We start from the raw sequence: 72,089 nt of genomic DNA on the forward strand, positions 1-72,089 counted from the left end.
ACATGCGGCATGTCAACTTGTGTGCCGTGTTGTAACAATGTATTTGTGCGAACATTCATGTCTCTAAAGACAATGACTTCACCCTGGTCCTTGTAATGAGAAATGTCTTCCTCTAGTTCAACAAAGACCTGATCTCTATCCATATCCAAGCGAGCATAAAAGTTGGAATCATAGTGAGGAATGTTGCAACCAACCACAAACATAACTTGACCATTTGGTGGGATGATTTTCAGCCATAAGTAGCGTTTATACTTATCGTCTTTGACAATGGAAACATCTTTCAAACCCTTTTTGGTCATACATGCTATGCCTCCTTGGCCTCTACGTTGCTAAACCACCCAAACTCGACAATGAATTGATGATTATACAATGGGGGCTTGGGTGCACGTATATACTATCCCATAGGAATTTCACTGCTTAGCGAATAAGCAAGGGGAGAGAGAGAGAGAGAGAGAGAGAGAGAGAGAGAGAGAGAGTTTGCTAAACCAACCAAACTCCAAAATGAATTGGGTGCACTTATATCCTATCCCATAGGAATTTCCCTGCTTAGCAAATAAGTAAAATAAATATCCAAAAGACAAAATAATAACTAGGATCACATTGGGCAGTCACAAGCCAAAAACTATAGCTATTTAGGTGTCCCCATTGTGGACGAACAGCCCAAGCCTCATCCCTTGACTCATCTTCATTAACCAATATAGATACTATTTTGAATTCTTTGGGTCGTTGCATTTACACCTCTTCCTTGGAAGTCGACATTGTGATTGAGCTTTGTCAGGCAAGCATAAGTTTAATCTGGCATCAAATTGTTTTTGTTAAAAAGGTATGTCTAATGGGAAGTGTTGTTCATTATGCTTGTTGTTGCACTCCTAGATTGTACTTTGTGTGTGAGCTTTGTTTTGTAATGGTGAGAATGAGAAATCGTGCACGAGGCGCACAAGCACTCGTCTCCACCTCAAGCAAAGGCTGAGGGAGATCAATGTTCTCAGAGAAAAAGAGGATTGCTCGAACAAAATCTAGTAAGCCAAAGAGAATGTTGGAATTGAGTCTCATAATATCCACAGCTCGGTCCAACATAGACACGTCCTTGTTTCTGAGGTTGAAAGCTTTCCTTTATGAGGAGACAGCTGCTAGCATGTGCTCAATTGAGTTTGGCGGTACGGTATTGTTTTCTACCAATACTTTTTAATGGTTGTATTGATCATGACTACATCTATTGTAGTCGTCAATAAAAAATTTAAATAGTATCTTGGTTAATGTAAACATTTTGTGCCGTGCACTAAAACAGAAGAACATGCATATCTTCCATGGAATGCTTGGATACTACATTAAAGATATGGACTAGCGGTTAATACTTTTAATCAACAGAACTCATACAAGATGGAAGCAATGAGGAAGAATCGACCTATGTGTTTCTTGCCATCGTCTTAAGAACTACTCCAATTGGAGTTGCGCATTTGTATATACCTCATTGAGTGCAAATATGTAGACGATATCTTGGTATGTGGTTGTGGATGGGAAAATCATACACTACCAAAGTCCTCTAATCTTATTCAGAGGCATACCGTGATCTTGGAAAGGTGTTATCCAAGATGACGATGGGTAATACTTACCAGACCTATTCATAAGGTGCAGTGTTGAAAGATAATTATTGCTAACTGGGTGTTGTAAATTGAACTTGCAATACATAAGTGTACGATAAAAAATGTTTGTGTGTGCCACACACTCTACTTTTGAGTTTATCAACCCCGTATTGTATGTACAACTCAATGCATTTCCAAACATTGCATGGAAGGTATGCATGTTCTTCTGTTTTTCAGAGCACAACATAAAATATTTACACCAATAGGGGTAACGATATCTCAACCACGGTATTGTTTTATTTTTTTATTGACAACTACAATGGATGTAGCCATGATCCGTACAATCATTAAAAAGTGTTGGTAAAAAACAGTACCATCAAGCTTAATCGAACACATGCGAGCAACTGCCTCCTCCTCAAGGAAAGCTTTCAACCTTAGAAAGAAGGACATGTATGTCTAAGCGACATGTGGACATTGTCACACTCAATTCTAGCATTTCCTTCAGCTTGCTGGATTGTGTTCGAGCAATGCTCTTTTCCTCCGAGAGCCTTTGTCTCCTTCTACCTCTCCTTGAGGGAGAGAGAGCGGCTCATGCAAGATTTCTCACTATTGTCATCACACAACAAACCTAGCACACAAAGTGTATTCAAACGATGCAACAACATGCATAATCGCACACACGCCGTGTCTAAATCGAAGCAACACTACCATGTCCAAAAACTGATTGGGTTGCAGCAACGCACCAACAACTTACTTTACCCCCCTCTGGCCTCTTCCAATAGCGCCGCCCTCAAACCTCCCCCTCTGTTACTGCAAGATTCATTATCCTGTTGGTGTTGCAATCTCCTCTCCCTATCTTGCTGCTCACATGAGGGCAGGTGGAATCCGTCCCGCTGATGTCACAAACTTCTCTACCTCTTCTACTGATGCAACAGACAGTGTTGCTTCCCTACTATGCTACAATTGTTGGAGGAGACAGCTCGAGCAAGGCTCCCTAGCTTGTCTGCCCTCACACATGGTTGCCGCAAAACAATCTCTCCTGGCGAAGAAAAAGAAGAAGAAGAGGAAGAAGATTGTTTTAACGTCGCAGGAAGAGCTATTCTAGTAGAGAGCACCGGCAGCGTTTGCCTACCGTTGCGCGTGCCTTTTGCGCACAGCTCGAGCAGTGCGGCCATTACAAGCAATTGCTCATGTTCCATGTCATTGACACGGCTACTCCTGCAAACACAACTCCATCCCTTATACTCCACCCTTTCACCAATGCTTGATTTTTTTATTTTATTTCAGCTGTTACCTCCTATTTGGCTCTAGGTTTATTTTATTACCTCGAATCTTCGAAAATTCCCGCTTACCTTTGGAAAAGTTGCATATAATTTTCTAGGGATCGAGCTCGCCACCTCCTGGCAAGGAGAGTGATTGCCAACTCGCAGTGGCAACTCACGTGTCTTCTCATCCAGCTCCCCACGACACTAAGTGACACGGCCGTGCACGTGGGGGTGGGTAAGGGGATCGATGGTGGAGGAGGGTGGCGGGCATCCCGAGGTGGGTAACCCCCCCCAAAAAGTGGCGGCGCAGGCGAGGAGCCCGGATTGGAACCCACAACCTCGCGTCTCAACGTCTTTTGAGGCTTGAGCTAACCACGGCGCCCGTCTGCATGCATGTGAAAGCAATGCCATTTTACATTGGTGTTATAAACGATAAACCTGGATTCGCCTAGAACTAAACCCGGACAAGCTCCATGTCCGGGTTTAGTTCTTGGTCGGGTTTAGTATTAATAAGGGATCTATGGTGCAGATCGCCTTGACGGCTGCACGTGGATTTCCCATCCATTGATCCCCCCCCCCCCTCTCTTAAATGCTCCGTGTCACTTAGTCATGAGGTCCAGCTCCCTCCTTTGGCAGGTGATTGACGCTCCTTCCCTGGCTATGCTCCATCCCTCACGGCCTCGTCATTGGGCATTGTTGGGTCCATGCCTCGTTGCCACGCATCCCTCCCTTTCTTTTGCCTTTTAGTTGAAGCCAAAGCATCTACCTTAGATTCTACTTCCTTGTCTCCTTTCTCGGGAGGGCATCTTTGTAGATACCCTAATGAAAGCAAATATCAGAATCGTAGGCATATAGTCAATTGCTTTGTGCTTGCACAAACCATTTCAAGACTCACATAATTTTTCCTCGTTGTTTAGCCATTCACTTTGGCATATAGCTACAAGTAAATGATTTTCTAATACATAAATCTAAGATTTAAAAATACACCCACTTATTATTGTGTACTTTATCACAAAGTGCAGTTGTGTTCTACATCATGTCATGTATGTTCATATACATTAGCATAAAATATGTGAGTGCACGTGTGCGTGCATATATATGCGCAGTGTTCGAGAAAGGTTTGGCCTAGAGCATGTTTAAAATCCAAATTAGCCGGTTAAATTCCTTGTACCTTATGGATCTGCAATGGATAGTTCATCTATCCAAGTAATTGTAAGCAATCATCTAAGAAACATCATTGTTTTGTTAACTATGACTATTCACTGCACCTAATGTAAAATTTGTGTCCCAAAAAAATATACACAACCAACAAGTGCAATAGAGTACAACGTAACAAAGACTAACAACCTTGTAGTGCAAAAATAAGAGAAATATAACCCACCATAATGTCCAAAAATAAGCTGATGTGACTATATGGGAACACTCATGGGCATCAAAATAATGCCCAAAGTTCCCAATAAAGCATCTTGTTGATAACAAGACTACAAATCTCGCTACGACGTTAAAATCCTCTTCTTCTCATGTGTGTGTGTGTGTGTGTGAATAAAAAGAGGAAAACGGTACAACCTTTCTATCACTCAAGTGTGGTAGATTGGTTATGCCATTTTCCTCTTGAATAGCATGTCTTGAGTTCAACTCTCGACGGATAGATCTTTGAGGTCTCTTGGGATAGTTTCCTACGACATTAAAATCTTCTTCTTCTTCTTCTCCTCTTCTCTCTCTCTCTCTCTCTTTCTCTCTCTCTCTCTCTCTCATTCTCATCCTCTCATGTATGCCATATCACACCCCCATTATAGTAAATGATGGAGCTAGCTAGAGTGCATATGAAACTTGTATACCCTTTGCATATAGTCCTTCATTATGAACCCCTAGCAATAGAGATCCATCCTCCCTCCAACCATCATGGTCACCACTCCTTAAACACCCCATATCACCAATTTATCGGTTATCTTTAGCTATAGTCTTTTTTTCCAATTCAACATTTTCTTTTGGGATAGCAAAGAAAAAATCAATTATGTACATTGATTTGTTTCATAGGGCAAGATCAGTCTTTCAAAGATGTTAATAAAATCTCTCTCTCTCTCTCTCTCTCTCTCTCTCTCTCTCTCTCTCTCTCTCTCTCTCTCTCGTGGTAGATATTCCATTTCATTCAAGTTCTAGCTCTCGCATTCAAACTCATCAAATGGAACATCAAGATATTATGGGATTGCTGCAAGGATGTTGAAAACCCTCTTCATTTTGTGTGTGTGTGTGTGTGTGTGTGTGTGTGAGAGAGAGAGAGAGAGAGAGAGAGAGAGAGAGAGAGAGCTTTACAACCAACAAATTGGTTATTCCATTTTCTGCTCGAGTTTTATTTCATAATTCTTGTCAAGAAGATCATGTCGCTTGGAGCTATTCCAAAGCCAACAGCTTTTTAACCAATAAATTGGTTATTCCATTTTCCGCTCGAGTTTTATTTCATAATTCTTATCAAGAAGATCATGTCGCTTGGAGCTATTCCAAAGCCAAAAGAAGTTCTTCTTCTCTCTCTCTCACACACACACACCAATGTATAACTGCATGGGATAAATTAAGAGTCGCGCACCACACACATTGCCCCCAATTACAAAAGCATGTTCTCCTTTGAGAGAGGAGGCCATGCCCACATATTCATGCTTGAACCTGTTCCCTTATCACACTAAAGGAAGGATGTGGTTTAGCTCTTCCCTTCTATGTGAGCTAGGGCATTGGGGCACTAGGGAAGAGTCATACCACTGTGGAAGAGTCCATGTATGCACACCATGCCCCCTTTCAAGTTTGAGGGTCTGAGCGTCGTACCCTACTTGAGTTCGGCTTTTAATCAAAGTTCAAGCTTGCTTCCCTCTCATTCAACCCTGATCACTCCCTGCAAACCTTTCTCTCCTAGGCACTTTGTGGACTCACAATTGCCAATTCGAAGCCTCAATGCTCATGTATATGGAATCATCGATCATCTCACCATAGACCAGGGACATGTTTTATATGGTCCATATTGGACCCTCAAGGATGATGATACAAATCGTCTTATATACTTTTTGTATGCCTTTCTTTCTTGAGAATCAGACACTATGAAAGAGCATATTAGATTGGCATTGAGAACACAATCAAGAGTCGGTCTCCATTGACCTGGAAGAATTGCGACCATTCTACTTTAGCATTGAGAACACAACCATGAGAAAGGAAGAGAAGCCTCCAATGACAAGTGAGATATCTTAATTATTCTCCTTTCTTAATGTTCCTTCAAGGGCGCTATGCTAACAACAATATACAAGAGGGAATATCAAGTACAAACTTTGGATGCAGAGCTTAAGAGTTCAACACAAATGGCATGGTTGCCTACTTCAGCTTCATTTAGGACTTCCCAAGCTCATTTCCTCTTGTACTCAACACCCTTTTAATTTCACCATGTTGCCCAATCAAGGAACGACAGCCCAAGTTTGTATGTGATTACATGGCAAAACTACACAATATTATGTGGTCAAGTGCATATTTCCATGCTTTGAATGTAAAGAGTTTGCATGTGCATGCCTTTCGTCTATACCTAAATTTTGATGATCAGACGTGCATTATGTGCATCTATACAACCAACAACTCGATGGAGCAATAGCTTACTAAACGTGTGCATTAATTAACATGCCCAGCTGTGTACATGAAAGGAAACTTCAACATCATCTTGGATTCTGTTTCTTGTATGCAGGATAGCACACCAACTCCTTGTAAACACACATGTGCACAATCCTGTTTGAATACAGGAAATGGGAGAAGACAATCGCATTCTACAATGATAGCTCCATATTGTACACTTTTGACGCCTCCATGCTCAAAGCTTCCGTTGTGTCACTATTTGTCCACCACCTAATCTTCAGGTTCATTGGCTTTCCCCTTTTAGCAAGTTCATAGAACGTTCAGCTTGTTTCAAAACCCCTCTACTTGTACCATCCTGCCACTATATATCGAACAAGGAAACATAATGCAACAGAGAGTGCCTGCAAACAACAGTTCAGAATATTAGTTTTCCCACCATGTAAGGGCTTAACCAGCCTGGAAATCATTCCCAAGGCAATAACAAAACAGTCCTTCGATTTCAAATCTTAAATAATTGCAAAATCTTTTACCACAAACCTCAATTCAAGAACCTCTGCTTGATAGTGTTAGAGGTCAATGAAGGACTACACAACTTAGAAATCCAACTTCACAAAGCTCAGAACGCCACTTAAGAGAAGACAACATAGTGAAGACTAGAATAAGCAGTGCACTTTCTTTCTCCCTTCCTCTCATTCCTACCGAGATTCACTTACATAGGACTTGTACAATGCTTTTTTATCCCAAAAAAGAAAACAAAAAGAAAAACAGGGCTTCACTGATTGTAGCACCAGCAATGCCCACAACAGCCAAAAGCGAAGCTGGTCAACACGACAACAAGGCACATGGTGTGAAATCTCTCTCTCTCTCTCTCTCTCTCTCTCTCTCTCTCTCTCTCTCTCTCTCTCTCTCTCTCTATCTATCAGATTCACCGGTTTGTAATGGATTGGTCTCATAGGTCATTTTGGCATTTTGCTGTCCTACGCGAGGTGCTGTCCTACGCGAGCTCATGCGACCTCCTACTCGAGCTGTCCTACTCCGCTGCTGTCCTACGCGAGCAGGTCTCTCTCCCTCTGCAGCGGGACGCGGTCTCTCTCTCGCAGCAACCCGCAGACAGAGGCAGGGGACCTGACCCCGTAGGCAGCTGTGCCTAAGCCTGCGTCTGTGCGGACCACCCCAGCGCGCGACCTGTTCCGTACGCACACAAGCCCTCTCCTCTCTGCAAGTTCTTCTATGCGTAAAGGACTTCCTACGCATAGCAAGTCCCCGGCACCCCCCCTTCATCTACGCGTAGAAAGACAAATATCTCCTACGTTGAAGTTTAAAGGTTTTTAAGCTTTAAGATAAACCTTTAAGTTTGCCTTATTCTCAGTCCCTCACCCTAGTACCCTACCCCACATTTGTGGCTCGGGTTCGATGGATCCGCCTACCGAAGGGGAAGGGCCGGGTGTAGATAGCTACACCACCCCAAAAAAAACAACGGCTACTTTCAAACAGAGAAACAGAGATATTGTACTATCACCTGTATCCTTACGAGTTGGGAAAACCTCCAGGATACATGATGAGCTACTGATGGAGAAGGTCCAGGTGATGCTCAAATCAGAGCTAAACTATATGAGGGATGACATCAGGAAGGAAATGCACGCGAACGCTTAGAGCTACAGGAACTCCATGTATGGAGACATGATGAGAGAACTAAGGAGAGAGATCCGGGGGATATAGAATGAGGAAATTCAGATCGTGAAAACGGAATTACGAAACCTAATCAAGGCCAAAGTAGGTCACCAAGCCTTTGAGCTGGACGGTGCTCGCTGCTGCTCCTGCGCGTTCCCCTCCCCCCCCGCCTGCACCTGCTCTCCCGCGCCATAGCCCCCCCCTCCGCCTTCGCCCTTGCGTTGCCCCCGCTGCACGCTGCCCCCTGCCTGCGCGCTCTGTCCGCGCGCGCTGCTGTGCTTGCACCCAGCCTGCGCGCAGCCCCGCCCGCTGCCACCCCTCTTGTTCGCTGCCCGCTGCCCTCGCCGCTCCAGCCCCATATCCTCACGCCCCCCCCCCCCCCTACTCCGAAGGCCTCGTTTAATTTGCTTGGCAGTGGATTTTCATTTGGTTTCTCCTTGCCGAGCTTTCAAGCGTTAGCCTTCACGCCCGCCCTTCTCCTTCAGAGCAGCACACACTTATGGAGGCTCATGCTCCGCCCCAGAGGGGCTCCTCCGAAGCCCCCGAAGCCCGATTCCGCTGAGCCCACATTCGACTTGCTCTTTCGCCGACAAAGCAAGCGAGCCTAGCCGCAGAGGTAGAGCGTCTGCAGGCGACCTCAGTCATTTGCAAGATTCTCGGCACCCGACCAAGCAGAGGAGAGCTGCGTGACCTTCTCCAGGCCCGCCTTCTCGCAGAGGTGGGCAAGATCTTGGATGTCCAAATTCTCGGACGGGGGTACTACCAAATTGAGTTCGAGACCTCCGAGATGGCTTCCAAGGTCATAGCTATGAGTCCACTGGCCATCCGAGCATCACGCGCCCACTTTCGACAGTGGCGTCATGGTTTTGACCCGACTTCGGATGTGCTAGTAGAGGAGGCAGACATCCCCATCTCAGTCTGCTTTCCGGGTTTACGGAGGGAGTACCTACCACTTCTCTCCAAGATTGGCTCCGCCATCGGGACTGTCCGAGAGACACCTCGTACGGCAGCATCAGTAGCTGCCAAGGCGGCTGGCATCCCCTCAGTTCGAGTTTTGGTCAGAGATACCCACATGCTCCCGAAGGTCATCCTTCTGCCTCGGGTGAGTGGGGGTTCGTTTAGATAGAGTGTGGAGTACTCGGGTCTTCCGAACCAGTGCTTCATTTGCAGACAGATGGGCCACCTAGCGAAGGCCTGCCCACGGAGGAGGCCACGACCTGCACCTCAACCTCAGCCTGCCAAGGCTGGGCCGCAGCCACAGCGAGCGGCACAGCGCACAAATTCAGAGTCGCCCTCCGAGCCTGGGGCTCCAACGGAGGAGGGGTGGCAGCAGGCCCGTGGCCTTCGATGCCAGGGGCCACAGCGACAGCCTGACACTCAGAGTGGCCCTCAAGTGCCTACTCAGCAGCAGTGGGTTCCCACAGGGAACCGCTTTGGTCCTCTTGAGCAAGAGGAGCCGGCTCCCCTGCGCCAACCTCCACCTCCGCTTCACCCTCGCCAATCGCCCCCCCTTCAGAGTTCCCCTCCTCCTCCTCATCCCCCCCCCCCCCCCCCCCCCCGCCCTCTGCTCCCGTCCACTCACCACCTCGCCCTTCTTCCTCTTTCGCCCCTCCCTGCTTTTCCTCCCCCCTGCCCCCTCCAGCTCCTTCTCCCCCCCCTCCTGCTCCAGTTCCACAATCGACTCGGGAGACTGGTCCCTCGCTGGCGGCTAGGAGATCTCTTGGCAGCGCCTTTGCCACGAGTCTCCTAGAGAGAGAGGGTCAGCCCTTCTTGCGGCCCCCTCTGCAGATTCAGACATCTTCCCTTGCAGCTATCCCTCGTGGTCTGACGAGCATTGACCTCCAACACCGCTGGGATTTCTTCGACTACGGGTTCACTCGCTTTCTCGGCGACTCCGCAGCAGACCACGAGGCAGCCTGCTTCAGGGTCCATGCTTTGTTCCTCGCCGCTAGGGGGACAGAGGCCTTGGACTCAGCAGTTGGTTTCTCCTTCCCCCTCTGTGGTAGGACCGAGACAGAGTGGTCCCTCGACTCAGTGGTGGGATGGTTGCATACACAGGTTCTCGAGTTCTCTCATCACATGGGAGAACTTGGAGTTACAGATTTATTGCAGACGTTGTGGCCATTGGCCAAGTTTGCGGTGACACCCCTAGACTCAGCAGGATGTAGGCACACTGTGGTGTACTTTTTTGCTGATACGCAGTGTTTGCCTTGCTATGTATACATTCATGAGGACTCCTGGACAGAGGAGGTTGCTTCACGTATGGCTCGCTCTGCTTGGGATTGGACTAGGCACTTACTACAGTCTCGCCTATCTAGAGGACGCTCGGATGCGGATTACTCCCCATCCAAGCCAGCCTCGAAGATAGCCCGTCTTGCTGCTGCGACAGCATTTGTTCTCTCTCGCTCCCCATGAGGATCGTCTCGTGGAACGTGCAGGGACTAGGTGGGCCCCAGTTTCAGCGACACCGGGGCCGGTTGCCACAGGAGCTTCAGCGTTGCCTTGTGGGAGGAGAGATTGATCTCCTTATGCTACAGGAGCACCATCTGTCTGAGAGCCGCATTCGGCGATGTGGTCAGATTTTGCGTGGACGATATGATACCTTTTGGTCAGCTGCTTTTGGACCTGGAGGCATCCAGGGTGGGGTATGTATGACTATTGCGGACTCATTGCAGCAGGCCATTGTGGGCAGAGGGATTATTGTGCCAGGCAGGGCTCGGTGGATTACTATGCAGGTTCAGGGTGGCCTTGTGGGCTTCCTGAACATCTATGCGCCCAATGTGGCAAGTGCTCGTGCAGAGTTTTGGTCACAGATTGTTGAGTCTTTGCCACAGGCTGACCATTGGTGTGTAGGGGGGGACTTCAACATGTTGGAGGACCCTTCTGACAGGATTGGAGGCAGCCATGCTACTGTGCATGGAGTCCAGTTAGCAGCTTGGGAGAGGTTGTGTATGACTTTGAGGGTCTCGGATACATGGCAGCACTCTGGCTTTGTGAGGCCTCCAGAGAGTCTTGCCTTCTCTAGGTCGGACCGCAGAGTGGGTGGAGTGAATCTATCGCGGAACCTCGGCACTCGCATGCCAAGGTCAATCAGTTGAGGAGACCCGATGGGTCAATTGTTTGTGAGCCCGAGGATATGCGTGCAGTTGCTACTGACTTTTATCGTGAGTTACTGTCGGCTGAGCCCCAGTCAGAGCGACAGGATGCATGCAGAGAGCAGGTTTGGGCACAGATGCCTTGTCTTGTGATTGAGGAGATGCGCCAGAGGCTAGAGATGCCTCTTCAGCTTGAGGAGCTACACACGGCTCTTAGGGCCCTACCTCGTGGTAGCTGTCCAGGTGAGGATGGGCTGACTCCCAGTTTCTTCTTGGAGTACTGGGACCTGCTTGGCCCAGATCTTTGTAGTGCCTTTCAATACATTCTGCACACAGGAGTGATGCCGGATAGCATGAGTGAGGGCCTGATTTACCTCATTCCAAAGGAGGGTGGCTCCTTGGATGAGATTCGACAGTGGCGCCCCATCACCATCCTCAACTCAGCCTACAAAATTCTTGCCAAGGCTCTGAGTTTGAGGATTCATCCACTTTTGGACAGCCTTATACATGGGACTCAGACAGGTTTTGTCAAGAACACAGTATCCTTGACAACATCTTCACTTTCTCGGAGGCTTCTGCCCTCGCACGGCTCCGTGGGGAGGACCTTGTGATTCTCCTTCTCGATTTTGAGAAGGCATACGACAGAGTTGACTGGGACTTTCTAGAGGGCACTCTACGCAAGATGGGCTTCTCGGATGCTTGGATCAGAGGGGTGTCAGCTTTGTACAGACAGGCTCACAGTCACGTGCTTTTGGCAGGAGGTAGAGGAGAGCGCTTCATGCTCACACGTTCGGTCAGACAGGGTTGTCCTCTTGCCCCCTTTCTCTTTCTGTTCTATGCGGAGGCGATGAGCAGATTTCTGGTGTCACAGCAGGTTGGTCTGAGGGGCCTCGCACTCCCTATACGGGGAGATGAGCTTCTGGACGTTGAGTTTGCCGACGACTCAGCCTTGTACTTAGAGGGCCAGGAGGCCAATCTACACAAATGTGAGTAGGCTCTGGCGACCTTCTGCTGTGCATCGGGCGCACTGATCAACTGGAGAAAGACAGTGGCTTTCTCGGTTGGCAGTGCCCCTGTGCCAGATTGGATGCCAGGAGAGGGTTTCAGGTGGATTCCTCAAGGGACTGCAATTCGGTACTTGGGTTGTCAGGTTGGTTTGGATTTGTCCCCCCAGCAGCAGATTGCTCCTCTTCTCCTGTCCATCAGGAGAAAGCTGTTACATTAGAGCTCAGCACGACTTTCGCTGGCTGGTAGAGTGGTAGTTGCCAACCAGGTGTTGTTGGCGACTATGTGGTACATCACTTCTTGCTGGATTTTCTCGAGTTCTTGTATCAGCCAGGTAGAGAGGTTGATCAGGAACTACCTTTGGTAAGGTCGTGACACTCAGATTGCCTGAGCCAAGGTGGCTTGGTCGGTCATCACACTTCCTTGTTCTCAGGGAGGGCTTGGGATCATTGATCCAGCACAGCAGAGCAGAGCCCTTCTTGGGAATTTCGTCGTCAGAGGACTTCTTCCAGATGAGGAGCCCTGGAAGGAGTTCTTGCTGCAGAGGCTTCGTGCCAGGGTGCCTCAGTCAGGAGGCCCTTGGCAACCTTCGACCAGATGGATCTTTACAAAGTTGCGCCGAGTTGGTTTGAGCAGGAGACTGGAGGACCGATTCGCTGTGAGTCTGCTTCGATCTTGGGAGCTCTTACGGCGTGGCCTAGAGCAGAGACAGCCGACGTGCACGGAGGAGCGCCTACGGCAGCCCCTCGTATGGAACCCCATGGTTAGCACTCAGAGAGGCCACTTGGTTGGGAGTCGGCCTCATGTTTCTTGGGGTCCCATGGCGCTCTCTAGGTGACTGGCTTGAGTTCACAGGTTTGTCAGAGGAGGTGCAGGGTGTCCCGCTACAGGGCATGAGAGGGGTGCAGAGCATGTGTCAAGACATCTCAGAGTCAGTTCCAGTTGAGTGGCTCACGCCTCTCGAGACAATAGCACCCCGGTGGATGGGAGCTTTCACACGACTGGAGGTTCTCATTTCAGTCAGGGTCTGCTCAGAGACTGTCCCAGCCCTATTCTTCGAGCTTCAGGGTGGGGGACGATTACAGCGAGTTGCAGTAGAGGCCCCGCAGGTAGCAGAGTGCTGTTTCCAGAGGATCCGAGTTGTGGGCATCTGTGGGAGGACTTGCGTCATAGACCCTAACCCAGCAGCTCTTGAGACTGGACACTGGAGGCTATGGGCTTGGGAGTGTTGTCCACTGGCACGAGTACAGTGGGATCCTGGTGAGTGGCTATGGAGGGACCCTTTCTCTTTTGCAGACCGCCCAGGAGTCCCCTTCTTTCAGTACACTATTCGGCTTGGACGTCACATACTTGCAGCACAAAGAGAGGCCCGCCCCGCTGCATCAGGTCATTGGCAGGAGGAGGGCCTCACAGTCGAGTTCTTTGCAGGTTGAGTTTTTCATCGGCTTTTCATCCACAATCAGATGGTCAAACAGAAATTTACAATCAATTGGCTTTTGATGTTTTAAAGTCATATGTGCATGATCAACAGTCTCAGTGGGAGCTCTATCTCCCATTGGTTCAGGCTATTTTGAATGACTCTTTTTCTTCTGCTATTGGTCGAACTCCGTATGAGGTAGCTTTTGGCCGTCCGTTCCAGTCACTTTTGACTCGCTCGGTCAGTCAAATGCCTGATGCCAATGCTGAAAGTCAGTCATTGGATGAGATTTCTGAGAGTGTAAAGCTTCGGCTAAGCAAGGCTCAGGAATCTTATTCACGGCAGGCTAATAAGCATCGTCAGGATGTTTCGTTCAACGAAGGAGATTGGGTGTATTTAAGAATCATGAAGCAACGTCTTAAGCAAGTTGGAAAGAAGTGTCCAAAGTTGTCTTTTCGTATGTATGGTTTATTTCTAGTCATCAAAAAGATAAATGAGGTTTCAATGAAATTGCAGTTGCCTAACTCATTTTCCATGTTTTTTGGTTGAAAGTGTTTCAGGGAACACCTCCAAAGGACATTTCGAAAGAAGAACCAGAGATCATCGATGAAGCTGAAGTCATGGAGCCGGAGAAAGTGTTGTTGCATCGGTTTCGACATGGTTCGAAGAAGCAAGTGAGAATACTTTTTGAAGTTCAAGGATCGAGAAACCCACGAAGTGGTGTGGGTCGATGAAGAGTTTTTCAAAGATTATCCAGAGTTGTTGGCAGATTACAAGGAAGCCATGCAGCTCGGTACCAATACCTCACTTTAAAAAGGAGGGGATGTCACGTGACACATCCAACCCAATGTGTCCGTGGATAAGCTACTTAGATAACAAGGGTTTCGTCAGTCCAGTCAGTCTAGATTAGAAGTGATCTGGCACTTATGTGAGTCTATTCGTAGACCGTGCATGCCCAATCACTTAGTGTAGATGCATATCCTCTGGTTGCACACAGCATGATCATAAGCATTCCCATCAGAATCCTTTAGGCGAATTTTCCAGTGCATTTAGCCTATTTTACCTATTTTTGACATTTTTCACTTATTAATTTAAGTGACTTTTGTTGGAAAGTAGGTAGGGCAAATTGGGTAAGATAATATATAAGCAAACCAAGTTTAGCGCTAATTGGCAGATGAGCAAGGAGAAAAACAGGCTTCGGCGACAGGTTCCCTCTCTCTCAGCAAGACTCCCAACCCTTGGCGCTTCCATCAAGCAGGAGGCCTAGCGTTTTTCATCAAGTAAGTAGTCTAGCATTTTTTTCATCTAATCGCCTAGGCTCTCTCTCTCTTTGCATTTTGTCACGTGACACATCCCAACCCTATGTGTCCGTGGACAAGCTACACCATAGCAGGGTTTCCGTCAAGTCCAGTCAAGTTAGATTAGAAGTGATCTGGCACTTTTGTGAGTCTATTCGTAGACCGTGCATGCCCAGTCACTCAGTGTAGATGCATATCCTCTGGTTGCACACTGCATAAGCATAAGCATGTCCATCAGATTCCATCAGAGTCAGTTTGGGAATTTGTCAGATGACTTTATCCCATTTTTCCCTATTTTTAACATTTTTCACTTATTTATTAAGTGACTTTTGTTGGGTACTCAGTAGGGTAAATTGGGTAAGTTAATATATAAGCAAACCCAAGTCAGCACAAATTGGCAGATGAGCAAAGACACAGCAGGCTTCCCCAAGCAACAGGTGTCCCATCCTCTCTCAGCAAGACCCTCTCCAAGTCCTTGGCGAGGCCACTCCCTTTCCTCAGCATTTTCCTCATCGCCATCGTGATCCCTTCCCTTGGCGTTTCCAGGACAGCCATCGCCATCCCTTAAACTTCTCAAGCCTAGCGTTTTCTCCCTCCACTAGCAGCAGCCCCCAGAACCCACTAATGCTAGCATTATCCTGGCATCAGTAGCGATCCCAAGCACCAAAACGCAGCAAGGAATTCAGCCTTCAACCTGCAGGGAGACCAGCGTTTTATCTTCAGCATTCAGCCATTAAAAACGCAGCAGATCTGCAGCATTTTTGGCCTCCATTGTCAGCGTTTTACAGCAGGGATTTAAGCAAGGAAAACGCAGCCCATTTGCCGGAGGTTATCAGCAGATACAGCAGCGTTTTGTTCTCACCAATTCAGCCCGACAAAACAGTCATTTTCAGCCTTAAGATTGCAGTAGAAACAGCCCATTTCAGCCCCCAAAACAGTCCATGAAATCAGCAGATAGAAGATCCCAATTTTCAGCCACGAAGTCGTCATCATCATCGCCGTCGTCGTCATCGGCTTAGCCCCATTGCATCGGTCCATTGCATACGAATTGTACACCTTCGTGCAATCAAAGTAGACCACTCTCGCCGACGAGAGTGGGGCCTTCGGAGGAGGGTTTTACAACCTCTTGGTGTCATATCTCTTCTCTCTCCTTCTCTCAGTCTCATACACTTGAACGCACAATCCACCCACTTTGTTCGTGATCATAGCACTCTCCGTAAGACGGAAAGCTCTCTCTTTCCCTAAGAACTAAAAGGAACCTTGAGCAATAAAGATCACTAATCTTGAGAAATTACAACATTCATTCCGCTGCACCTTACATTGGTATCAGAGCTTTGGAAGTGTTCTGCATTACTCAAGGGAAGAACCACAAGAATTTTTTTTGCTTGTTGCGGTCGCACGAACCCAAGTTCACTTGGGCGAGTCAATTCCTAATCATGTTTTGTTGAAGAGTGATAGGAATCCCAAGAAAGAAGGGCTTGTCCAGCCTCCCCTTTTGTCTCTTTTCACTCATTGAGAGCGGACCGTGCACTTAGCGGCCGGCCAATCGACGTGAGGTGGGAAAAAGAAACCTTGGTGTGAGCGCAAGGCCGCCAAGGGGTTCGCCCACAGAAAAGGGTAGAACTCGGGTGAAGAGAAGATCCTTCTCCAACCCGATTTGCAAGCGAAAGAAAACCTCAAGAACCTCAAGATCCGCAAGAACCCAAGAACCAAGACCCTCAAGAACCCAAGTTCCTCGCGAGCTTAAGACCCCAAGATCATAGTGCATGGTCGTCACCCGAAGCGGCATGGATACTTCGCATTCAGGTGATGAGCATGAGAGAGGCGACGAAGGATTCTCCCCACCCGGAGATTTTTCCAACCTTCCCTCTTCGCCATCTACGCCAAACCCTATGGAGGCAATGGTCATGCAGATGATGCCCATGATAGATAGACAGGAAGACAAGCGCCTTGCTTTAGAACGCGAGCGCCTTACTCAGGAGCGTGAGCGCATTGCTCTTGCCGCAAAACAAGAAGAAAATCGCCTTGCTCAGGACCGTGAGCGCGATGACAGAATTGCAAGAATGGTCGCAGATCAAGCAGCCAAGGACAGCGAGCACGACGAAAGAAACGCAAGATTTGCCGCACAACAAGAAGAAAATCGACTTGCTCTTGAACACGAGCGCGCTGAATGAAATGAACGAAAAGCAAAAAAGGAGACCGAGTGTGAGGCTCAAAGGGAGCTTCGCAATCAAGAATTTATTGCCCAAATCCTAGCCTCCAAGACCGAACCACCCAAAGATCGTGGGAGTTCGTCAAGTGGCGCAAGCCACGATGTGGATTCACACAATCCAATCACAGAGAAGTTGACTTTCAATAAGTATGACGGTAAGATGGATGCTACTGTTATTCATTCTTGGTTGCATCAATTTAATGCTTATTTTGCGACAACTAAGAAAACAAGCAATAGCAAAGTTTTGACGGCAGCTATGTACCTTGCCGGTGATGCCATAAATTGGTACCATGCATGGCAAGAGGCACATCTAGCCGCACACCTAGAGGCAACCGACGATTTCACGCCCCTCTCTTTTAGTTGGGCTGATTTCCAAGACAAGCTCAAGGCGCGGTTTATGCCACCTCAGTACCTCGCACAATTGAAAGAGGATTGGCATAATCTCAGGCAACATGGTATGCCAGTCATGTCTTTTTCTAACCGTGTTTTGCAGCTAGGCACTTAACTACGCAAGTCGCATGAGCGCAAAGAGGCTTTTCTCTTTGGGTTAGACGAATACATCAAGTTTGATGTTGAAGTCTTTGACCCCGCGGATCTCAACAAGGCGGTAGCAATCGCTCTCGCCCAAGAGATGAAGCACAATAAGGGAAAGCCTAAGGAGAACAAGTCTTCTCAAGGGACATCTCAACATTCTCAGAACACACAAAATGGTAAGAACGGTAAGAATGGTAATTCTTCTAGCCCTTCTTCCTCTAATTCCTCGGAAAAGAACTCTAACAATGAATCTAAGGGTAAAGCTAAAGCACCTGCAAAACCTAAGCTCACCCTGATGAAAAAGCTTCACAAGGAATTATAGGAGGATACATCACGGCTGAAGAACAAGTGATTTATGCTAAAGAAGGTAGATGTTTTCAATGTCATGTTAAGGGTCACATTAAGAAGGCATGTCCTAAAACAGTCCCACCTAAAGAACCAAAGGCACCTACAACTACCACAAACTCTGTCACAACACAACCTACATCTTCTCATGACGTTGACACACACATTGATGAATATCTCTTGAAGTGTTATGGTCATGTAAAAGGACAGCGTTTCATCATATTGTTTGATCCAGGCAGTATGCATGATGTGATTAGTCCCTCTTGTTGAGAGAGCCCACCTAGAGGTTAGTCATAAATCTCCTCTCGAGGTTTCTGGCTTCGCTCCTCGTATGGACTCTGTCATCACGAAGGAGTGCCTTGATGTGATGTTTACAGTTCAACAAGCTTCTTTTCGTAGGAAATTTCTTGTTTCTCCTCTCTCAGGATGTGATATGATTTTAGGCATTAAATGGTTTCGTGAACTAGATGCTCACATTAAATTTGGTGCTAACACGATCACTTTACATTCCGATACTAATTCCCCCCTCATCATTCGTGCTGAGGAGGGCTTGCATTCTTTGCCTCTCATCTCGCATGTACAGGTAAAGCGTGAATTACGACGAGGAGCACAAGCGACATTCATTTATGCTGCTCTAGTTTATCAGAGCATTCAGGCTCCAGGTAAGTATTCGGAGTTGTTTACGAAATTTAACATCTCTTTTTGCAGGATAATCTTCCACCTCGTCTCCCACCGGAGCGGCAGGAGGACCATCGCATCGAGCTTATGGAGGAAGCGTAGCCTGTCAGTAAGGCTCCCTACCGTTTGAACAAGTCACAGGAAGAAGAATTAGAGCAACAACTCACGGAGTTGGTGGCTAGAGGATTCATACGTCCTAGTGTAAGTCCTTTTGCTGCCCCTATTTTGTTCGTTCGCAAGAAGGATGGTTCGTCTCGTTTGTGTGTTGATTACAGGGCATTAAACAAGATGACCGTCAAGAACAAGTTTCCGATACCTCGCATTGAGTATATCCTCGATAGGCTCAATGGGGCAAAGGTTTTCAACAAGGTCGATCTCAAAAGTGGATACCATCAGGTACGGGTATTCAAAGGCGACATTTTCAAGACCGCCTTTCGCACCGAGCGAGGGCAATGGGAGTATATTGTTATGCCTTTTGGATTGACAGGAGCCGTTGGTACGTTCAATCGTCTCATGGTAGGCCGTTTCGGCGATATGATAGGCGTATGTGTGTTCATCTTCTTAGATGATATTCTCATTTTTTCTGCATCGTGGGAGTTAGATGTTGAAAGGGTACTAACTCGTTTGGATGAGTGTCAGTTATATATTGCAGCTAAGAAGTCGGAATTTTTTCTTACTGAAGTCACTTATTTGGGTTATATCATTTCTGCAGAAGGCATCAAGCTAGATCCCGCGAAGGTGGAGCAGGTTCGTAATTGGGATTTGCCCAAAATTGCATATGATGTGCGTTCTTTTCTTGGTTTATGTCAAGCATATAGTTCGCACATAGAGAATTTTGCACGCATTGCTGCACCTATGACTGATGTTTTGAAAGGGGTAAAGACTCACCGTCAGCGCGTAGACTTGCCCGAGGCAGCCATGGAGCTTTCGCAGCTCTCAAGGTTGCGGTGACAGAAGCACCGTGTCTTATCCTAGCCTCTTGGGATGATCCCTTTGAGGTATAGACGGATACGAGCAATGTCGCCATAGGCGCTGTGCTCCAACAGCATGGTCGCCCAGTAGCTTTCCTTAGCCGAAAGCTTAATAGTGCGGAAAAGAATTATTCAGTTTATGATAAAGAACTTTTGTCTGTCATTCACTCTCTTAAGCATTGGAAGCATTTTTTGTATGGTAGAGAGTTTATAGTGCGCACAGATCATCAAGCCCTCAAGTGGCTACAGTCCATGCCTAGTGCACATTGGAGTGATCGCCAAGCGCGTTGGTCACAATTTTTTGAGCAATTTGGCGGTTTGATTGAGTATGTGCCTGGAAAAGCTAACCCTGTTACAGATGCGTTGAGTCGCAAAGGACAGATTTTGGCTCTTGAGTCAAGAACCACTTTTTCTATACAGGGTGAGTCTTTCGAGAGCATGAAGAATCAGTATGCAGATTTGGAGTTTGGTAAGTATTGGTTGCAGGCTCTTGCTTCCCAAGGGCCCAGCAACTATCTCATTCGTGATGGATTGTTATTTTTTCGTCAACATCTATGTGTGTTGCCCTCTCTCAGGCCAGTCATATTGCATGATGCACATGACTCTCTCACGAGTGGGGACAGGGGTATGAACACCACATTGGAAAAGATTGAACGATTTTTCTATTGGCCTAAAATGCGAAAAGATGTGTTTAGTAATGTCACACATTGCACTATATGTCAAAAAGTAAAAGCTCCTCGGGGTAAGCAGCAAGGCCTCTTGCTTCCGCTGCCTATTCCCGAGGGACCCTTTCAGAATATCTCTATGGATTTTGTGACTAACTTACCACCAAGTCAGCATTCAAGGAACACTCAATGTTTAACTATTGTTGATCGTTTCAGCAAATTTTGCATGTTGATTCCTTGTAAGGCCACAGTTACTGCACAAGATGTTGCACGATTGTTCATAAAGCATTGGTACCCCCTCTATGGTTTGCCAAAGTCCATTGTTTCAGATAGGGATGTTAAGTTTACGTCCAACTTTTGGCGTGCACTCTTTGAAAATTTTGGCACAAAGTTGAATTTTTCATCGGCTTTTCATCCACAGTCAGATGGTCAAACGGAAATCTATAATCATTTGGCTTTTGATGTGTTGAAGTCTTATGTTCATGATCAACGGTCTCAATGGGAGCTCTATCTCCCATTAGTACAGGCTATTCTCAATGATTCCTTCTCTTCTGCTATTGGTCGAACTCCGTATGAGGCAGCTTTTGGCCGCCGATTCCAGTCACTGTTGACTCGATCAGTCAGTCAAATGCCTGATGCCAATGCTGAGAGTCGGTCATTGGATGAGATTTCTGAGAGTGTGAAGCTTCGGCTAAGCAAGGCTCAGGAATCTTATTCTCGACATGCTAACAAGCATCGTCAGGAGGTCTCGATCAAGGAAGGAGATTGGGTGTATCTACGAATTATGAAACAGCGTCTTAAGCAAGTTGGAAAGAAATGTCCTAAGTTATCTTTTCGTATGTATAGTCCATTTCCACTCATCAAAAAGATTAATGAGGTTTCAATGAAATTGAAGTTGCCTAACTCATAGTCAATGCACAACGTTTTCCATGTTTCTTGGTTGAAAGTGTTTCAGGGAACACCTCCAAAGGACGTTTTAAGAAGAAGAACCGGAGATCATCGATCAAGCAGAAGTCATGAAGCCGGAGTAAGTCTTGTTGCATCGGTTTCGCCATGGTTCGAAGAAACAAATACGACAGTATTTTTTGAAGTTCAAAGATCGAGGAACCCATGAAGCGGTGTGGGTAGACGAAGACTTCATCAAGGATTATCCAGAGTTGTTGGCAGACTACAAGGAAGCCATGCATCTCGGTACCAGTACCTCACTTTAAAAAGGAGGGGATGTCACGTGACACATCCCAACCCTATGTGTCCGTGGACAAGCTACACCATAGCAGGGTTTCCGTCAAGTCCAGTCAAGTTAGATTAGAAGTGATCTGGCACTTTTGTGAGTCTATTCGTAGACCGTGCATGCCCAATCACTCAGTGTAGATGCATATCCTCTGGTTGCACACTGCATAAGCATAAGCATGTCCATCAGATTCCATCAGAGTCAGTTTGGGGATTTGTCAGATGACTTTATCCCATTTTTCCCTATTTTTAACATTTTTCACTTATTTATTAAGTGACTTTTGTTGGGTACTCAGTAGGGTGAATTGGGTAAGTTAATATATAAGCAAACCCAAGTTAGCACAAATTGGCAGATGAGCAAAGACACGGAAGGCTTCCCCAAGCAACAGGTGTCCCACCCTCTCTCAGCAAGACCCTCTCCAAGTCCTTGGCGAGGCCACTCCCTTTCCTCAGCGTTTTCCTCATCGCCATCGTGATCCCTTCCCTTGGCGTTTCCAGGACAGCCATCGCCATCCCTTAAACTTCTCAAGCCTGGCGTTGTCTCCCTCCACTAGCAACAGCCCCCAGAACCCACTAACGTTAGCATTATCCTGGCATCAGTAGCGATCCCAAGCACCAAAACACAGCAAGGAATTCAGCCTTCAACCTGCAGGGAGACCAGCGTTTTATCTTCAGCATTCAGCCATTAAAAACGCAGCAGATCTGCAGCGTTTTTGGCCTCAATTTCAGCGTTTTACAGCAGGTGGTCAGCGTTTTACAGCAGGGATTTAAGCAAGGAAAACGCAGCCCATTTGCCGGAGGTTATCAGCAGATACAGCAGCGTTTTGTTCTCACCAATTCAGCCCGACAAAACAGTCATTTTCAGCCTTAATATTGCAGTAGAAACAGCCCATTTCAGCCCCCAAAACAGTCCATGAAAACCAGCAGATAGAAGATCCCAATTTTCAGCCACGAAGTCGTCATCGTCATCGCCGTCGTCGTCATCGGCTTAGCCCCATTGCATCTGTCCATTGCATACGCATTGTACACCTTCGTGCAATCAAAGTAGACCACTCTCGCCGACGAGAGTGGGGCCTTCGGAGGAGGGTTTTACAACCTCTCGGTGTCGTATCTCTTCTCTCTCCTTCTCTCAGTCTCATTCACTTGCACGCACAATCCATCCACTTTGTTCGTGATCATAGCACTCTCCATAAGACGGAAAGCTCTCTCTTTCCCTAAGAACTAAAAGGAACCTTGAGCAATAAAGATCACTAATCTTGAGAAATTACAACATTCATTCCGCTGCACCTTACACATTTTCAGCAATAGCCTCACCGCCGGCAACCTGCAAACCTTAGCGTTTTCAGCCCTTGCCATCGCCTCAGGTCCTCCGGCATAGCGTTTTTGATCCAAGCAAAGATAGCCATAGATTTCAGCCTTTGGACAATTTCAGCAGGTGAATTTCAGCCCCTTTTCCATAGCCATTTCAGCCCCGACAGAGCAGCAGATTTTCAGCCATAAAAGACCATCAAATCAGCGTTTTCCATTGCGTTTTCAAGCGGAGCAGAATTCAGCCAGCAGCGTTTTTGGACAGCAGATAAAAGGTTGCAGATTTCAGCCCTTAGGTCGGTCTCGCCATCCCCGTCGTCATCGCCGACATAGCCTTGAATTGCATCATTCACATGCATCCACTTTGTACAAGTTTGTGCAATCAATAGTAGACCACTCTCGCCAACAAGAGTGGGGCCTTCAGAGGAGGGTTTTACATCATCCTTGGTGTCGTATTTCTCCTCTCTCTATCTCTCAGTCTCATACACTTGCACGCCCAGTGTCCACTGACTTTGTTCGTGATCATAGCACTCTCTCATTAAGAACGGAAGGCTCTCCCTTCCATAAGAACAAAAAGGAACCTTGAGCACAATATGGAGCACTCATCTTGAGAAAGAACAACATTCATTCAGCTGCACCTTACAAAGAACCCACACAACCTTGGCCACAATTAAAGTTGAAGTGAACGAGGTCTCCAAGACCGTCCCAAACATGGAACGAATCCTGAAGAGTAGGGGGAGGTACTCCCGCCTCAGGCCTAGGAAGCAAACTGAGATAGGAAGATCTACCTCCTCCTCCATCACATCCGAAGTCGGCAGGTTGAAGCCATGGTGCCACTCTCTAAAGTAAGCTCGAGCCGCCCGAATGTTGAGCCGGCTCATCGAGATCACTATGGCTACCATCTCAAGAGACTCGAACTCTATACCTCTCCCGAGAATCTGCACATCAATAATCTTGCCCACTTCGGTGAGGAGACTGGCATGGAGTAGGTTCCGAACCTCGCCTTTGTTGGGTGGCCGTGTGCCAATGATCTTGCAGATGACTGAAGTGGCTTGAAGCCGTTCCACCTTGGCCATCAAGCTCGCCAGAAGAGCAAGTCGAAGGGTCAGCTCCGCGGTGTCCAATGAGGTAGCTTCAGTAGAGTCCCTCTAAGGTGAAAGAGGGGCCGCCATTCTGTGTGTGTTGCTGAGAAAGAAGGCGAGGACAACGTGGCAAGCCACCAATAGGTGTCACAAACTGTTGACGTGTCCGGTCACTGAAGAGCAGAGCCAACCTTCAGGTCACGGCCGAGGGCCCTAAACCCTAAGAAGAGCAAGCAACAGCAAAAGAAGAAGTCCTACCAACTTATGGTACCCCATCCGATGGGGCCCAAGTGACATAAAGGATTAAAATAAAGCAGGACCCACACACACACACACAAAAAGACTGGCGTAGCAGCTGATGACGTGGCAACTGTACGGAAACCCGAAAATTGCTCTCACATGACGACGTGGCAGACTGTAGGGACTTCCACGTTTTGCGCTGATTGCTGACGTGGCACTTGTATGGAATTCCGTGATTTACGCTGGCAGCTTTTTGGCATTGCTTTTGGACCAGAAGCTTTTGAGTTTGAAGGCGTTTCATGTAAACTACTTTTGGGGCCTAGGGCCTTTAAATATGAGGCCATGGGCTCATTCTCTGGAATGCTTCCTACAAAAGGTGCAGAGTCTGGAGTACCCGCTTGTACTGTGTTGATACAATATAAAGAAATACCGAAAGGGGCGCCAAGGTTTGGGGCCAATACTCTCTGGGGTGGAATTCCGCCACTCCATGTCGCGTGTCGTCTCTCTCTCTCAGTTCAGTTGTTATTGAAGTGCTAAAAGTTTGTTCAGTCTGTTCTTTTCTATTGGCACGTGGTGCCCGTCTTGTGACAATAGGTGAGAGCAGCCTGCGGGGAGCTCAAGGAAGACAGGGCAGCGAAGTGGGGTGGGGGCAAGTCAAAGAAAGGGTGGATTGCGCGAGGGGGGAAAGGGACCGTAAGAGGGGGGAGGAGGCTGGGGAGCGCAAGGAGGGACAGCAGCAGCGAGCTCGTCTTCCCAAGATTTTTTTTTTTATTACAGCCCCTGTTCTCACAAAAAAAAAGGTATGTGTCCATAGTGGTGCAGCTGCTGGAGTAGTGTGTGGGGGAGCCTGGGCCGTACCTGGTAGAGCATGAGGGCAAGAGTAGGTCGATTCGCTCTAGACTGGGCAGCGGGATTGGCCAATACCTATGACATAGCAGGAGACGCCGTAGACAGCAGCAGGCTGCTGTTGGCGGAAAGTATGGAAACGAGAAGCCCGCTGCCAACCATCAGCAACGCCCTAAGGGAGGGGGAGGCTGGGGCTCAAAACGGCGTGGAGGTTGGGTACTGAAATCTCAGGGACAAACAGGGCACACTCGGCCATAATGAAACCTCTCACTAAACGCCTTAAATATGAAGAACCAATACAAACTTGTATGTGGTATATGCACCACTGAATATAGAAAACATCAACACAATATCAACTGGTCACACCTTGCGAGCATAATTATCAGATATCAATGCAACAATTTGTACGTGGGACAACTTTGACGATTTATACAGTCTGCTACAAGAGGACAGAGACTTCATAAAAGTTTACCTGAAAGAGTAGCAATCTGATCAAGAGTTGCAATTCTGAACACCGTCCAAAGAGTCTAAGGAACAAATTAACAAGATTCAAATCCTTTGTTCCTGTGAGAAGCCCTGTTTTTGGATCAAATCTGTGGAGAAGGGTAAAAAATGAGAAAAGCCAGAGTATTTTGCTCTACTTCAAAAAAGAGCGGAGAGGCCTTATCCTCACATGGGCAAGCGATGTCGTGGGCAGGGTATTATCTTGAAAAGCTGTTCAAAAATAAACATTAGAAGCAGACCTTCACAATAATAGAAAGTTACTGAAAGCAAGTATTTTGTACCTGTGGTGTAGAATATAGAAAATTGAGTATCTGTGGTAGAAAAAGGAGGAGTAATGTTTCACTGCAAACAATGTACTCATATTTTATAAACTAGATTTACCCAACCATTGTGAAACAAAGCACAAATAGTAATACCATACAATTCTCGCAAAACATGAATTAAACACATCGCAATCATGGCATACTGCTGATAAAGATAACAAAGTGAGGGTTTTCAAATGACCTGAAATGTCCAAGGATCCCTGCCACAGCCAATGTCATGCCTGCGAAATAAGTGTACGTGTCACCCACAAACACGGATGAGGGATACCTGCATTGATTTGCATATCCAGTTGGGAGGGGTGCAAGCCGGATCAGGCACAAAGATTAAAATGCCAAGCAGTCAAAGCAATCTGACCAGTTGTATGCAAGAAGACCAAGTGACACCCCAATCATCGGTTGCAAAAGATAGATTGAGAATGCATGCGCTTGTTGGCGTTCAAGTCCTACTGAGCCAATTTGCATTATGTTGTGAACAAGCACCTGCATAAAATCATAGAGCAAACAGATTGAGTTCTCATGTAGAGCGCCAAACAAAGTAAAGTCTCAAACAAGCTAAGAGCATTTCATGTGCATTGCTTTAGGAGACAATATAAGTGAAGTTTTCATTAAACAAGGAAACGTTGTAAAGAACAAATATTCTATGGACTTCTAGAGGCTCAAAGCTAATGCATCTACAAATTGAAGTTATGCCCTTCAACATAGGCAGGCTTTTTTTGGTTTGTTTAGTGATTTTCTGAGCCTCAACATCAAGCTGTTGTAACCATAGCATCTTGTCTTGACCCTCACATGCAGACAAACAGTGCTAAGAGCTGTTTTAAATTTGGGTTTGCCAAAGCAAGTAAAACACCATGAAAAATAAGCCCACATCAACAAATTGAAGTGTTACCCTTCAACAAAGAAGGGCCCTAGCATGTTGACCCTCACATTTACAAATCTAAAAGCTGCTCTACAACGAAAACAGCCTTTCTTGGTTTTTTAATTCTTTTCTGAGCCTCAGCATCAAGTTGTAACCATCGCATCTTGATCCTCACATGCAAACAAAGAGTGTAAAGAGCTGTTCCAATTGGTTTTGCTAAAGCAAGTAAAATAACATGAAAAGCCAGCCTACATCTCATTCCATCACTCAATATCATGCCCATAGATATTTACATACAAAAGCAATGTATTTAAGATGCACCTAAGCGCATTTTCCACCTTTCAATCTTGCTTTATAATTCATCACTAATAGAAGAAAGAAAGAGATGTCAACAAGATAAGTCTTCTTTACATATATGCTCAGTAACCACTTTCACAATTCTTCCTATAGACAGACATATCATCCTTCTAACAGATAGCAACCTAGCAAAGTACTTTTTCAATACGTGACTATTAATTTGCAATTGGTTTAGAGAATTATCCCAGCAATGAATTGATGTTTACCATTTGGAAACCTATTGACCTTTGTTTTGGTGCTTTCAAAACATGCCATTATGATCGACGTTATCATTGTCGATACAAAATCCATTCTTCAGACAGACCTTTCGTTTCTTCATCACTCTCCTTCAAGCTTACATATCAAGTTCAAATTTGAAAATATGCCTATCACATAAGTTCAGGTTCTATTCAATTTTTTGTCTTGAGAAAACATTTACAAACTTGAGAACAAAAGATGCATCACATTCATGGAAAAATTCACAGATTAAGGATTTCCAAAAGAGGGCTTTAAGAATCAATATCGTAAATTTTCATGTAGTAAACCTCCCAAAGCCATCATCTTTATGAACATGCATTGAATTTCTGATTCATCTCATTAAATTAAGAATAGCGTGGAGTACTAAGCATGTAGCAAACATTGAGCTTCTTACACAGATATTCAACAAAATCTGCCCCGAAACCTAGACCTCCTGTCAAATTTACATGAGTAACCTTTACGATCTTTCCCCTAACGTATTTTTTAGCATCAACAAAATAATGGTAGTATATAGCATTTGTAGTGTGCACATGTGTAGCCAAAAGAGAGTGCATTGAAAGCTCCATAACATGGGAGTTCCAGAGCCATCAATCGTTTCAGTGTCTGTCAATCAAATTGTAGCCTTCCTATGGAGACATGGGAGTAGTGTGCCTCTCACATGAAATACTGGATTTCGAGCAGCATGATAGTAGAAGAGGTTACAACTTGACAACTAATTAGAGCAACACTCTATAAACCACTCTCTACAAGATGTTTCATTTAATCCACCGGGATATGTTAACAGATATTCAAAGTCATATAAGCTTTGAGTGCAACCACTTTTTAACTATAGACGAGCGAAGCATACCCCACAGCAAATGACAACAGTCTGTCCAACTTCTAATCCATTGATTCCAGCATGGATGTTGATTGCATTGGAACAAAATACCGCCAGAAAACCCATATAGAGTTTGTACACCCATCCTGCATGCATTTAAAAAAAGAAGGAAGTTTTTTTAGTTTAGAAACAAAGACATTTGAGGGAATAGTAACCAAATGGTTTATTACCTAGGTTCAATATCTCGAACCCAATATAGCCTTGAAGTGGCTTTGGTACAAGGATTGAGGTTCCCCCAGCATACGCCATCAACAAAGGAAGAGCCCCAAATGAAGGCACCAGTAGTTTTCTGAGAGAAGATAACCACTACAAAGTCCGTCACAATACAGAAAGTAAAACCTTTCAGAAAGCTGGGTTACATTCATAACCTACACGCGCCAAGGTATGTCAAGAACATCATCCATAAATCCCAAAAGAATCATAAAGCATATGGATGCAAGGGCTGCATTGTACTCTACAAGCCACTGCCACAAAGAGAGAAAGGTTAACCATAGTAGCCTTATTTAAGGATGGAACTTTGTAAAGACTCAACATACTGCAATGGTGGAGATCGGAGACAACTGAAACGATCCTTCTACTGTTTACATGCTCACAACTGGGATTGATCTCCACTCCACTTACATTTAAGAGCAGTTATCACACAGTGGTAAAAACCTTAAAACATTTTAAGTGCGCATAAAAGAGCGATGACATTTTCCAGACAAGTAAGAAACTTTTGTGCAGCAACCGATTTGACAAATTTCATGCTGATCAGGATTCAATCTGACAAACTCTACTCATGGCCCCTCTTAATCTACCATAATGTGTAGCTAATGTAAAATATGCATCACTTGTGAACCTTGTACAAATAAAGGTAGCACATTGGATGGTAACTAAGCTTATTGGAATCTATCATGAAGATGTAACTCACCAACAAAGGCTTATGGGAGATTGTGAAGGCCATGGAACCACTCCCGCCAGCAATGGCAATCTTGAGTCAGACACAAAAGAGCAGGAATATCTGCAGCCAATAGTTGATTAGAAGATAAATGACCCAATGCCCAATTAGCTATTCCGCAGACACTTCTGAAGGAGCTATCCCCCGCTTCAACAGTGCTCGAGCTAGGTTTAGCTAGCCAAAGGATCACTTCGAGCGCGTGCGCAATAACTCTTCCAAACCAGTTGTCCACTCTATGAGCGAGCACAGCAGAAAACTTGCGAAAGAGGCATTGCCATGCCACCAATCTGTGATATAGGTCGTGGAAAATGTCTTGACAGGTTATGGATCCACATGTTAGAGAAGGATTGATCTTGAGAGTAGTTAGGATTGCACCTCAAGGCCTTCACAAGACTGCATTTACAACTACCTTAAATTGGATGAGTTTCTAGTACCTTTTGGCATTACTACCAATGCTCTTGCGACTGTAAACATGATGATGAACAAGATATTCAAGAGATCCACAAAATGTTCTAGGCTCTTAGAGAGCATTGGTTGGTTATCGACATGCAGAAGAGTGTTCTTCACGAGAAAGATTCATTTCCTTTGTCATATCCTCTCTCCAAAAGTTGTTTGCATGGATCCAACCAAGGTTGCAACCATCAAGGATTGGTCATCCTTACAGATTGCAATGTCAGGAGTTTCTTGGGTTTGAGTTCCTATTACAACCGATTTGTAACTTGCCAGCTCCACGTGGCAACAGGAAAATCACTCTAATACAAACTCAAATACAATATGAACCACTTGCTCTAAAGATGACACATGCGAGGTCCCCCTTCAAAGTATGGGCCCCAACATTGAACGCTGTTAACAATACTTCTTTATTATTGATCAACAATTGTGTTACAAGATGCTTTTGATTGCTTTTGAGCCCATGGGGCCCCTAAAATAAAGGCTAGAGTGCCAATTGTTGCTTGTATTTATATAGGAGTGGGCTATTTACAACTTTGCATCCACACGCATCACACTAAACCTCAAATTGTTTCTGCAAATCTGGTAAAATCAATACAGGACCAGTTGTCAACTTTTCCTTAAGAGTCTTGAATGTTGCAATTTATGATGGTCCCCAAGCAAAGGGAACTCCTTTTTGAGTCAAAATGTGTAGCGAAGAAGCAATCTCTGCAAACTTTCTAATGAGCTGCCTTTAGTATGAACATAATCCCAAAAAGCTTCAAACTTCACGTACATTTTTCAAATCTGGCCAATCCTTGATGGTTTCTAATTTGGCCGTCCATCTGTACAACCTCTGCAGAAACAATGTGTCCCAAAAAGTGTATTTTTGGCAAGCAAAACTTGCTCTTTTTCCCGTTGACCACCAATCTATGTTGTCCTAGTGCCTGAAAGACTTGTATGAGATGGTGTTTGTGTTCTGTTTCACTCTTGGAGAACACAATGATATCATCGAAACAAGTGCCCACGAATGACCTGCACTCTCTAAAAATCCTATCCATCATCCTATTGAGCGTTGCAGGAGCCATTGTGAGACCAAAAGGCATCACCAAATACTCGTACAATCCAAAGGACATCCTAGACGCAATCTTGTATACATCTCCAAAAGCGATCCTAATTTGATGATAGCCACTTTTCAGGTCAATTCTACCAAAACACGTAGAACCATGTTTGTCAAGTATATCATCGATCCTCGCTATCGGAAACCCGTTCGTGATGGTGATTTTGTTGAGAGCTCTGTAGTCAATGCACACATGAACATTAAGGTGATCTATTGGGCTGGATTAGATCCTTTCCAAGAAGTTCTTTCACTTGGTTCATAATTTCCTCATTCTGGCCTTTGCTTGCTCCGTAAGTTGGCCGGTTAGGTGGAGTGCTGCCGGGAATCAAATCAATCGTATGATCTTCAGGTCGCTAAGGAGGTAGCTCTCCAGGAAAACCCTCAAAGAAACAATCGGCTTGAGCTTCTAAAGTCTATTTCAGTTGTGCTCAATCGGTGATTTCTAGCTGGCATGTCGTGTTGGTTACACACGGTTTCATGTTGATAGCAAAGATTATCCATGATCAATGGCTTCCATTGAATGATACATTGTTGGTTTGATTGCTTCCAGACTTAAACTACTATAGCTTTGCATCTCCCGATCCGCAAAATAAATTGGACTATGATATCGTTAGCTCTCTTTTATCGGAAAAGAAGTCCGCCCTGATCTCAAAGGCATAGATTGGACTATGATATTGTTACCTCTCTTTTGTTGGAAAAGAAGTCCGCCCTGATCTCGAGGACACAAAGCGTACTTTTTCAAAAAAAACCACGAGGAAACTTTAGAAAAGAGTTTCCACAAAAGCTTAAAAAGTTGGTGGAATGGTTCAGCTTTAAAGAAGGGCATGTTCATTTGAATGCTCCCAAAAATACTGAAACCAAAAAGACATGGCAGAAGCTCTTGACAACTTGCCCTTTCTAGGGGATAAGACTTCACCAAAAAATGTTCCTGTATTAAACATGTATGTCATCTCTTCCTCATGTTAGGAGCTTCACATATACAAAGCTTCATGTATGAAAACTCTTCCTCATGTAAGGAGCTTAATACACACAAAGCTTCCCAACCATACTTTGATTAAAGCATTATCCCAAATACTACCCAGCTGGGTAACAGCAGGACGAATCCATGATTCAGCCGGTATAATGAGGTGCGCGGATAGATTCAGAAAAACTTCAACAAAGTTATTGTCATCTAAAGTAAACATGACAGCTGGTAAAATTTCACTTGCCTCCGAATCTGGGGTAAAATAGAAGTGCTGGAAGAGAAACATCACAACCAGATATACTACGCCCGACACCAAGCCCATTGATTCTGGTCTGTCCATAAAAATCATGTCCCCAAGCAAATGTTAGAATTCCTTCGCGAGTGCAGAACCTGAAGGAACTCTACATTCCAATTAAAAACAAAAATGTAGAATTTCTTACACTTGAAGAAGCCCAGCAGGCGATCCCTTCTTATTGATGTCATAACCAAACATTTTTCTTCTGAGCACATATTTGGCTGCGACAGGGATCACATAAACTGTGGCCACGAGGCCTGCAAAGCTCATTGCCGCATTGATGTGGATAGATCTTTTGATAGCATCGTCTAGATCCAGAACATATATGTAGTAAACGTAAGGGAGTAAGCACAATAGCCCAAAAATGAAAACTGCCTCGTGCTTGATTGTTAAGGAGGGTGCAGATGAAGGATCCTCTTTCGCAGCTGCTGCTGCAACAGATGCTGCTTTGGCCTTTCTCTTGATTAACCCCTCTGCCATGGCGAAGAGGCTTGAAAACCCACTTCCGTTTTGCTGCAAGCACTTTAAGAATGAATGTGTTCGAGCTTCTGACACGCACTTTCACCAATGGAACAATGCCAACTGGCCGACAGTATTAATCGTCAGGCCGAGTCGGCCGACTCGATGTTGCAAATCGAAAGGACTTTGCTGAAGGTTAAGGGCACGCATTCAATAAGTTTTTGCGCCTACAGAAAATGAAGGTGTTTTTTTGGCCTTACCAGTGCTCGAAAAAAACCTAGGTTCAATGTAGTCCTACTTGAAATTCACCTCTAAATTTTTTATTTGAAGGTAAGAAAACTGTCAATTTACCTCTGTTGTTTCACATGTGTAGGTTTGCCAAGTTTTTGGAAAAAAGTTTTTTTCGAGCACTCGCGAGGAGGTCCCGGGGGGGGTGCCGGCCTTCTGCCTTTATGTCGCACAACAACCAAGGTGCACGGTGGCTAGTGCACAAAATCGCTAATGCAAGTGCAGCGTGCCTCGAACGACATGGAGAGAGAGAGAGAGAGCGAGGACTCGCAGTGCTCGAAAAAGACCTAGGTTTAGTGTAGTCCCACCTACAAATTTTGAAATTTACCTCTAAATTTTTTATTTGAAGGTAAGAAAACCTTCAAATTTTGTCAATTTACCTCTATTGTTTCACATGTGTAGGTTTGCCAAGTTTTTGGAAAAAAGTTTTTTTCGAGCACTGCTACACACCTAGCAACTTGCAAGGCTTGAGGGAAATCTCCCAAGTCTTCGGAGCAACTGTGGATAAGTACGGGTAAACCCTTCAAAATTTAGACCTAGAAATAGGGAGAGTTTTGTGTATATCCATTTTCTCTTTGGTTAGAAACAAAGGTTTTGTTTAGACTTAGTAGTGTGGACATTTAGGCTTCTTGCTTCAAATAGGAGGGCAATGATATGTTGTAACATTTGCTTGCCCCCACAGGGATCAATGTGTTTCTCCCTAAGGCTACCCTCTCACAGGTGAGGTAATCTCTTGTTATGGCAGTAGGCTTACACCATTTAGTCACCGCCAAAGGAGCCAAGTATTCGTGATGAAGTTCAAGAGCTACGAGGATGGGTATCGTGGTGTGAAGTATTGTAGAGTCATTGGGATTCACTAAGAGAGAGGGAGAGGTGCATGTTACTAGTATAGAGCTCATTGAGAGAGAGAGAGAGAGAGAGAGAGAGAGAGAGAGAGAGGAGAGGGCCTCATTACCCCAATCTACACCATGTTGCCCCATGTGAAAGTTCTTCACAATGTTGCTTTTGATTGCAAATTTGGCAGAATTGTCTTCAAAACAAGGACCTATTAGAAGGAGCGCACTGGTGGAGATTTCGTGCCAATGTGAGCATGTGTTGTGTACCTACTAAGACGCATGTCAAAAGGTGAATTAAAATGGTGGTGTGAGAGGCAAACTTGTCGGTGGTGATGGCACTTGGCTCACAAAAAAAGATTAATGGATGGGTCACTTGAGGCAACAAGTGGTACAATTGGATGTGGGCGAGGTTCAGTTGTTGAAACCAAAATGTCCTCGACCTTGACTAATTGGAGGCAGTTACAAAACTGATGGTGATGCAAATCAAGCTAAACCAAACAAACAATAAATTAATGAAGACATGCATGACAATGTTGAGGGCTCGATTTTGTGAGCCCCCCCCCCCCCCCCCCCCCCCCAAAAAAAAGGGATTTATTTAATGAATTTGAGAATCATGATTAGAAACATGAGAAAGACGAACTCAAGATCTCTTCAAAGATCAAATACGAACAATACGAACTTTGAACACTTGGAAACTTCATGATTTACTACATCAAAAGCTTGAATTATCTACAAATAAGTATAATCCTAGCCTCACTCTCAAAGGCAATAGCTGATTACGTGACCAAGTATCCCAATCAAAGAAGTGCTATAGGTGGATTTGGTATATAGATTCTTGAGTGTTTAGCTATACTAAAGAGATTTTCGCCATGTTGAGAAGCCTCCACTTGTGTTTTCCACCATAGAGAAGTAAACACATAAGCATAAGAACATAAATGAATGGGAGAAAGAGCTCTTAGAGTGTCTGGGATGTTTATAAGCACACCATAACCATTTGAGGTTCTCTACAATTGAGGAGAGTGCCTAGGAGGCAAGGTATACTCCTTCCATGCAGGAAATAGTAAATAATGTTGGAAATAGGGAAAGAAGAAGGAAAATCTCAAGGAACACAATATAAGAAGAAGTGTTACTAAATGTGCTAATACAAAGATGAGGATTGCCCTAGAATGATGGACATACATACAAAACTTTTATTGAGGGGGAAAAGTGCCCTGGTATTCATACATATATTCACACATATCACTACTCTAACATGGTAACCAATTCCCCTCCGAAGTGATCTAGTGAACATGATCTATCATTCCTATATAGGGAATTACTAGACCCTACAAAGCATGATCAACCCACAAAGGGGACTAAGCCCAAAGCTTTGCACAAGAAGCTTCAACTTCTCAAGAGGCAAAGCCAAGTTAACCTTTCTTGCAAAGTGTCTATCCTTTTACTTAATGAGGCACCTCAATGTGCCTTAGGTGAGCATGGAACACTAGGTTCCTTGCAATTACCAATGAGCTCTAACTATTAATAAAGATAGTAGTGGCACATTGTTTTCCAACACCAAAGTCATTCATAATGAGTCTATGCCAAATGTATATACCTACCATGTATTTAGCTTCAATTCAAAGTGGCCATTATAGATTGCTTCTTGCTCCTCCATGATATGCATGAGCTATTGCACATGAAACAGAAACCACTAGCTGACACTCTTCAATCATAGCAACCAACCTAATTTAAGTCCAACAAAGCATATAAATCGAGTGCCAAAATTCCTTCCCTAGCGTAAAGCAAACCATGATGTATGGTGTCACTTAGGTAGCAAATGATCTGTTTAACTGCTTCAAATGTTGAGACCTTGGGGTATGCATAAATTTTCTCACCTCTGAGGTTGCATACTTAATATCTGGTCTCATAATGCATACATAAATAAGACTATCAAAGGCCTCTTGACAAAGAGTGATAGAAAAGTAATCTCTAGAATCATGAAGAGTCAGTTCCAAAATTTCCTGCATAGTAGTAGCAATGGTCTTGCAACTAGGTTGCATGAAACATTATTTGCAAAACATTTTAAACGTGAATATTGGCCGTATAATGGGGGGGGGGGAGTCACTATATACAGAGCTTGTTTAGCAAATGCATTCAAGAAGCATTTAAAACCCCCCTATTCTATATTTTTCTATCTATATAGAGACCCCTTATGTACCACCTTCCTTCATAAATACCAGATTCTTCACTTTTTCAATTTAAAATACCCTTATGTATGTGTACTTATAAAACTTCATAACAAGAATACACACCTTCTATTGATCTTGCGTGCTATTGTACATACTTTTTATTGAACCCTCAAGTATAATGGATGTTAGACCTAGCTATGCTAGGGAGGCAACTCAAGAGTTCCATTCATGGCTCATAACATTGGTAGAGTAGATACCAATCACAATCTAACTACCAAGCTTGATGACAGAAGTTGTGGACTAATGAAATAGACTAGCATTACATTGAGAACTCACAAATGAGTGAGTACTATAGATGCTCTTATATAGATCCAATGGGAGGAGAAGTGGATGACATCATGTGTGATGCTAGGAGTGGACTTGTGGGTGCTTAGTTGGAGGCCTTTGTGCATGCATGTCTAAGTTGAGGGTATGCGAGATTCATGCACCATGAGCTATGTGCACTTGATGGCTCATACATCATGGATATGTGTCGTGGAGAGAGAAGAGGGTATACCCATTGCTAGGGTTACCCCAACAAACTCCCCCTTAAACATGGTACTTCTTGGCTATGTGATTCATCTAGCATTTTGTGATTCATTGATATGTCTAGGAGGTTCAATGTATGGTTCATCTCAAGGTGATCACTTTTCTTTCCTAGGTTCATGGCTAGAGTTCATCATCAAAGTCATAATGGATTTTATCTTAGTAACATGATCCAAAGGATGTAGAGGGTTCATTTTGGTCATGGTCATGATCTTGTTGTTCAATTTGGGTGACTCTTCCTTTGCCTTTGTTCCTTGATTTGTTGTCATAAGTCTTCTCTGTTGATCTTGATTCTTCTTCTTAGTCCTTCTTGAAGCATCTAAAGGCTAGATGTTTTGTCTTATGGCTTATGCTACAAAGGTTGAGCATGCAGCAATCTTTGGTTGCATGGCTCGATCTTCCACACTTCTTGCACACTAAATTGCTTGATGTAGCCAGGATGTAGTGACATAAGCTCCACTTGGCTCCTTCTTTGGATCTGTCTTATTCTCATGGTCTTGGAGTGAGTTGATGATGTCCTCCAAGCTTGGTATAGATTCCTTCTCCATAAATAGTGTGACACTTTGTCCATAGACATTGTTTGGCACATCTTTGAGTAGGACTACCACTTAATCTAGTTCAGCCACAGGGATCTTGATGTAGTTAAGCTAGGTGCAAGTGCTCTTCAATCTATTCACAATTGATGCAATGTCTTCACTTGACTCCATAGTAAGATTATAAAGCTGCATCTTCAATGAAATCTTGCTTCTCTTGGCATTGGCAACAAAATGCCTTTCAAAGAGTATCCCCAATTGCAATGCCGAGGTGCATGCATCCAAACATTGGATATTAAGAGAGGTAAGGAGTATTTCATAGGCTTGCTCATTCGTTTCTTGATACCTTTCTTGGCTTGCCCTAGTCTCAACTCTCTCATTCTCTCCTAGTGGTCTAACAACCAACCATAAGTTCTTTCTCAACCATTGCATTCATTGAAATTAAAATGATGTTAAAGTTACATTATGTGTGAATACATTTAAGTAATTTAATTCAAAACAATTGGTATCAGAGCAGGTTGCATCCTCCTGGGCTTAGTCACCAGCATTGCCAGCACATTCCTGCTCACTTTCTCAGACTTTGGTGAGCTTTGGTGAGTGTCAACAGATTAACAAATACTCCGGGAGAGCTCATAGAGCCTAGTCTACTCAGAATTACCATTCGGGCTCATTTTGCAGTACTGCACATGCATTTTGTCCTTTTGTGCAAATTTTTTGTCAATGCCATTTTTTGTATAACAGGTCCTTACAGTCTTCTTCGGGTTGTGCTATATAGCACGTATCGGTCTCACTTCATTTTTTCTCTTTTTGGGCAGTTTTCACATCAAGTGTAGGCACTCACTATGGATCACAACAACTATATGTGTTCAAGATGTTTGCCACTGAGGATAAATTGGATGGGGACAATTACCCTATGTGGGCTTACATGATGCAACAAGTTCTTGTGTCAAAGGGCGTTTGGAATGTTGTGCAGGGCATCAATGTACATCCTGGTTCTATGGCTACATGCAATGTTGAGGATGTTGCAGGTTTTGGTGGCAGGATTATTGCTGCTACAGTTGTTTTGATTTCGGCTGAGCAATCTCGTTGGGATGTTAGAGATATGTAAGCTCATGGATTAATTACATAATCTATGAAGTTCACTCTTACTCCTGACATTCGCTCAACCAAATCAGCTAAACAAGCTTGGGATATTTTGGCTGATCTTCATGCAAGTCGCAATGAGGCTAAAATTGCATTGTTGCGTAAAGAGCTAGAATCGAAGATTATGCATGAGGAAGATGCCATGGACACTTTCATTACTAGTAACAAGGATATAAGTGAGCGAATCATTTCTACAGGCAAAGTCATTTTAGATAGTTCCCTTGTGTAGATTGTTCTTGATGCGTTGCAGATTCTTACCAGACTTTTGCTAGTACTTGGAGACTTATGACCCAAGGAAATCTTGATGTTGTCAAGTTTGATGCATTATGCACATTGTTGTGCAAGAGTCACTTTCAAGAAAGAACATGGCTAAACAAGCGTGCAACTGAACATGCTTTTGTTGCTGCTCAAAGAAAAGGCGGTAACAACAATGTAACCACCTCTCATGGCTCTTTGGAGAGTGGTAAATCACCTCTTTCCAATGCTTCTGCTGGCAACACCTTGTCTCGGAATCCTGATGAAAAGGAAAAAAAGAAGATGCATTGCCATTATTGTAAGGCTAATGATCACTTGATCAAGTAGTGTCCTAAATTGAAGGCAAAAGAGGCCAAGAAGAAAGAGGTTAATTCCACTACAAGTGCAGCTATTGTGGAGTATTTTGTCAAAGGAGATTGCGATACTGATGTAGATGCAGAATGGTCTTTTAGTGCAGAGTGCACTTATGATCCTTTTGTCCATGATGCATGTATGTTAATTACTGCAAATTCACATGTGTGATACTTTGATAGTGGTGCTACAAAGCACATTACCTCTCATTGTGACTTGTTTACCTCTCTTGAGGCTGTCCTCATGGGAATACAATCACTTGTGCCAACAATGCCTCTTATTCAGTCAAGGGAGTTGGGAAGATTGTGCTGATTGTTGCAAATGTCACACTTGTTGATACACTTTATGGGATATTTTTTTAAAGTCTTTTCTATATTTGCACTTGCTAGACTTGATCTTGTTGTGAAATTTGTGGATGATAGATAAACAGTTCATGATCTCAGTTTTGGTGATGAAATTGTTGCATCTGGTATTTTGTGTCATGGGTTTTGTAAGCTCACTTTGTATGACAAGCTCACTTTGCAAATACAGTTGTGGATTCAAAGGCTATTTCAGATGCAATAAAATTTGATATGGTCGCTTCTTTGCCACCTCTTGAAGCACCTGTGAAGCATATTTGTGAAGGCTATATTTTGGGTAAGATGAAATGCTCGAAGATTTTCCGAAGGATGTTCCAGTGAGGGCCAAATACAGATTGCAACTTACATAATGATGTTTTTGGACCTATGCAAAATCTATCCGGGAAATTATCTTTACTTCATGATTTCGCATTGATGATTACTCCAGGTAGGCATAGGTATATCCGCTTAAAGCTAAGTCCGAAGTGTTTATATGCTTCAAGAAATTTTTGGCTAGAAAATGTCTCTAAATGTACTATGTGCACCATCCGTTCTCATCGAGGGTGGGAGTATATGTCTCATGAATTTAATGTATTTTTGGCTAGTCGTGGGATAAGACACCAATCTACAGTGCCGTATACACCTCAACAAAATAATATTGTTGAAAGAAAAATATCACATGTGTGTTTTTGGTTGTTTGGCTTATACTTTGGTTCCACAAACGCAGCGCAGAAAATTGGATGATAAGGCTGTTAAATGCATTTTTATTGGTTACAGTTTAAAAGAAAGGGTTACATGTTATATCATCCACAATCAAAGCATATCTTGGTTTCATGAGATGTTGTGTTTGTGAAAGATTCTATTCAACCTTTGCTATCATGTACTAGAGACAGTAATATCAGCTCACAAGACATTTATGACACTTTGTTGCCTCTCTTTGAGTGGTGGAAATTTGAATGTAAATTCAAATGAGGCAAATGTAAAAACTATGGGGACAAGCTAGAGGTATGCCAAAATGGATGGTGCATACTTTGCGTGATGGAACTTTGTCTAGTCGTACTCTTTCAGGTTCTTGCTATGCATCTTATGCATCGGATTGTTATGATTTCAATGTTTCTAGCTTATGTGATGTTGAGGAACCTCTATCTTTTGATGAAGCACAGATGGTGAGATTATAAGGCTTGACTTGTTGCAAAAGGTTATGCACAACAGAAAGGCATAGATTATGAAGATACTTTTTTCCCCACTTGTCATATGACTAATGTGCATTTTCTATGCGCATTAGCAGATGACTTTGGATAGGATGTACATCAATCAAATATTGTTACCGCTTTCTTGAATGGTGACATATTTAAGGAAGTCTATGTAATGCACCCTCATGATTTTGTCATTGAAGGGCAAGAAGATAAAGTGTGAAAATGTAAGAAAGCTTTGTATGGGTTGAAGCAATCTCCTCCTGCTTGGTATGAGAAAGCCAACACTCATTTGATTAAATGAGGCTTTCGTAATAGTCCAACAGAAAGCACTTTGTATGTAAAGTGTGAGGGTAATGTATTTCTCATTGTTGTTATATATGTGGATGATTTATTGATCGCTAGCCCAAATGAGACACATATTGCTGAATTTAAGGCTGATTTGAATGCTACTTTCAAGATGAAAGATTTGGGGTTGCTACATCATTCCTTGGGTATACAGTTTTAACAGTGTGATTGTGGTATTGTCTTTTGTCAAATAAGTTACATAGAGACATTGCTATGTAAGTTTGAACTTGAGGATTGTAAACCTATTACTAGAAATTGAGTCTTCATGATGTTGGTGATTCTACGAATGTCACTCTTTACCAAACTTGTGTTGGATGCCTCATTTATGTATGCAACATGAGGCTTGATATTCAATTTGCAGTCTCACAGGTCAACATGTTTATGCATAGCCCAAAATTAAGAGGGTTTTTTTTTGCTACTTGAGTGGCACTTTTCATTTTGGGTTGTTTTTTCCCAAGGGGGGATCATTGTTTTGACACGTGAGTGTCCACAAGTGGTTTTTGTTTCATGCTTGACAGTTCATGTGTATCATGGTTGAGCAAGAAGAAACCTATAGTGGCCACTTCTAGTTGTGAGGTTGAGTACATGGCAATCTTCATAGCTACGGTTGAGTGTGTATGACTCAGACGCCTTATGGTTGATTTGGTATTGGACACGACACTGCCAACATCATCTACACTACCAGTCAAAGCGCATTGACAAATGCAAGATGTAATAATAACTAATATCTAATTCTCCTAAATGATTTTCTCATGTTAAACTAATCATTTAATATGGGGAAGTACCAGGGGAGAAAAAGCTAGAATATTGGTTAAGCTCGCAGACCGACCACAGTAGGGATCCATAGGAGAAAAAATAGGGATCCAAAGGGGGGGCCATCTGCAAAAGAGCAATGTGCAACAATGGGCTTTAAAGACCCTAAGGTTCAGCCCATTAAGACTTCCAAAATGCTAAGGTTCCAAAATTCAAAGGTTGTGTCCAATGGTCAAGCTTAGCAAAATTGGATGCTTAGTGAGTGTGCCAAAAAGTCTTCAAGACTCCTACATAGGAGGGGGCGAGCCCTGTAAGTAGGGGATGAGAGAGAAACACACACACACACACACACTTCACAGGCTCCCTTTACACAAAGGGAATAAGGGACACATGTCAGCTCCCTAGGCCAATTTCCCACAAGGTGCACTCAAATCCTATTGGATGGCCATAGAGGTGGACCAATGAGAATTAGGCTAGAGTAAATCTAGTTTAATTCATTTAAAAACACTTAATAAAAGAACCAAGAATTAAGCTCTCTAGAAGACTATTGGACAGTCTCCCAAGGGGTCCACTGAGCATTCAACAGCCCAATGGCTTGCATGCTTGCTATTGGCCAAAAGACAAAGGGGTCCAATGAGAGTTTAGTTGCATTTTAAAGCTCTCACAAAAGGGGAAAGGGGGACACATGTCACAAGGCTATCACTTATGCTTCTCAATTTTCATTGGCTAAGCTTGGAGAGGTCCAATGAGGTTCCAACAAGAGGATTTAGCAAGAGGGGTCGACCAAGAGAGAGAGGGGGCTGATTTTTCAAAGGCATTATTCCACACACACTCAGACTAGCTCATGTGTGTCTCGTAATACTACTCCTTCTTCCTCTCAATCTACTCTCATACACCGCTAGCTCTCACCATCTTCAAAGGTGTGTGAGGTCTTGGGTTTGAGACCATGAGGGAGTTGATGTTGTGTTTTATAAGTGTTTGCTTAGTGCTTGAAGCTTCCATCTTCATTACACTAGCTAGCTATTGAAGGAACACAAAGAATTGTATTGTAAAATGTCTCCCTTAACCTATAATACAAAGAATTTTGGAGGGGGGACCGGCTCCATCTAAATCCGGTCCTCAGCTGTTGTCAATAGCTTAATTTCTCTCTCTTTTAAAGTATTTTTCATGCCTATCTAACTAGGTGTTATGATTTTCGTTGCTCTCTCCACCCAAGCACTCTTGTTATGCTCATTAGGAATCTATTCTAATGAAATGCTCACTATGTTCATGCTATTTTTCGCTACGCACAAGTTACTAGGCCAATAAATGTTACATTGGTATCAGAGCACAAGGTTTCTCTTTTCTTGCTCAAGAAGGGAGGTCCTCAAGCTAGCTATAAATGGTTGTTATTATTAAATTGCAATTGAGTAAGTAGAATAGGGATTTTTCAGCCTTGTAGTGCGCCTGCCTTCGTGCAGATAACGGGGCATCACCGTCGAGAGCTATGGTCTTAATAGTGGAGTCCTACGGGGCTTGCCTACGGCTTAACCACTATTGAGATATTAGAAGCTTTGACAAGAGCCGGTGATGTTTTGGTGTTGAAAGACCCTCTCTTCTATTCCTTGCAATTAATGATATTGAGCCACGTGTATCGTAGCTTGAGTGCTTTTCTAAAGGGGTAAAGAGGAGCAGCAACTAGGGCTTGAAGTGCCAAAGTACACCTAGAAATATTACACCTAAAAATTGTTAGAATGGCTGACAATAGTAAAGAGACTGAAATTAATGTTGATAGCTTTGATTTTGCTAATGAGCAGGCAACTAATGATGCCCCTATGCTTATTAACTACCTTATTTCTAGGCTTCAACAAGCCATGGGCAATCCATCCCTCCAAAGTGAAGTGCAACGGCAGCTTCGTGCTCATGCGATTCTCCAAACTCCCCACCATGACAAGAGAGTACCTAGGAAGCCTCCTTGTGAGACTTCCAAAGGAGGCCTCTCTCCGATTCGGAAAGAAGAAGAGGATCCATACGAAGGGCTCAGAAATTTGCTTCTTGATGACGCATCTTCTTCCCAAAGGAGAAATCAAGAGCCCCCACCAAAAGAACGAGAAAGACGTGAGTCTCCTGCCACCTCGACGGAGATGGCTCCATGAAGACGGCGGGCAAAACGCTCTCCATCACCTCCTAAACGGAGGTGACCATAGCACATTTCTCCACACCATAATTCAAAGAAGGATGACAAAAAACAAGAGAAGAAAAAGGCAAGAAAGAGGTCACCCTCTTCTCCATCTTCTTCATCCTCTTCCTCTTATGAAGAAAGTGATGGTGCACACAAAGAGGATCAAGGCAAGAAAAAGGCGAGAAAGAGGTCACCCTCTTCTCCATCTTCCTCAAATTATTCATCTTTTGAAGAAAGCGATGGTGCAACTTTTGAACCATCAAAAAGAAGAGGCCATAGGAAATCCTATGCCGCATGGAAGAGGTCGTCCAAGCTCAAGAAGTTCAAAGAGGGAGGAAAGAGCGTCTCTTTTCTTACCTATGATGGCACCTTTGGTGCTATGGACAAAGTCTTGGATTTCATCCAACAATTCAATGCGACGTTTGGAGATGAGGGCTTAACGGAGTCTTCTAAGCTACGCCATGTAGCTATGCACTTTGAAAAGTCCGCCAGGCAATGGTGGTCTAGCCTACGGGCCAACGGTGAAGCTCCACGAACATGGAAAGCTTTAAGAGCTTCCATTATGAAGCAGTTTTTGGCCACTGATGCCAAAGACAAAGTATTCACCGAATGGCAAAGCTTGAAGCTCTCTCCCTACGAATCCATTCATAAATATGTAGACAAGTTTTGGGACTTGCTTCTCAAAGCCACTGTCTTCAAAAAGATGGATTTTCGAGAGCAAAAACAAGAATTTTGTGCGGAAGAAGTGGCGGAGTACGTCAACTTACAAAGGCCACGTACCATATTTGCGGTTATACACCATACTATGGTGGCTTCTCGAATCAATTTCCAAATAGGGGCTAAGAGAAATCCTAAGCCCACGAAAAACAAGGCTTCCAATGAGTCTAAGGGGAAGGACAATGTCCAAAAGTCTCCTAAGGGCAATTCCAATAACAACAAAGCTAAGGAGAAGGGAGTTTACAAAGGCAAAAATAAACTCTCTCCTGAAGAGCTTGAGCATTATCGCAAGGATAACCACTGTTTCAATTGCGGCGAGCAAGGGCATGTGTATCACGCTTGTCCCCAAAAGAACACCCGCCATGAGCCTCCTAGAGCTACCTTGGTCGAAATCCAAGAAGAGGAAGGTCACCACAAAGGATCTCCTCTATGCCATGCTTGGGAAAAGGTAAGAGAACATGATGCTTTTATTCTCTTTGACCCTGGTTCTACTCACAATTTCATATCCACAGAGTTGGCCACCAAGCTAGGCATCCAAGCCTAGAGATGGGAGATGTCCTACCCACAGATGGTGCTTTCAAGAGGCAAGAAGCTTCAGTCACTCCCTTAATCGGGAAATTGAGGCTCCATGTCCAAAGCTATGTAGACAAAGAGGACTTCTTTATCTCTCCTCTCAAGCACAAGGATGTAATCATAGGGGCACCATGGTTTGATCGCATGGCTGCCAATGTTAAATTCCCTAAAAGGAAAATCTACTTTAGGTTCAAGGAAAAAGATATGTACATAGATGCCAAAGAGATGGGTAACACCATACCCATTGTACATACACAAGCTTTCAATAAGTCAATAAAGAGCTCTATTTCCGTGTACATGATTTTTGTTAAAGATTCTCAGAATGAACCTAATTTTTTAGCAAAAGAAAATACAAATAATCACAAGGAACTAGAGTTATCCAATTTTCTCAAGGGATTTCAAGATGTTTTTATTGATGGCATCCCTTGTGAACTACCTCCTAAACGAGGCAATGATGACCATGCATTTGAACTTCTTCTAAAAAATTCACCGCCTAATAAAACTACTTATAGAGTTTCTCAAGCTCAACAAGAAGAGATTATGCGGCAAGTGCATGAGTTAGTTGAGAAGGGCATGGTTAGGCCTAGCTCATCTCCATTTTGCTCACCCATGTAATTAGTGCAAAAGAAAGACGGCACATATCGTATGTGTGTCAACTATAGGGCACTAAATAGGATCACTATCAAAAACAGGTTTCCCGTTCCACGGGTAGAAGACCTATTTGATAAACTACAAGGGTCGACCTACTTTAGTAGAATTTAACTAAAAAGTGACTAACATCAAATAAGGATAGTTGATCAAGACATTGTAAAGACCGCATTTTGCACTATGTCATGCCTTTTGGCTTGACCAGTGCACCAGCCACATTCAACCGCTTGATGGAGAAGCTATTCAAGCCTCACCAAACCTTTACTGGAGTGTTCTTTGATGATATTATCATCTACTCTAATTCACTAGACGAACACAAGCAACACCTCGAGGTAATATTTCAAGTCTTAAGAGAGAATAAACTTTATGTTAATCGAAAGAAAAGTGAGTTTTTCTTACAAGAGATTCAGTACTTAGGTCACATTATCTCTCAAGATGGCATCCAAATGGATCCATCAAAGTTAGAGGTAATAAATGGCTTAAACCAAGGAATCTTCATGAACTATGAAGCTTTATAGGTATGTGTGCATACTATAGATGCTTCATAGAAAAGTTCTCACTAATAGCATGACCATTACATGACCTAACAAAGAAAAACGTTAGTTATACATGGTCTTCCAAGGAGAACAATGCTTTCGAAAAGCTTATCTCTCAACCTGTGCTTACATTACTGGATCTCTCAAAGCCATTTGAGGTCCAATGTGACGCTTGTGGTGATTGCCTTTTGGAGCTGTTTTGCTCCAAGAAGGGCACGCCATAGCCTATGAAAGTCGAAGGCTTGACCCTGTTGAGTAAGCTCTAGGCATGTATGAAAAGGAACTCCTCATAGTTCTACATGCCTTAGACTCATGGAAGCACTATCTATTGGGGACTCCTTTCATTCTGCGAACGGATCACCAAAGCCTTAAGTACTTCATGACGTAGACCAAGCTCTCTGAAAAACAAATGAAGTGGGAAAATTTCTTTTTGCAATTTCATTTTCATATTGCTCACATTGATGGCAAGCATAATCAAGTAGCCGATGCACTCTCAAGACAGTCGAAAGTGAATGCGGTTTCCATAGCAACTCACAATGATCTATCTTCTATGATAGATGAGTATGCTATGATCCCGATTTTAGAGATTTGATTTCAGCCCTTGCATTAGGGAATAAAGAGGAACCATTTACTTTACAAAATGGTTATCTTATCTATGGCAACAGACTATGCATTACTAACTCACTACGTGAGAAATTAATGTATGAATCTCATGCTCCTCCTAAAGCGGGGCATAGAGGGATTCAATCTACCCTAAAAGGGACTGAAACATATTTCTATTGGCCTACCATGAAAGCAAACATACAAGAGTATGTTTCTAAATGTGTGGTATGCCAAAAGACGAAGTTTGATAGAGGGAAGCAACCTGGATTGCTTCAACCTTTGCCAATTCCTAATTCACCATGGGAGAGAATATCCATGGATTTTATCTTTGGATTGCCTAAGTCTATCCATGAGAACACAGGAATATGGACGATAGTAGACAGGTTCAGTAAACAAGCTCATTTTATACCTTTCAAAAAGACTATCAAAGCCCATCAAATGGCAACCCTTTTCATTTCACAAATCTTCAAGTACCATGGCTTGCCAATGTTCATAGTGTCGGATAGAGATCCTAGGATGTCCAATAATTTCTGGAAGGGTCTCTTTGAGAATTTAGGGACAAGGCTAAACTTCTCTTCGGCCTATCATTCCCAAACGGATGGCCAAAGTGAAATAGCTAACCTAACAATTCTTGATCTACTAAAGCCTATGTAATGGAAGTAGATCAAAGGTCCCAATGGGAGAAGTACTTACCCTTAGTGGAGCATGCTTACAATAACATTGTACATACTGCCACAGGAAAAGCACCTTTCGAGGTAACTGAGGGAAGATCCAAAAGTCCACTGCTACTTAAAGTACATGGGAAGATCTTCGCTGCAGATGAGCATAGACGAGACCTACAAGAATCTTTCCAAAAGATTAAGGATGCTATCTCTATCTCACAACAAAGGCAAAAGGCTGTTGTTGATAAGCACAGAAGAGCCCAAGCCTTTAAGGAAAATGATTGGGTCTTACTTAAATTTCCCAAGGCTCGATTAAGGCACACGACGGGCAAGAATCCTACGGGACACCAAAAGTACTATGCTAAGTTAGCAAAAAGGTACTATGGTCCCTTCCAAATTCTTAGACCAATCAATAAGATGGCCTATCAACTCAAGTTGCCCAACCATTGGCTCATACAAAATGCTTTTCATGTGAGCATACTAAAGCCTTACAAAGGAGAGCCACCTCAAGAACCAACTATTGAAGACCCACCGGAGATCGAGGACCAAGAAGAGGTGCTGCAACCCGAGTCCATTCTCCGACATGAAGACAATGTATTAAGAGGCGGTAAGACTATCCAACTGTATCTTATTAAGTTTAAGAATTATCCTTTTGAAGATGCTAGATGGATGCAAGGCATACAATTAAAGGATAACCTAAACCTTGTCAATGCTTACAATGCTTCCCTAGAGTAAACATATGTACAAATGTTTAAAATGAAAAAAGTTTTTGTCTTATAAGACTCTCTTTTTCTTTATTGTGCACAAATGTTAAGTAGTATTCATGCTTAGAATCAAGTTTGTGGAGACGATGTCTCCCAAACGCCAAGTAGAGCTTGTCACTCTACTATGGAAGACTGATAGAACTAATGTGCAGACATGCTTGCGGCAGCTTAGGCTCTCAAGTGCCAAATGGATTAGTCATCCGTTCTAGAACGATGTCGTAGGGTAAGATAGGGATCCTCTACCCGCTAGAAAAAGGACTAATGAATAGGCTTTATCTTCTCTACCCCATAGTCGAGGACAACTATGATTTCAAGAGAGAGGTAATGTCATAATAACTAATATCTAATTCTCCTAAATGATTTTCTCATGTTAAACTGATCATTTAATATGGGGAATTACTAGGGGGGGGGGAAAGCTAGAATATAGGTTAAGCTGGTAGACCGGCCACAATAGGGCTCCAAAGGAGATAAAATAGGGATCCAAAGGGGGGGCCATCTGCAAAAGAGCAATGTGCAACAATGGGCTTTAAAGACCCTAAGGTTCAACCCATTAAGACTTCCAAAATGCTAAGGTTCCAAAATTCAAAGGTTGTGTCCAATGGGCAAGCTTAGTAAAATTGGATGCTTAGTGAGTGTGCAAAAGGTCTTCAAGACTCCTACTTGGAAGGGGGCGAGCCTTGTAAGTAGGGGATGAGAGAGAAACACACACACACACACACACACACACACACACACTTCATAGGCTCCCTTTACACAAAGGGAATAAGGGACACATGTCAGCTCCCTAGGCCAATTGCCCACAAGGCGCACTCAAATCCTATCGGATGGGCATAGAGGTGGACCAATGAGAATTAGGCTAGAGTAAATCTAGTTTAATTCATTTAAAAACACTTAATAAAAGAACCAATAAGAATTAAGCTCTCTAGAAGACTATTGGACAGTCTCCCAAGGGATCCAATGAGCATTCAATAGCCCAATGGCTTGCCTGCTTCCTATTGGCCAGAAGACAAATGGGTCCAATGAGAGTTTAGTTGCATTCTGAAGCTCTCACAAAAGGGGAAAGGGGGATAGATGTCACAAGGCTATCACTTACGCTTCTCAATTTTCATTCGCTAAGCTTGGAGGGGTCCAATGAGGTGCTAGCAAGAGGATTTAGCAAGAGGGGTCGACCAAGAGAGAGAGGGGGCTAATTTTTCAAAGGCATTATTCCACACACACTCACACTAGCTCATGTGTGAAGCAAGAAGACTCTCTCTCTCCTTCTCAAGCTTTAACGGAAAGCTCATCATCTACTTCAAGCTTGTGACAAGGGAGGCCTACACCAACAACTCTTGTCTTTGTGATGCAAATCCAACCAAGAGCCAAGCTTCAATGCATGCTGATCTCCTCTACCATGCTAATTACTAAGCCATGCTAAGCTTTTATGAGTGATATATACTTCTTTCTTGTAAGACTACTCCTTCTTCCTCTCAATCTACTCTCATACCCCGCTAGCTCTCACCATCTTCAAAGGTGTGTGAGGTCTTGGGTCTGAGATCGTGAGGGAATTGATGTTGTGTTTTATAACTGTTTGCTTAGTGCTTGGAGCTTCCATCTTCATTGCACTAGCTAGTTATTGAAGGAACACAAAGAATTGTATTGTAAATTGTCTCCGTTAATGGGGGAAACCTATAATACAAAGCCTTTTGGAGGGGGGACAGGCTCCATGTAAATCCGGTCCTCAACTGTTGTCAATAGCTTAATTTCTCTCTCTTTTGAAGTATTGTTCATGCCTATCTTACTAGGTGTTATGCTTTTTGTTGCTCTCTCCACCCAAGCACTCTTGTTATGCTCATTAGGAATCTATTCTAATGAAATGCTCACTATGTTCATGCTATTTTCCGCTACACACAAGTTACTAGGCCAATAAATGTTACACGAGGAACCCAATTTTTCATGCTCACACAAAGCACATTGAGGTGCATTATCACTATGTCAGGGAGAGACTCTCAACAGGAGAGATCGGCTTGGCTTATGTGCCAACATAGGACAACCTTGCAGATCTGATCACAAAGGCATTGCCTCGTGAGAAGTTTGAAGCTTTTTGCAAAGTTTTGTGCTTACTCTCCTTTGTGGATTGATCATGCACTCAGGGCATGACACTTCCCTATACACTATGTGTCATACATATGTGGTAGTGATGTGTGTGAACACAATTAGGAGTGCTAGGGCATTTTCCCCCTCACTAGGAGGTTTCCCCCCCTGTGCATTGTATATACGCCCATCACTCTAGGGATAATTTATCTTTCCATTGCACACTAAGTAATACCACTCTTTGTTGTGTGCCTTGAGCGTCCTTAGTCTTCTCTAGGCTATGTGTGTTTCCCTGCAACCCTATTTCCGACAAATCAATGGTAGCTTGTTTAAGGATGAACACTAGTTGTGTTTGAGCCAATGGCTCCTACCTCCTAGGCAAGAGAAGTACAAATGGGTCAGGTTGCCAAACACCGCATATGGACATTTGGGTTCACTTTTCAATCTACATAAAGGCATGCAAAGAAAAAGGTTTGCTTCCTAAAAACACAAGGGTGGGCCAGCTATAGTTGGGGTGGACCATCAAGCCAAGCCTCAACGGAGGTACATGAAGACAATGAAGACGAAAACATAAGTAGCCTAGGGCGAAAAGGTTAGTGTTTGTAGGTTCCTTTTTCAAGTGTCGGAGGATAGATGGATGCGAGATCAAGTGTAGTAAGTAGGCCTGCCACTCTGTAAACATTGCCTGCATTTTTCCAAAAGCAGATGTACAAATTGTACCTAAAGTGGAGTAAGGCTTTCATGGCATATGGGATTTCATTCAACATTGTTAAGAATCCCCTTTTTAGGGATGCATTAATGTCCATTGTAGAAAAAGGATTTGTCTTACATGACTACAACAAATTGCACACAAAATGTGTGGATAAGATTAGGGCATTACGGAGGCGATACTCAAGTGGATAGTGCTTGATTTTGTGTGAATGTTTGGCTATATACCATAGCAATGAATGGGTGGAGTAGCTACTCAATGTAACATCTATCTTAAAGAGAAGATGGTGAATTTCTTGACAAAAGTGCATGATCATGCCATCAATTTCTTTGGGGGGGGGGGGGGGGGGGGGGGGGCAACAATGCTCCCAACTACTAGGGTGCAGGCTTGGCCATCCAAGAGAAGTACATGGGAATTACGTGGGTACCATGTGCCGCCCATACATTGAACTTGATCTTGAAAACATGGCAACAATTGTAACCAACAATGCTCCCAACTACAAGGTTGCAGGCTTGGCCATCCAAGAGAAGTACCCTGGAATTATAGGGGTACCATGTGTCACCCATGCAATAAATTTGCTCTTGAAAATGTGACAACAATTGTAACCAACAACGCTCCCAACTACAAGGGTCCAAGCTTGGCCATCCAAGAGAAATACCCTAGAATCACGTGGGTACCATGTGCTACCCATACACTGAACCTTCTCTTTAAATACATTAGGAAAATTCCATTTATAAAGCTGTCCTACTAAATGCCAACCATGTGGTGAAGTTCATCAGGGAGCAACAATTCACCTAGCTCTATTTTGGGACAAGTCACCTAACAAGGCCCTCCAAATTTTCTATGATACTCACTTTGCAGCTACGTAAAATGTTTTGGATGTTCTCTTGGGTCTCAAAGTAGCATTGATAGAGATAGTCATTGATCAAAGATGGGAGGAATGGCTCTCATGATACACATGTTATCAAGCCGCTACCCTAAGATGTTGTCTCTTGACCAATCGTCCAATTTTGGTGCAAGGTATATGGTGTTAGAAAGCCTTGGAACTACTCTTTAGGATTATTGACACTAGAAAAATTGTAATTGGCAAGGACTACTGGTTGATGTCTAAAGCGATTAGAAGAACAAAAGAATTTAATCAATCTATTGCTAGAGAGAAGGTGCTAGTAACAATGGTCGCACAAAGATGTTGGGCCCAAATGCATACACGTTTGCATGGGGTAGCATTTTGCTTGGAACCCAAATTCCAACTCAATGGTCAGGGCTAACAAGGAGTTCATGGGAGACTTCAAAAAGGTACATGAAAAATTGCTCTTGAGGGATGATTGTGAAGAGGCTTTCCACCAATTTATTGATTATGCTAATAAAGAAGGTAGCTACTGAGATCTATAGCAAATTGAAGTGATCAAGAAGCACTTTGCTTACCAGCCAATCGGCACCCATTGTCCTTCCCCCTCTCTCTACATATCAACCAAAGCATTTCCAAGCACGACATGCTTATGGAGAGATGGATAGAGAGGAGATAAATAGGGGGGGGGGGGGGGAGAGAGAGAGAGAGAGAGAGAGAGAGAGAGAGAGAGAGAGAGAGAGAGAGAGAGAGAGAGAGAGAGAGAGAGAGAGAGAGAGAGAGAGAGAGAGAGAGAGAGAGAGAGAGAGAGAGAGAGAGAGAGAGAGAGAGAGAGGACCTCCTGCAACAACTCTACATTTTTTGAGTCCTGGCATCTCTGCCTTCTATTTCCTGTCCTCAGTACTTGGGCTTCCTTCCATAGAGAGAATCATCAAGCTAATCATCATAGCTATATTTCGCTTTGGGTTGCCCACAAATATATTTCACTATCTAAAGTCAAAGGTTTCCAAATTTTCAATTAGGGGATCCTACCCACCTTTTGAAACAAGTTTTTCTTTTTCTAAAACTAGGTGCACTTACTAATTTGATTGCATCAACAATTGGCAAAGGGTAGAAATTGGTAAATGATATTGTCATGGATGACAGAATAAAGGCGCTGCAAACCATCCCGATTGTCTTGTCATTGCTTTTTCGCGCGTGGAAATCCCCTTGCTACACCTGCAACATCCAACACTCTATTTTTGGCTCCCTCTGGTTGTGGCTTGCTCAGGTTGGGTGTTCAGTTGTGTGGAGCCAACTGCTCACTCGCCTACCCATTTTTCAGCATGCCCACTATGTGCAATGTGTCATCTTTGGTGCTCCTAGTATTTAGCACGTTCATCTTAGGAGCTTCCTTGTCAGTTAGCCCTTTTTTGGCATTTTTTGTTTCTTTATCTTCGATGTCCTGCTTGCTCGCTTTATCTTTGGCGCTGGTTATATTTTCTGTGCCTCCTCTAGGCCTCGTGCCCACCATGGTACGGCCCTGTCCCCCCCCCCCCCCCTCCTCGATAGCCTACTCCACGACGGTTCCTAGCATGGATGTCGAGATGCTTTTAATAGAGGAGGACATCCAAAAATTCTTAGAGATGCTTGCGACAAGAAATTTGTCATTACATGAAGGCATCTTGCCGATGAACAAAGGGGTTGAGCAAACACCGAGTGCATCAAACGTTGTCAATGTGAGAGATGAAACAATGACTAAGGGATTGACTCAAATGGATAATGAAGAATGCTTGGTTGAGATGACTCTCTCAAAAAAAAGATGATGTGGTTGACCTCAACACTAAAGGGTACAATTTTGAGGTAAAGACACTCAAGATTGGGGAGTCTCAAGGAAGCATATGTACAAACACCAACAAGTCGGCTATCGGCTCTAGTTCTTTCAGACGAGGCATCTCTTTTGCGAGCATTTTGAAGGGTCCTGATCCCTTGATCTTTGCAACAAAGCCACAATCGTTGAGGGATCTAACAATGAAGGCCATGAGAAACTGAAGAATGTTAAGTCTAGGCTTGAACACAAATTGAAAGAAGTCAAGAGACACATGGAGATCGGCCCTAGCGGTAACAAAAGATCTAGCTCACAGAAAAAAATTGGGGGGCTAACTGAAGATGGGATGGCGGATCGAACTTACAGTTGAAGTAGTCTCTCCCACACAAGGTGGAGGTTGCGGAGGCCATTACGGTGGCAATTCCACTAGTGCTTATTAAAAAGCAACTAGCCATGCACGCAAAACTTACATTGGTGTTTGGCTTCAGTGGGAGAGTCCCAAATAGATACGAGCTGGTACAATGGATTCAGGGACCTCAAATCCTTGGGCATGGAGGAGAAATTGAAAATACTGCATACCTTGCTAAGGGCTTTTGCTTAATCAGATTCAAGGATGACTCAAACATTGTGAGGATCCTGGATAAAGGCCCCCTCTTGGTTAACACTAGAATGATAACATGGCACTTTTATTTTCTTGGACACTTTTGGTTCCTATTAAGTGACCATTTTGCTTGAATTAATTGAAGAGTATGAAAATGAATTTCTAGGTGCTATATATCCACAAAGTTGTCTTATGAGCTGAAAAAACCTTGACATTTTTTTTGGAGTATCGATCTCATCATTAACCTTACTCTTGCACAACATTTTTGAACTTAAACTGTGTGAAAAAACAGGTCTTGTTTTTGGCTTTCTCTCAAATTTTTGCAACTATACCACTCTAAACTTCATGTTTGTGAGGTCTAGATTGCTAGAGGATAAGCCTTCATTGTTCTCAACATGTTCTGATGCTTCTAGAGAGAACTAAGTGTTAAAGTTGAAAGTTATGACCAATTTGCAAGAATTGCATAATCCTGTTTTTTGGGCAAAGTTAGCACTTTTATGATTTTTTTGGTGGCTTTCTTGATATCCAAATGCAATTTTGATTGTGTAAGTGGCATGTATAACATAAAGCTAATCTTCCTTGAGTTTTGGGAGACCTAATATGTTATATAGCATAGTATATGATGATGGTTGAGTTTTTTGATTGCTGAAGAATGCGAGACATTTTAGTGTAGCAAGTATAGCTTTAATATTGCTAGTTTCTTAGGCCAATTGTGTGTATTTTGTAGGTAGTAACCATATCTAATCATAAACTACAAATTTGGCTAGATATTGACTAATCTATATGGGATTCTAGAGGTCATAATGCTAAACCCAGCTTTGTCATGTTTACTATATTTAGCCCTTCATCATTGTTTCCAAGGTTTCACTTAGTAAGAGATCCATTATTCTTTTGAGATGATCCATGGATCCTTTTGAATCCAAAGGCCCAAAGGAAACTAAGAAAACATGTATATAGTATCAGTATTGAGCGTGACTATAGAAACTTTGATGATAGGTCCAAAGAATGGCAAAAATGCAACTTTTTTTGTACCTTTTTTTTTTTGCCCCCCAAAAAAATAGCGAGGCAAAAGCAACCATATATTTTGATCACCAACCCATTGAAGTTAACAAGGCATTTTATCTCATGTCCTACAAAAATCCCCACTCTTATTTATATACAATCAACCGTAAGAAATGGTCGTTTTGGACAAAATGCAATGGTCCATCAAATTTGGAGGCTTGTTGTGACCAAGAAATGAGAAATTTTACAGGTTTCCATTTTTTCCATATGTAGTAGTCCTTGAACTATAAGCTCATAAAAGGATTTTTCAAAATGAGGGGATATACTATGGTTTTGGATTTTTTTTCCAAAACCCTAAAAGGACACTTTTGTGTTTTGTTAGGTTACTAGACTATTGTTAATAGGACAACGATCTGTGTAGTACCATGGGAGCCTGTCTTTGATTCGGTAAAATCCGTCTTTGATTCTCCAAAATCCCTTTAGGGGTTACATCCTATTTGGGTCAAGCTTGCGGGGCTAACAAGTTGGCTATGGGATAATATCACGATGCTTGCAAGTCAACTAGGCACCCCCTTGTTTGTTCCTAACAAGAGAGGACTAGGTAGGGCCTCTAATCGAGTATGCATAGGTTGGAATGCTTCTAAGACACCACCTAAGAGCATGGTTATCAATGTTGGACAAGGGCTTGTCACAATCCCACTCAACTTCGGGACCTATTTTGGGGCATGCTTTGAGTGTAAAAAATTTGGTCACTATGTCAAGGATTTCCCCATGAAGGCTAAAGTAAATACCAACCTGACAATGTAAGACTCCAGGTTGGAAGCAACTGTAGAAGTGATTGAGAATGAGGTAAAGAATAGCAATGAGTCAAGAGAAGGTAGAGAAAAAGATGCTATGATCTATGACAAAGAAGTAATCAATCAGCAGGAGAAGGTGGTGGAGAAGCAGCGTGTCGCTCTGCAAATCCCTAAAGAACCAAGCAATGAGAATACCTCTCCACCTAAGTTTATGACATTGATCACTACGTCGGTGGTGCAAATCCTAGGTCTTAAGAGGGCCAAAAGGATGAAGGCAGGTTTAAGGGATTCCAAGTCACTCGAGACCACAAAAGCTTGGAAAGAGAGAAGCTGTGCCCCAACTCCTGCCCAGCCAAAAGGGGCGACATCTATGGTCCCGCTTCACAATCCCTTTGAAGTGTTACAAGAAAAGAAAGCCCCTAATTTGGATCCCTGAGAAACTCCATGGTAACCGTGGGGAATGGGAAAGGACCAATGGAAGAGGACACAAGGAAAGAGGGCACAATAGGAGTGTCTCAGGAGGTGGAGGAGTTTGTCCCCCTTTCTCAGTAATGGAGGAGTTGATTATCCAGTCATGGAATGTTAAGGGGCTCAAGAACCAGAAGAAGAGCTCCCTCTTCTAGGAGGAAGTTAGAAAAGGAAAGGAAGTTAATTGTTAGGCTGTCTAGGAAACACCTTGATGCCGCAAGTAAAAGAAAACAAGCACTGGGGAAGAAGCTTGTATTTTATGGAGAGGGTGGTGATGGTTACAGTGGAAGACCCACAAGAAGAGCCCCTATTTTGGGACGAAGTTAGAAAAGGAAAGGAAGTTAACTGTTGGTCTATCTAGGAACATCACCTTGATGCCGCAGGTAAAAGAAAACAAACACTGGGGATGAAGCTTGTACCTTATGGAGAGGGTGGTGATGGTTACAGTGGTGTAATGATGGTTGTGGATAGGGACCTTGAACCCCAAGGTGGTGCTCAATCGTCCCTCTAGGAAAGCTTTGGGATTGAAGATCAAGTGGGGAGACCAACATATTACCATTGTCAACATTTATGGTTCCTGTGTGGCGAAGGAAAGAGCAAAGCTCTGGGATTAGTTGAAAGGCGTCCACGTCAAAGGGGAATATCTTTTGATGGGAGACTTCAATATGGTGGAGAAGAGAAAGGATAGGACAGGCTCCTCGAACATGCTTGTGGGATCAAAGAGATCCACATGGTGAAGATTGTGTGAGAAGTGGGCTTTAACGGGCTTGTGGGAGGGGGGTCCCTGGAATAGCACGTGAGGATCCACATATACCAGCCTGCAATATGCTATCACAACATCTCAATTGGATAGATACTATTCAAGCCAACTTTTTTCACCATTGCTTGATATGAAGGTGGTAATGTCACAATGCCTTCCGGGTCACCTACCATTAAGCATGAAATTCCAAAAAAACAAAGAAGAAGGACACTACCCTCAACCTTTAAAGCATATACCAACTAATAGCCCAAGGCTAGGAGTCTATTGTTGGGAGAACAATAATGTGATAGATTTTTTGTGGATAGCTCATGCAAAACCATGGCATTTAACACCCTTGAAGATCACGTATATTTTCAAGATTAGGAAGAAAGGTGCAACAAACCTTCTTTTACACCTCCTTAGGGGTTGAACAAACCAAATATGAAGGCTAATTGATCAAGGAAATGATAAATTTTTCTTCAAACTAAAAAGACTTCAATTCTTACCTCAAATGGTACAAAGGATCATCTTAATACAGATTATTGCAGCACAAAAAACATAACCAAAATTTGGACTAACAAAAAGATCTTTGGGCACTATGACCAATCAATTGGAGAGTGTAGCCTAGGGAACCCACCTCAATGATGATAATTGGGTGAGAGGAGCAGAAACCACCACAAATAGAGGAAGATCGGGTGACACTAGAGCTAGAAGAGGGCCAAATAATTCACCAATACCAACCTGTTGGTTTGAAGGACTAGGTGCAAGAACACCAGCCATGAGAGCGGGTGTTGAGGATAATCCAAGAGTTAGACCATCTAATTTTTAGAAATGGGTAAAAAAAAAAAAGCAGATACGGGGATCTATAGGATCACTTAGCAAGCTTCACCGCAAGTGCTGAGAGCGAAGATAATTTTTGACATGGGAGCGAACTACATCTTTTATTTCAACACAAGATGGACCCACTATGTCAGCCCTTCTACATGCCAAAGAGAACATAATCAAATAAATGGACTAGGTGCAAGAACACCAGCCATGAGAGTGGGTATTGAGGATAATCCAAGAGTTAGACCAGCTAATTTTTAGAAATGGGTCAAACAAAAATAGTAGATACGGGGATCTATACGACCACTTAGCAAGCTTCAGGCAAGTGCTAAGAGCGAAGAGAATTTTTGACATGGGAGAGTGAACTACATCTATTATTTCAACACAAGATGGACCCATTGTGTCAGCCCCTCTACATGCCATAGAGAACATGATCAAGTAAATGAATGACATAATGAGCAACATGCAAAGGATGCCATTGAGAGGGACATGACAAGGTCCACCTCATGGGAAACCCATGGGACCAACGATACCATTCCAATGGACAAACCATGAGACTAGTGAGTGGTATTATCAACCAAAGTATGATGGAAATGTCCAATACATGCCTATGAGACTGTAGGGAAAACCTCTGTAAAGGTATCCACCTAAAATGGGACAAATGAAAATTTCACCCATGGATATGGAGAGACCATAGCCTGTACTAGGTCAACAACGACCATTACCAAGAAATAATGCAATACCAATCAAGTATCTCATCTTGAAGGACAAAGGGAGGAGTAGATCATACTACCGATCATGCCCTACAATGAAGCTAGTTCCTCAATTGTGGTAGCAAAGGGAGAATGGTACATTTAAATCACAAAATGCCATGGATAAACCAATCTCTCAAGCACCTCTAGAGGCAACACATGTATACATTTCATTGGTAATCAAGGGGCTAGACCACCCACGATGAAATAGACACCTAAGTTGCTAATGGGGAATCACCATAATTGTGGATCAAATTATCATTGGAAAAATGATTACCTAGAACGTAATAAGAATGCTAAGCCAATTGAGTTTTATTACATGCAATGTGGCAAAAAATGGCAATTAACATAGTAAATGTCATGTCAGTTAGCTCCTCTGACAATGAACCGATAGTTCCAATCAAGTAGTGATTAGGAAACTAGCCAACAAGAACAAGAAAAATATTTCTAGTGAATTAGATAGTAGTGAAAAGACCTCTAAATATTTTCAAAATATAAGGACAACAATGCTATGAAACAGAGACAAGAAGTTGAAGAGAAATCTCAGAGGTTGTTTGAGGAAAGAACAAAGTCAATGTCTACTGAGTTCAAGGAACTAAAACCAAAATTGAGAGGCTCAATACTGGTGGATAAAATCTATGAACCCATCAATTCAGCCTTGGAGGCCTTCCAAGCAAGCTTAAGCTGAATCAAACAATGGATATTAAATTGAAAAATTACCCAACTTGTGATATGGAAGCCACAAAGTTGGAAGCCTATCAAAACTTAGTGAGAATTGCAAATAATGCTTGAGGTGCAAAAACCAAAACTAGAAACAATTGGAAATTCGGTAGAAGATGAAACAAAAACAGATTACCCAACTTGTGATATGGAAGCCACAAAGTTGGAAGCCTATCAAAACTTAGTGAGAATTGCAAATAATGCTTGAGGTGCAAAAACCAAAACTAGAAACAATTGGAAATTCGGTAGAAGATGAAACAAAAACAGAACCAGTGGAAAAAAAGGACACTAAAGAATTGAAGAATTCTTTAGATAAAAATGAAGAACCTAAAATTATAGTACCAGATAGTGAAGACGGACTAGAAGGAGTCCCCTTAGTGGCGAAAGATTGGCCTAATTATCTGTGGAAAAAGGTAAGAGAGGTTAACAATGGAAGCCTAACTTTGAAGTCGCATCCAATTAAAGAAGTGTGGCTAGTCCATCCACCCATGGACCTGGATAGAAAATCTCTATATAGAGACTTAGGATCATTGTAGTCAAGCTTTTCTAAAGCCCAAACACTCAAAACCCTACCCTCATACTTGAGAGATAACAAAAAGAAATCCTTAGTATGTAAGGACACAAAACTAAACCGAGCAGAGCAGACTTTATTTGTGGAAAACCAGCAGCAGTCGATCATGTCAACGCCTATTTAGTATACCATAACATTGAGGAAATTGTTGAAGATCAGACCACATTTATGGAAAGAGTGGGAGTCATGGGAATAAGAAAGAAAAGCATCAAAGAGTTGCAACTAGAGAAATCTCAAGGCAAGCTTGTCAAGTCTGTAGCTATGAACAAAGTAGGAGATTACTGTGAGGAAAATGAGGAAACACAAATCTTTTTATGGAATATAACGATGTAAAAACCATGGTTGTACAAGACAATGGGGTGGGCATTGTCTTAACCACCAAAACAATTCAATTTCAAGGGAAGCCTGGGGTAAATCGAAGCCAAATAAAAAGAACCTTCTATGACTAGAACGAAGAGAGAGAGAGTACTTTTGTGAAATTACTTTGTGAGTATAGCAGGTGAACATAATTGATGGTAGCAACATAAACATAGCATTTAGTTAACTTGGCATGAACAATACTTTTTCAAGAGAGAATTTAGAGAACATGACAACAATTGAGGACTGGATTTATGTGGAGCCGGTCCCCCCTCCAATAGGCATTGTATTATGATTTCTCCCATCAAGAGAGACTTGTTACAATATAATCTTTGTGTTCCTTGTGACCTAGGTGATGCAATGAAGATGGAAAGCTTCATGCATCATGAGCATAACATAAACTTTGAGGAAAGCATTAACTATCCCAAGCCTCAGTCCTAAGACCTCAAACACCTTTGAAGGTGGAGAGAGCTAGCAGGGAATGAGGGTAGGGAAGAGGAAGAAGAAACATTTCATAGGAGAAATAATTAGTTCCTCACTTATCATCACTCTTCTTGCTAGCATACATAATAGCATAGTAATGAAGATGGCAAGCTTAAGCATTGAAGCACAGCTCTTGGTTGGATTTGCACTCCATAGCCAAGAGTGTTGGTGTAGGCTCTCGACCTCTCTACTTGCTTGGAGAAGGAGAGGGAGCTCTTACACTTTGCACTTGACACAATGAGAGTGTGTGTGTGTGGGAGAGTATACCCCTCAAGCAAGCTCCCTACTTGCTTTGGTCGACTCCCCCTTGTAGCTCATGCTTGAAGCTCATTGGACCCCTCCAGTCCTAGCCAATCATAAGCAGGAGTCATACCAAGCAACAAGGGTAGCCTTGGGACAAGTGTCCCCCTTTCCCTTTGAGAGAGAGGACTTGATAAATGCAAAAACAATTAATTTATTCTTCTAAATTATCATTGGACCCCCTGGGTGGCCAACTAATAGGCTTCAGGCACACCATGAGGGCAACATGAGGAGGAACTTGACATGTGTCCCTCTTGCTTTCTTTGTACCAAGCTTGCCTTGAGTGAGTGTGTGTGTGTGTTCTCTCTCATCCCCCCTCATGTAGGTCTCGCCCCCTCCTTGTAGGGATTAATGATTGACTTTTTGACACCTCAAGCCCCTCAACCGTGGGCTCGATTCCTACCACAAGCTTGGCCATTAAGCCCCTCAAGCTTGGGCCGGGTTCCCACCTCAAGTACAGCCCTAGCATGACAAGCACCTCAAGCATCTCAATCATCAAGCATCTCAAGCACCTCACTCATCAAGCACCTCAAGCATCTTAGTCATCAAGCATGATAAGCACCTCAAGAACCTTAAGCTTGGGCCGGGTTCCCACCTCAAGCTCAGCCCTAGCTAACCCTAAGGTCTTATGCGCCATTGGTTAGCCTTGCTCTTTGATAGACCATCTCTCATTTGGGTCCCTTTACCATTGGCCTCGTGTTGAGATAGATCTATAATATTTCTTAACCCTTGTTCCCGTTTATTCTCCCACATTAAATGATCAGTTAATATGAGAAAATCATTTGGGTTGGTTAGATATTAGATTTTATGACACACTCCCTAGAAAATACACACTCGATTGCACATAGACAAATGCACACACCCCTTTGGAAATCCACACCCATACACCATACACAATGTTCCTATCACGCAAGCCACTACCTCACACAATCTCTCTCTCTCTCTCTCTCTCTCTCTCTCTCTCTCTCTCTCTCTCTCTCTCTCTCTCTCTCTCTCTCTCTCTCTCTCACACACACACACACACCACAAGTGGTCTAGGGGCACACCCACACATTGGCATTGACACACCAAAGAGCTGTTGGAGAAGAGGAGGGGAGTGGGGGGATAGAAAAAAAAATAGGGAAGCTATGGAGTTTGATTCATCCAAAACAAAAATCACTCACCGCTCTTACAAACTTGATGGCTCTTCCACTAGCTTACTCCAAAGATCCCCTCTACAATGTAAATAAGGGCCCTTATAGGGACGTTATAGCTTTAGTAAGTTTCTCCTCACTGTACATGTGTTCGAGCTCATTTTAGTATAATTTTAAGGGGACACTTCTTCCTTGTAGGGTGGTGCCCTCTTGCTAGCAACTCAGAGCTTTCCTTATTCTCACTCTCTCATGGGACAACATAGGAGCACCCTCTCCCTCCCCTAAGCACTAACGATATCGCTAGTTGGGGGGGGGGGGGGGGGGGGGGGGGGGGGGCTCTTTGGTTATACAAAAGGGGAGGCCTTATGTGCCCATAGAGTTGGAATGAGCCCCAATCAGGCACCAACAATCATCCACAACCATCATTAGCAAGTTGCAAGTACAACCACCACCCAATGCTGCTTACCCACAACAAATAGCATGCATAGCGATGCCCATGAGGAGGACAATGGACTACCATTAACGGGTGCCTCCGAGGTCCCCAACTCCTTGAGTGATGCCAATGGTTGGTCCCTTGTAGCATATATACCCCTTGCCCCTTGCCACTTATTGTGCACGTGGATAACCCCCATGGCCACATGGCAGTTCTGGGTGCCCTGCCCCCTCAAGGGGTTAATTTTTTTTATAGAAAAACAATACCAAAAAAACTTTTTTATTGCCACTTTGAACTTGCTCGTATTTCTACTCTAAAGTCAAATAGACATTCTATAAATCCATACTAAAAAACCATTGTCATCTTCAAACCCCAAAAACTTGCTACATTTTTGCATCCTGGCATCTGTAAAAAATGAGAGTCTCAAAACGGAGAATAATCATCTGATACCGCATCTCCCTTGCTAGCTACCAACTTAAGATTTTATATCTCGATGTTTGCAACTCCATTTGACAAGCTATCACTTTCGACTAGCTCCCAATGCTTTACATTACCTCTACAAACCTTGGAAAGCTTGAGAAAACCTCTAATGGCAAGTTTATTGAGGCGATGAAAATGGTGAAAAACTAGCCCTTGTCAAAACTTCAACTACACATATCTTGGCCATTTGAACTTCAATTGTCAATCTGAAAAATACCGACATGCTCCATAAATTGAGCACTTCATATCGATTTGAAAAGATCGACATGCTCCATAAATTGAGCACTTCGTACCTACTTGCTCACATTTTCTCTGACCATCATGTTGTACCCATCCAATCCAATGAGAATCTACAAAGCACTTTTACCTTTAAATTGCCTTTTCTTGAGCTCTACACCTCTGATTGATAGGCCATTTGGACCAGCATGTATACCACTTTGAAAACCGCCTTCTACACTTCCAATTTTTCACTTTAAGCTCTCTAATTAACCACTTTTGGGAAGCCCCACTGTAGAGCACTTTGGCCAAAACGACCCCAACAAACTTTCACATCTGGATCCACATATGTGCCCTTGACCTTCACACCTGCTTCATCACCCTGGCATGCACCTGCAAATACTCACGACCTTTCTTTTTGCTCTTCCTTGCATAGACCCGCTATAGTTGTACCATCATTTCCCAAACCCCTTGTTGAACATGACTGTTCAACGACCAAAGATGCTTATTGAACTCGAAACTGCAAAACTAGAGAACACTTTGAGCAAACACAAAAAAATGCTATCATATGTACAAAGTTTTATTTATGTTTTCTATAGCTCCTATTTAATTGGGTTACCCAACCACCTCAGCTATCACTTGATGCATAGTTTGTACAAACTCTCTTTTATAACACAACTTGAGATGCACACCCTTCGCCCTGTGTTTGAGATGTTTACCATTCAACCTTATTAGCTGGTTAGTACCTTTGGGAAAAGCATGATGAAAGTTGGTTGGACAACCCTGTCCACTTCTTATTGAACTTATTTTGAAAAGTGAAGTCAAGATAACTCTCATACTTCATCACTAGATGACCCTTCTCTATCTACTTCTCTGGCAAGTGCTGGTTGAACTTCATGACCCTCTTCTCTAGTTACTTCACATAAAAGTCCATCACAGCTTGTCCAGCTTCAAAGCTTCAAGGAAAATAATATTGTCTTGAAAAACAACCTAATGAGCTCTTTCAACCTGCCACATACCCTTCAATGTAGCCAATTGGACATGCATTAATAATACTACCTCTTTACTAGAAACCAAATCATATGGGGTAAGGCTGGTAGCAACTTTGTAAGAAGTCTTGTCAGCCCACAAACATTTTTCAAGATTAACCTCCCATACTTCTACCTATTTGTACACATACTTGTGGTGGTAAGCATTTTTATAATCTGACAATTAACACTTTCAACCAATCCATTGCACTGTGGATGATATGGTGGAGAAAACCTGTGTTGAATACCCAATTTCTCCACTAATGCACGTACCAGCTTACGTTGAAAACCTTGAACTTGATAAAAAATTAGCATCCAAGGCACTTCAAATTGACAAAAAATATAATAAAAAACAAATTGAGCCATTGTGTGAGCATTTACCTCCCTTACAACCTTTGCCCCAACCCACCTCGTGAGATAGCCAATGGCCACCACTACGTATTTTTTGTCATTGGCTGACTTGAATAGTGGATCAATAGCCTCAATTTCTCACTTCTCAAATGCATTCTAAGAGATGATAGCTCCCTATGACTACCACAACCGGCGTTCCCCATGCTTTGATATTCATGGCATGTTTTGCACCAATATTACACATCTTGTATGATAGACAGCCACCAAAAACCATCTCTAAGAGTTTGAATTGTACCAAGAAATCATCAATCTCTTCAAAGTCTATCTACTTGCATATGTGGTGGCTCCCACATATAAACTTGCTACGTGTGCTTGCACACGGCTACTAGCCAGCTGATCAGCTTCTTGATTTTGATCCCTTTTAACATGCTATAATTGCATTGCTTTGAAAAAATTCAACAACTTCTTTATAGAAAAAAACCAACCTAAGAGAATCCTTTTTTTCTTGTTGCCACCTTGCGGACCTGTAAGAAACTATTCATGTGACGTGTGTTCAAAAGGTATTTAAAAACCCATTTACTTACATGCTTAAGGTGATAAAATGACCCCTTTTTCTTCAAAAACTTACGGATTTTTCTCTAAACGCGATTTAAAACCCCTTTCTATTAATATAATCTTGTTAGAATTCAAAAATTTGGCAATTAAAAAACCCATTCATTTGAACTCACATGGTAACTTACATGTCTAAGAGGTGAACCCCCCGAGCTTGCCACTGCCCCAAAAGCTATTTAACGACCAAGAGGGTATCACCCTTTACCACAAACCTGGAAATACCAAACTCCACATGCTACTTCAGGACTAGATGGAGAGTCAAGTACTCCGTCTCATTATTTGTGTGAACATCCTCTACATCATAATCTTTGTAGAAGATCACCTTACCTTGTCGATCATGTATCACCACTCCTCCTCCTTCTTTATGTATTACCCTTTTGTAAGCTCCGTCAAACCACATCACAAAAGCTCCTTTTAAGTCTGACTCTTCCTCAACTTTTTCTCTCACCACCCTTGGATATACTGGCAAGTCATCTTTCTTGTTGACTTGGAGAAGATCAGCTTCCTCTTATGAGCAATCTTGAACTCAAACTCAAGCTCTTGCAACTCCAGTACCCATTTCATAATACATCTTCTTAGCTTTAGATGAAGCACCACCTCATGCAATAGATTTTTGGATGTGGGCACATAGAATTTGTGAATAATCAAATACACTTTAAATTTCCTCCATACAAATACCAGAGGCATCACCCATTGTCCAGCTTCAGTGTAAGTCCTTTCTCTTGGGCTAATTACTCGCCTATCAAAGTAGACAGGCTCGTAGCATCTCCCCACATCTGCATCAAAATGGCACCTATAGCAACAATGCCCACCATCATGGAAACATAGAAATCATCCTCATTGTTGGGAGGAAAAACCATTCGCAATTGGCAAAGAATCTCCCTCACCCTGTCAAAGGCTACTTGCGCATCTTTAATCCATTGGAAGCCATGAACCTGGTGACTTAGTTTTTGAAGGGGATACACATATTGCAAAAGCATCCAAAAGAACCTGGACAAATACTTCAACTTGTCAACAAACAAACCCAAATTTGTTGCAGTGGTTGGAGGTTCCATCAATACCAAGGCCTTCACATTTTTTGGATTAGTCTCTATACCATTTTGTGAGATTACATGACCCATAGATGAGCCCGTGGTTGAGCCAACTTTCACTTTTTGGGATTCAATTATCCACCTTCTTTGTCTAGCCTTTGAAAGCACAACTTCAACTTGACAATTGATCAGCCCTTGAATTGTAGCACCCAATATCATCCTTAAGAACTTTGATATACTTATCTAAATATGGCAAAAACACCCTATTCATCCAATCCTAGAAAGCTGCATAGGCATTCACCAAACCAAAGGGCATCCTACGGTAAGCAAAGCAACCACATGGAGAAATAAAAGTAGTCTTCAACTGGTCCTCCCAAGCAATACCAATCTAAAGGTACCCTCATAAGACATCCATAATTAAATACCTCTCATGCCCTACTACCTGGTTTAAAATCTCTTCTTGGAACGATAGAGGGTAATGGTTCCACTTTGTAGAAGCATCCAATGGCTTATAATCTACACACATTATCTATTTTCCATTCTCTTTTGGTGTATTGAAAAAAGAAGAAACCCACTTAGATTCTTGCACTGGATAGATAATACCTGCTTCCATTAGTTTGTTGATTTCCTACCACAAAGCCTCCTTTTGAATCTCTCCCAATCTTCCTAGCTTTTGTGCCCTAGGGTTGTATCCTTCTTTGGGAAAAATTAGATGCTCTACTATTACCATATACATTGTGGTAGTGATGTATGTGAACACACTTAGGACCGCCGGGGAATTTTTTTCCTCACTAGGAGGTTTTTCCCCCCAGTGCATTGTATATGCGCCCATCCCTCTAGGGCTACCTTATCTTTCCATTGCACACTAAGTAATACAATACTCTCTATTATGTGCCTTGAGCTTCCTTTGTCTTCTCCAAGCTGTGAATGTTTTCTTGCAACCCTAATTCCAAAAATTGGTAGCATAGCAAGTTGCACCCTCTCGGGCTTAATCGCCAACAGCTCTAGCACATGCCTACTCACTTTCTCTGATTTCTATGAGCTTTCTCAAGCATCAACAGATTGAAAAATATTTCAAGTGAGCTCGTAGAGTTTGGTCTGCTCAAATTTTGATTCGGGCTCATTTCGGCCTCCATCTCCACTACAGGCAGTAATGTGTAGGCTATTTGTCATTTTGTGCAAAATTTCTATTAGTGCCGTTTTCTGCACAACAAGTCCATTACAATCTTCTATGATTTGTGATATATATCATGTGTAGTTTTCACTATGTTTCTCCTCTTTTTGGGCAGTTTTCACGTCAGGTGTAGCATTCACCATGGCCAACAACAACACAGATGTGTTCAAGATGTTTTCTGCTAAGGACAGATTGGATGGGGACAATTACCCTATGTGGGCTTACATAATTCCACATGTCCTTCTATCAAAGGGATTTTGGAACATTGTGCAAGGCATTGATGTATGTCCTGATTCTGAGGATCTAGGCAATGTTGAGGATGTTGTGGGTTTTGGTGGCAGAATTGCTGCTGCCAGAGGTAATTTGCCTACAGCTGAACAAGCTCGTTGGGATGTAAAAGATGTGAAGGCTCATGCATTGATTGTGTTGTCTAGGAAGCGTACTATTACTCCTCACATTTGTTCAGTGAAATCTACAAAACAGGTTTGGGATATGCTGGTTGGTCTTTATGTAAATGGCAATGAGGCAAAAATTGCATTGCTGTGTAAAGAGCTAGAGTTGAAGATTATGCATGAGAAAGATGACATGGACACTTTTCTTGCTGGTATTAAGGATATCAATGAGCAACTTATCTCTGCAAGTGAAGTCATTTCACAAAGTTCCCTTATGCAGACAGTTCTTGATGCCTTGTCAGATTCTTACTAGACTTTTGCTAGTACTTGGAGACTTATGACCCAAGGAAATCCTGAAGTTTTCAAGTTTGATGCATTATGCACATTGTTTTTACAAGAGTCACTTTCCAAAAAAAAATAGGACTAGACAGCATGCAGTTGAACAGGTATTTATTTGTTGCTCAAAGAAAAGGTGGTAACAGCAATGTAGCCACTTCTCATGGTTCTTCTGTGAGTGGTAAATCACATGTTCCTAATGCTTTGGCTAGCAACAATCCGTCTAGGAATTTTGGTGATAAGAGTAAAAAGAAGATGCGATGCCATTATTGTAAATCTAATCATCACTTGATCAAGCAGTGTCCTAAGTTGAAGGCCAAAGAGGCTAAGAAGAAAGAGGCTGGTTCCACTACTAATGTTGGCTCCACTACAAATGCACCTATTGTTGAGTCTTCTATGAAAGGAGACTATGATGCTGATGTTGATGCAAAATGGGCTTTTAGTGCAAAGTGCACTAATGATCCTTCTGTCCATGATGCATGTTTGTCAGTTGTTGCAGATACTCAAGCGTGGTTCTTTGACAGTGGTGCTACAAAGCACATTACCTCTCATCGTGACTTGTTTACCTCTCTCAAGGATGTCCCTCATGGGAATTTAGTCACTTGTGCCAACAATGCCTCTTATCCAATCAAGGGAGTTGGAAAGATTGTGCTTACTGCTATGAATGGCAATTCTTTCATACTTGTTTATACACTTTACGTACCTGGGAGCAAGAAGAATCTTTTGTTTGTATCTGCACTTGCTAGACCTAGACTTGTAGTCAAATTTGTGGATGACAGATGTACAGTACATGATCGTAGTTTTAGTGATGGAATTGTTGCATCTGGCATTTTATGTCATGGTATGTATAAGATCAATTTGTATGACAAGTGTGGGTAGAATTTTTCAAATGTAGTTGTGAATTCCAAGGCTATTTTAGATGCAAAACTTTGGCATACACATTTTGGACATCTAAATTTTTCCAGTTTGCTACGTTTGCAGAAATCTGATATGGTTGCTTCTTTGCCACCTCTTAAAGCACTTCTCAAACATATTTGTGAAGGCTATATTTTGGGTAAGATGCAGCGTTTGAAGTTTCCAAAGGATGGTTCAGTTAGGGCCACATGCAGGTTGCAACTTGTGCATAGTGATGTTTGTGGGCCCATGCAAACTCCATCCTTGGGCAATTACCTTTACTTTATGACTTTCATTGATGATTACTCCAGGCATGCATGGTTATATCCACTTAAAGAAAAGTCCAAAGTGTTCATGTGCTTCAAACAATTTCTGGCTATGGTTGAAAATGTCTCGAAATGTAATGTGGGCACCCCTTCTGTTCAAATCGAGGGGGGGAGTATATGTCTCATGAATTTAATGCATTTCTTGCTAGTCATGGGATAAAAATCCAATGTATAGTGCCTTATACACCTCAACAAAATGGTGTTGATGAGAGGGAAAACAGGTCACTTACGGAAATGGCACGATGCATGGTCAAAAGTCAAGCTTTGCTACATTCCTTTTAGCTTGAGGCCATCATGTGTGCCACGTATGTACTTCACAGATGTCCTACAAAAGCTTTGCAATCTATGACTCCATATAAAGCATGGCATAATATAAATCCTTCTATTGAGCACATGCGTGTTTTTGGTTGTTTGGCATATGCTTTGGTGCCACAAACGCAACACAAAAAATTGGATGATAAGGCTGTCAAATGTATTTTTGTTTGTTATAGTGCTAAAAGAAACGGTTACATGTTGTATCATACTCAAACAAAGCGTATCTTGGTCTCGAGGGATGTTGTGTTTGTGGAAGATTTTGTTCAACCCTTGTTGTCATGTACTAGAGACAGTAATGTAAGCTCACTTGACATTTATGACACTTTGTTGCCTCTTTTAGTGGTGGAAGTTTAAATGTAAATTCCAATGAGAAAAATGTACAGCCTATGGGGGTTTCAGGTCAACCTATTACTAATGCATATGTACATGATATACTTGATGAGGAAAGGATTGAGAATGAGCAAGCTATAGGTATGCCAAAATGGATGGTGCATACTTTGCGTGATAGTAAATTGGATGCACCTTTGTCTAGTTGTACTCGTTCAGATTCTCACCATGCATCTTATGCATCAGATTGTTATGTTTTGGATGTTTCTAGCTTACATGATGTTGATGAATCTCTGTCTTTTGATGAAGCACAGAATTCAAAAAATTGGATGGTTGCCATGAAATCAAAATATGATGCACTTATAGAAAATGACACATGGACTTTATGTGATTTGCCTCTTGGATAAGGGCATTGATACGAAGTGGGTTTACAAGTTGAAATGCAAGCCAGATGGTGAGATTGATCGCTATAAGGCTTGACTTGTTGCAAAAGGTTATGCACAACAGAAAGGCATAGATTATGAAGAGACTTTTGCTCCCACTTGTTGTATGACTACTGTGCATTTTCTATGTGCATTGGTAGCTCATTTTGGTTGGGATGTACATCAGCTGGACATTGTTACTGCTTTCTTGAATGGTGACATATTTGAGGAAAGGACAAGAGAATAAAATGTGCAAATGTAAGAAAGTTTTGTATGGGTTGAAGCAATCTCCTCATGCTTGGTATGAAAAGGCTGACACTCATTTGGTCAAACGAGGCTTTTGTAAGAGTCCAACAAGCGTGAGGGTGATGTAGTTCTCATTGTCATTCTCTATGTGGATGATTTGCTGATCACTAGACCAAATGAGAGACATTGTTGAATCTAAGGTTGATTTGAATGCTACTTTCAAGATGAAATATTTGGGGTTGTTGCATCATTACTTGGGTATAGAGTTTAAGCAGTGTGATGGTGGTGCTGCCTTGTGTAAGACAAGTTATAGAGACATTGCTATGTAAGTTTGGACTTGAGGATTGCAAATCTATTTCCACTCCCATGGAAATAGGTTTGAAATTGAGTCTTCATGATGCTGGTGATCCCGTTGATGCCACTCTTCACCAAATTTTTGTTGGATGCCTCATTTATGTATGGGACACAAGGCCAGATATTCAGTTTGGAGTCTCACAGGTCAGCAGATTTATGCATAGCCCAGGGTCTAAGAATTGGCAGGCTGTCAAGAGCATTTTTTTCTATTTACATCTTGGTTTGTTTTATCCCAAGGGGGGATGAGTGCCGCCACATTTACATGCTTTTTTGGACTCTGATTGGGTTGGTTGTTTTGACATGCGAGTGTCCACAAGTGGTTTTTTTTCATGCTCGACAGTTCATGTATCTTATGGTTGAGTAAGAAGCAATATACTGTGGAAACTTCCAATTGTGAGGTTGAGTACAGGGTAGTCTTCACAACTACGGTTAAGTGTGTATGTCTCACACGCCTTATGGATGATTTGAGTGTTGGATAGGGCATTGCCAACAACATCTACACTGAAGTTAGAGCACAATTTTTCATGCTTGCACAAAGCACATTGAGGGCATTACCACTATGTCAGAGAGAGGCTCTCAGTAGGAGAGATCGGCTTGGCTTATGTTCCAACACAGGACAACCTTGTATCTTTTCACAAAGGCATTGTCTCATGAGAAGTTCAAAGCTTTCCGCAAAGCTTTGGGCTTACTCCCCTTTGTCATGTCCTCAGGGCATGGCACTTCCCTATACTCTGTGTGACAAATCTCATTCACCGCATCACTCCCAGAGGGGATTTGTTACCATATACATGTGGTAGGGATGTGTGTGAACACACTTAGGACCGCTGAGGCATTTTTTCCATCACTAGGAGGTTTTTTCCCACGTGCATTGTATATATACCCATCCCTCTAGGGCTATCTTATAATTCCATTTCACACTTAGTAATACACTCTCTATCGTGTGCTTGAGCTTCCTTTGTCTTCTCCAAGCTGTGTGTGTTTTCCTGCAACCCTAATTCCAACATCTACCCCTTTGGCTCCTTGTAAGTCTTTGTATTCTATAGCAAATAGATTGGGATACGATGCACAAAGCTCCACATAGCCTTTCTTCTCTTGCTTGGTCAAATC

General features: G+C 43.0%; 1 protein-coding gene across 1 annotated transcript; it reads right to left on the minus strand.

Annotated features, from left to right (window-relative positions):
- Window positions 1-6,291: 6,291 nt before the first annotated feature.
- LOC147442086 (uncharacterized) lies at window positions 6,292-32,612 on the minus strand. The gene is made up of 11 exons (XM_086528389.1): window positions 32,093-32,612; window positions 31,897-31,984; window positions 28,575-28,666; window positions 28,373-28,491; window positions 28,173-28,288; window positions 26,231-26,355; window positions 26,057-26,143; window positions 25,834-25,894; window positions 25,722-25,762; window positions 25,521-25,641; window positions 6,292-6,852 (listed from the first exon to the last, which is right to left on the minus strand). The coding sequence occupies exons 1-11, from the start codon at window positions 32,425-32,427 to the stop codon at window positions 6,793-6,795; spliced, it is 1,245 nt and encodes a 414-aa protein (XP_086384515.1). The 5' UTR covers window positions 32,428-32,612; the 3' UTR covers window positions 6,292-6,792.
- Window positions 32,613-72,089: the final 39,477 nt, after the last annotated feature.

This window comes from Adiantum capillus-veneris, chromosome 14 (genome assembly GCF_014529385.1).
Source record: "Adiantum capillus-veneris isolate H3 chromosome 14, ASM1452938v2, whole genome shotgun sequence".
Classification (NCBI taxonomy): Eukaryota; Viridiplantae; Streptophyta; class Polypodiopsida; order Polypodiales; family Pteridaceae; genus Adiantum; species Adiantum capillus-veneris.

Coding starts and splice junctions, on each gene's coding strand:
- LOC147442086 (XM_086528389.1), bottom strand. CDS start 32,427: ATGGCAGAGGGGTTAATCAAGAGAAAGGCCAAAGCAGCATCTGTTGCA. Junction 25,642..25,721: donor CCACGACATCGCTTGCCCAT/GTGAGGATAAGG, acceptor CCTTCTCCACAG/ATTTGATCCAAAAACAGGGC. Junction 6,853..25,520: donor TCAGATTGCTACTCTTTCAG/GTAAACTTTTAT, acceptor TGTTGTTTGCAG/GCACTCTCTGTTGCATTATG.